General features: G+C 40.4%; 1 protein-coding gene and 1 long non-coding RNA gene across 2 annotated transcripts; both read left to right on the top strand.

Moving 5' to 3' along the window:
* Positions 1–3355: 3355 nt before the first annotated feature.
* LOC306898377 lies at positions 3356–5574 on the top strand. The gene is made up of 5 exons (XR_013787111.1): positions 3356–3455; positions 3961–4130; positions 4695–4758; positions 4931–5031; positions 5276–5574. It is a non-coding gene; the product is annotated as an uncharacterized lncRNA (long non-coding RNA).
* Positions 5575–6752: 1178 nt separating this feature from the next.
* Positions 6753–47363, top strand: klf7b (Kruppel like factor 7b). Its single transcript, XM_079463605.1, has 4 exons — positions 6753–7226; positions 32647–33250; positions 38578–38701; positions 42440–47363. Exons 1-4 carry the CDS (start codon positions 7125–7127, stop codon positions 42489–42491), a joined length of 882 nt encoding a protein of 293 aa, XP_079319731.1. The 5' UTR covers positions 6753–7124; the 3' UTR covers positions 42492–47363.
* The last annotated feature ends 13585 nt before the right edge of the window (positions 47364–60948 follow it).

Here is a 60948-nt window from a genome sequence, read left to right on the forward strand (position 1 = left end):
GTTTAAGTTCTTCTAACACAAAGATATATTTTGAGAACTGTCTCAGTGGTTGTGTGCCCATACAAATGGGTAGATACAAGTTAATAGGTCCAGTGTTGTTTGGTTACCAACATTCTTCAAAATATCTTCTTTTGTTTTCTGCAGAGGAAAGAAAGTCATACGGGTTTGGTTTAATTAATTGGTTGATTAAATGATGGGTGAACTATCCCTTTAAGTGTCTCTGTGTACATACATGCAGTTCTAAGCAAAGAACTAATTATATTCTTCAGTTCACAATTTTTTTATTTATTTAATTCAGTCACAAAAGAAAAAGTGTGACTTTGGAACAACAGAGCTTGTGAAGAGCTCAGTGTCCATGGCCCAGTTTATAAGGTGCTGGGTTCGTCCTGGTCAGGCTCTGTGGAAAGCAGCTGTTCCAGACTCAGTGGTACAGAGGGTTAGCCGCGGGAGGGAGTTATGAACCAGTCATCAGGGCTTACACAGCCCAGCTGTGCCACAGAGCCTGGCAGACTCACACCTGCCCTTAACCCACCATGCAGTAACACCAAAGCACACACCTGCCTCTTCTTTCCAGCACGTCTGGTCCCCCGGCAAACCTCTCCGGCCGATGAGCAAGAGACAGGACTTGGCCGTGTCCCACAACATCTGACCCTCTTGAGTCCACGTGGGTCTGCAGCAGAGGAAATCGAATGAATTTCAAGGTTTAGCCACAACCACTGTATCTTTTGAAATACATTTGCATTAGACAGCAGTGTCTTGCCGGACATCTTCCATCTCTCCGTCCGCTCCACCCCCACTTCAGCTAATTCTCTCTGGCAGGGAGACCTGTAAAAATCAATAGGGAAAATGTCCTGAAACAGCCAATCTAGGAACCATCTGCCCCGATACTCCACTGAGACAAAGACCAATGTCTCCTGGGAGAAGGACGGAAGAGAGAGAAAGCACAACGCACATACAAACTCAATTACTCAGTGCAACTAAAACACTCTTTCACATTGCACAGTCAGGCTTACACTTTTCTGTCAACTGTCACTAATAGGAACTGAAGTAGCGTTTACATTTACATACATTTTATTTGGTGTGTTTTTAGTGTCATTAATATAGATTTTAGTTATACAAGAAGGCCAGAGCCATTGTTGCCGCAAATCATTTCGAGCATTGTAAAATTTCTGTCTTAAAACGTTTACCCATACAAAAGGATGTAACATACTTTCATATAATACAAAGGTTTTTTAAGGTAATAGGTTTTTAAGTTCACCAAAAAATTTAAATTCTGTCAGCATTTACTCACCTTCGCGCTTTTCCAAATCTGCATTAATTTGTTCAGACAAAGATATTTGAAGGAAAGCTTGTAACCAAACGGTTCTTGAATCCCATTGACAGCTATAGTAGGAGAAATGTGTATTTTTTGTTCGTTCTGTCGAACACAAAAGAAGATATTTTGAATTCTGGGGCACTTGAAATTCTTCCTAGTCAATGGTGGCCAAGAACTGTTTGGTTACAAGCATTTATCCAAACATCTTTCTCTGTGTTCATCAGAACAAAGAAATGTATGCAGATTTGAATCAACTAGAGAGTAATCCATGACAGCATTTTCAGTTTTAGGTGAACTATGCCTTTACATGTTAACCAGTTTTGCCTTCATTTACTCTACGCGCACAAAATAAATAAACAAATTATTGAATGTACCATTTGTTTTGTTAATGAAAGGTAATTTAATTTGTTTATCGTGGTAGTTTCTCACACCAAGAACACAAATGATATTAATTGATTTGTCATGTCTCGCACATTCATTTGAACAGAACCCGTTTGATTAACAAAAGTAATGATGAAGGATTTCAATAAAGCAAACAGCAATTTAAATAAATCTACATCAGCAGCTTAAGGTCAGACATGTGATCATATACAACGTGAAGACGTCTACTGAGATAAAATTGGGTGACTTCATTTTACTGCATGTCTGCTATATTATTCTGGTAGTTTAAAGTAAGAATTTCAGAAACTTTCTGTGGAAGATTTATCTATAGCCAACGTAGTGATGCACCCATGCTGGGCAGGAAAGAAAAAATAAAGACTGATATTGGATTTGTTGGCCTGTTGAGCTCATCTCACACACTTGTCATGTAGAATTACGTCTTCATTCATGTGAGCCATTATCATTAAGTAATTCACTTTTATGTTCTTATTGTGATGATTTGCTGGGATTTACCGTTAATCTCATTTTCATAATCTAGATAAAAGTAATCTTTTTATTAAAACCGGTGTCCTCCAACTGACATACCAAAGCAATTACTGTCAGCTATTAATATGATGACAAACATTAGATTTTTTTAGATGAGATTATTTATTATTTAATTGCTTATATTTGGCGCGAGTTTATAGATTTCATGAACAAACTGCTTTTAGAACAGTTCCTGGCTTGCCTAGAGACGTGAAAAACATCAATTACCCCCCAGCAAGCAATAGCCGTCATTTCAACGTCTCGGTTAACTATAGACCAGATGTAGTCCGGTTATGTGTAACCCACTTCTAGCCCAAAGAACCTAGAATTTTTTTTAAAGTCGTTTTTGGCTAAATAACTTGTGAGATATATGATATTACATCATGTAAGCAAAATGAACAGCGTTTATAAGGTATTTGGTTTAATTTCTTTGACATGTTCAATAGCCTGAGCGTATACGCTATTTTTCTCGTCGTCAGAGCAGCTATTTGTAGCCCACACATAGTCCAAACTGAGGCACTATAGGTTTTGTCCAGGCAGCTGATTACCAGGAAGTGCATGGTTCATATCCCTTCATGTTCGCCGTCTCAACATCTACACAAATACAAGTGTTTCTTGACATGGTCTATATGTAGCCACGTTTTAGCACTAAATTGGACGGGCTACGTGTAGTCTGCTTTTAGCCCTTGGGCGAAATGTTTCCCGTCATGTTAGCATTATCAATAATATCTAAACAATAAGTGTTATTTCGTGACATCTGTAGCCACGATTTATCCCTGAATTGGACAGGCTGTGTATGGGCTAAACGAAGGCAATCTGTGGTCTAATTTCAACGACTTGGCTATAGCCGTATATTGAACCAGCTAGTCTAAAATTGTTTACATGTACAGCGTGTGGGATGCATGACATCATAACAACCAAGTAATTTTGGCCAAGTTTTAATTTGCATTATTTGTACTGACACACATTACATTTCCCGATTAGATTTTTTTACTTTGTTAAATAAACATGCAATTACATATCCCAACCTGTAGGTGGCAATTTGCCCTAGTACTGAGACACGGCCACTGCCAACGCGAGACTTGGAAGTTGGTAGAGAATTCGGCCAGATCTCGCGATAAACAATACCGCCGACGCCATTTTTTTAATAACCAACACGTGAGCAGAAGCCACAGGTGTAGAAGCTAATCAACGCGATCAACAGACGGGCAAAAGGAATACGTTCAATTTTCTTGTAAGTAACTGTGTTATCTCTTTGTCATGTTTCCATTCTACATTTCATATTTTGTAGGGACCGTGAAATTTTAGCAGATAGCAGGGCTAGAGTATGCCATTTAGTGGTTATCTCAAAGCAAGGGATTTGGTTCAAAAGCACTTTGTGTAATGTTGGTTGGAAATCGCTTCATATCCCGATGGCAATCACCAAGATACGTGGTCTAAATTATTTTATATCTACTGTGGAAGTCAATTCAGTATGAATACCTCAGAACTGGAGTGATGTGATCCACGTTCTTTGATTTAAATGCACTAAAAGTTTTATTGATAATTATCCAGTGAACAAAGCACAGAAATAAATATGCATAACAAATATATATATATGTATATACACACATGCATTCATTCATGCATGAATACATACATGCTCATATTGTCATGCTAAGTTGTTGTTATGGAAGTATTTGAGTGTTGTGGTACTTTTTTTTAATATTTGAAAGTAACACTGCCTTTGTTGCATTTAGGGTTTCAAAGAAAGGTGCTAACGCTTCTTGTTGAAATAAAAGAAGAATTAAAAAGAGTTGGCCAAAGGGTGGAAACAGACACTGGTGTCCAACTGTCTGCATTGGCCACTATGGAGGATTTCCAATGCTTGGAAAGGCAGCTGGATTGTATGGAGACCCGGACAGCAATGGTAAAACAACAACAACATGCCCTCACTAAAGCTTTCACCTTTCATAAAGTCCAAAAATAATTTAATCTGTAATATTGAATGTGTGACAGTGCAATGGCTTGTTGCATACAGAGATAGATCTAATAGAATAGACCTTTTTGTTACGAAGTACCATAACAAAGTTTGAAACTTCAAAAATAATTGCATATTACAGTGTTAAAAAAATTCAATTTTAAATTGTCAATATAAAATTAGCGATTACAAAAAGTATCTGTGTGTATTAGAATAGTGCTGTTGATGTACAGTTGAGGTTTAAATGTTTACTTGACTACTTTTTAGTTACTACCACAGAGTTAAATTTTGGCAGACAGTATTGAGGCAGACACCGATTGTGAGGGGACCTACAGGGGGAAAAACTATTTCTCAGTGTGGGCCAGCAATCAGCTTGAATAAAGAGTTTTATAGGGTTAATGATGGAAAACTTGCAGAAATAGTCATCAATGGTCATTAACATTTAAGGTCGGTGCACACTTGTACACTGAAGCATATATTTCTATCTGCCTGACATTGACATTTGTTACTCAGGTGTCAAAACTGTGCAAAGTCGGTGGCAGAAATGTTAAAGACGTACCAGAAGGATGCTGGACAGGTAAAGCCTTCAAAACATGCAATATAAATCAAACATTGTGGTGACCATACTCACTAATTATTCCATGTTTTCACAACAAAGTATTGTAATATTGTAAAAGTATTTCCAAAGAAAATAAACAATTTGTCATGTTCGTATTTGTTACCAATTGTTAACATTTTTTTTGTTTTAGGGTTTTGCAAAACAGCCTCATGTCCAATTTTAATATGAAGGTGGGTGGTACGCTGCAGAAGGCAGCTTTTGAGAAGACCACTCTGTTCTCGGTCATTGCAGGTATGTGCTCTTGTTTGCATGTCTGTCGTTTGGCTTAAAGGTGATGTATACTATCATTTTAATGATTTAATGTATTTTCTTTATGACATCAGTCTGTGTTGATATAAACATTTTCCAAATCAGTATATATGTCAGCGCTATATTACCGAGCCCTATTATCAAATCCGTTACAATTAATGTATAAACTAAAACACGATGATGTCCAAAAAGCCTTTTATCATGCTTATTTTTTTTTTCTTTGCAGATGCTGTGATGACCAACTTCCCAACAGCAACTGAATTTGAATTGAGGAATGCCATTTTAAGCAAGCACCAGGGAGAGTTGAAGGGGGGGGGTGGGTATAGAAAAAAATAATAATGAAACAGTTTACTATTGTTAGATTTTCTTGTTATTTGTATTATTATTGGTTGTCCTTTATTTAAAAAAATTCTAAAGTTCAAATCTTAATTCATTTGATTTTGTTGTAACAAATATATTATTTCTTATGTTTTCCATTTTGTGATTTTTACAATTGTTGGTTTTATTAATAAAAGCTTTATATTTAATTTGTTTGTATTAATTGCTATTTATGAGAAGAACATGTTAAATTTAGTTAACAAAAAATATTTTGGGTATTGTGTGGTTATCTATTATGTAGGCATTCATAATCTGTCTATTTGATGATTATGGTTAGACGTATAAAATTTTCCCTAACAGCCCAAATTCAGCCTTGTTTTAGCTTAGAAACCCAAATTCACCGTCTATTAGACGTCTACGTGTATTCGTTTAATAGCGGTCTATTTGATGACTAGGCTATTCTTCGGTAATGATTAGACGTCTATTAACTTTTCACTGACAGCCCAAATTTAGCCTTGTTTTAGCTTAGAGACCCAAATTCACCGTCTTTTAGACGTCTACGTGTATTCGTTTAATAGCGGTCTATTTGATGACTAGGCTATTCCTCGGTAATGATTAGACGTCTATTAACTTTTCACTGACAGCCCAAATTTAGCCTTGTTTTAGCCTAGACGTCTGGGCTATGTTTAGACGGCTAATAGACGTCTTTTAAACCAAAAATTGCTTGCTGGGCCTTTACACAGGAACAGCACTGTAAATCAATACCATCAATTGCTCCAACAGTTGCCATTATGGAGGCTTTTTGCAACAGGCAAGCCATCAAAATAGCTTAAAGTTATTATAAAGTTAGTATATATATATATATATATATAGGCCTATATATAGTCCATGGACGTTATAATCGCGGTGCATGTGAAACATCTGGGATGTTCTCTAGTATTCCTCCGTCCCTCAATCTTTCATCACAAAACGAGCGTAATATTCGTCAATAAACTGCTTGCAACTTTATCGACAGTTGTTGAGTAACTATTACTCTAATATTTCCGACTGAAATGGCTTGTTACAGCGGCAGTCTTGCCTCACGTTTCAGCGTGACAGGGGACTTCTGTTTGTCGCGTTCTCTCCGGCTGTATGAGAGAAGCCAGCTCGCTGCGCTGCTATATAGCGCTCTAAAAATAGCTCACCTTTCACTGCCATCTACGGCCCGATTGACAGATGCTTTCCACCAATCGCGCTACGATATTCAAACATGACTCCTCCTTTTTGTCCATCTAAGCGCCGCCTTACTTGGACGCCAGTGAGCTCATCAACCCTATTTACCTTACATGGTCACGCACGGAATTGATTGACAAAAAGCCACTCCCCCTCAGTTCCCTGGCTTCCTCTCGCTCGCGAGACAGCGAGCCCAGCAACTTGCCTTGGTGATCCACGGCATTCAAGAGAAGGCTACCTGGAATTTATAGCGCAAAAGAGACAGAGCAATTCGGCAATGCGGAAATAGGTGGACAATTCATGTCACCGAGTTTGCATCCCACTCCCAGGCTGAGGATCTGAGAGTTCGCGGGATTGCAATTAAGTGACGAGATTTTTTTTATTTTTTTTCTCTTGCTTGTTTACACCGCGCGTTAAAATCGTCAGCATTTAAAGTACACTTCGCGGAGGATTTGACGCGTTCTTGTGCGTTTGACAGCGCGCCGAGAAGAAACGATAATACTTAAGGATCAAAGCAACTTGCTCTCTTGCTTACGAGCATCAACATGGACGTGTTGGCGAATTACAGTATTTTTCAGGAACTTCAGCTGGTGCACGACACGGGCTACTTCTCCGCGATGCCGTCGCTGGAGGAGAACTGGCAGCAGGTGAGAGTTTGCGCGTTTGTTTAGTTTCGCTGTACCACTTATTAAAGAATGTGCGCACATACTCTCTCGCCTTATAAATAAGTCTTATTTATAGGGTGAGAGAGTATGTGCGCACATGCATCTTATGGGGACGTTTACAACTTCACTTCACTGACAGTGCGCGTGGATGAGCGATTCTTAAACAACACCGTTTTCTTTCTTTGGATTATTGCGCTTAGTGGCTGCTATCACACTTGCCGCAATGGAAGTGCCAGTGCACTGCGAATATAACTACTGTTTTTATTTAGCATAAAACTGAAAGTTATTATAAGATGAATTATATTATAAGAAGCCTATTATACGCTTTCTTGCTCTATACTTTGGGTGAAACATATTTCATTGACGGAGTCAGAGTCGCGTTTATTTCCATACGAGATGATTGATGAATCTTCTATTTGTAACTGACTCAATGGCGATTTGCCAAGAGAAAATAAGCGTGTGGTTAACAATATGTGACTTGTTATTAAATAATGCATTCGCATCTGTCAGATTACTTCGTGTTTTTCAGTCCGACGATATTAGGAGCAGTTCCCGATAGTCATGCATTATGTATTACCTCCGCCGCGAGGGTGCGCGCGTGAGGACAGAGTGGATGTGAAGAGGACGCATCCGAACTACAAATCTTCAAGCAAATTTGGTTTGCGAATCTTAAAGGGGTTCAACTGCTATCTGATAAAATGCGTCAGCTATCAATGCGTTTCATATTTGTTACATGAAGCTCATGTTTCAATCTATTATGACAAGATTTAGAAATGTTGTAAGATCACTGTCAGGGTTACATTTTAGGTGATGAGTTTTTTAAAGATCTTGCAAATCAAGAGATCGGATTCATTGTTTTTAGGCATTAATGGTTTTCTAGTAGCAGATTACAGTAATAACACCACCAGGGGCTTGAGAATGCTGTAAATAAAACAGCTGCAATTTAATACTAAGATTTATGATTTAAGGGCCAAGGGGTATAAAAGGACTTCTGGAAATCGATGTGGCGATGCATGCCTCTGCGTGCATGCACCGGCTGTCTCGAGCTCATTGCAATTCCATGTGCTCAACTGCAGGGAAATGCGGCGAGTGGTTATTTATCGCTGATGTGTGAACTTGAAACAGATCTAGCCCCACAAGCACTTCTAAACCAACACAGAGATGATCTGGTCACAAATGCAAATACAGGCACACTTGCATGACTAAAAAGAAAAGGCAGATCTGGCATTTGCTCGTCTCGTTGCTTTGAACATAAATATTCGTCCTGCAGGAAAACAAACTGGTCTGGTTTATCTGCTAATTCTGGGATAAATTAACTTAAAGCTATATGGTTGTATCTAACAATGGTTATTGTGTGTGGGTCTACTGGCTTTCGTTCCCTGCAGTGTGGTGAATTGTCTGTCCAAGTACACATGGGATTGCAATTTCGCCTGCTGTTTTACATTTATCCGGCTGTGTGCTTGCAACGGAGCGCAAAAGTGAAAGAGATAAGTTGTGCGTTTTTTGTTAATTTTCACTTTTAGTTTGATAGCTTACTGCTCTATGAAGTGAAACGAAGACAGATTGAGTTTGTTTTACCAGCCTTGTAACATTTATAAAGGAACAAGCTCACGGTGTGCGACGATACAACCTGAAGATGCTTTCATATGCCACTGTTACAGACATCAGAGACAGTCTCAGTTAGCAGCAGAGGAGGGGGACAACCATCCTAAAAAAAGAAACAATAAAACTCTGATTTGATGGTAAGCACGGAGAAAAAATACCTTGTTTAGTAGACAGGGGAATATAAGAGCTTTTCTTCAGAGTGACATCACGGTTAAAATGTGATGCTTTTACAGGTTGGTTTTAAAGCGTGGCCCTAGATCTGCCAATGAACCCTTTAAGTGAGAGACAAGATGGATAGCTGTGCTCGGGCCCCTTGCGAGTGGAGCATGAATCAGACCTTAGTGGATGCGATATGGGTGAGTTGAATTTCAGAGCTCAGCCTGAGACCAGGGATGGGGAGCAAGGCCCAAAGAAGGGAGGGTGAAGGAGCCGATGTGCTTGGGGATGGCAAGAGGTTGTCCGCCAAACCGTGATGAAGTCCTCTCTGGGGCCGCGGGTCGCTGGTACCGTCTCTCTCGACTTGAACAAAGATGCTATCTTTCACTGTCAAGAAGACAGAGAAAAAACACAGAGGAAAAGAGAGAGAGGCCGGCTCACTGTAATCACAGCTCGCCAGCCTATCTTAGGTCACAGAAGGGAGGAATTATTTCGGCAGTGACCCGCAAGCGGGATTAATTCAAAGAGCGGCTGTTTGCGCAACAAGAGAGCCCCTGTTGGCTTTCACCCCCCTCCCTAAGCAGTGCCACCCCGTCTCGTTGCTCCTCGGTGGACCCTGGAAAAGCAGGTGGAGTGGCCTGGGGAATGAGACAGAGACAGTAAACAACACCATTAGTGGCAGTCAAGGAAGCCTGGCCAATTAGCAAGCATCACCTTAGAGACAGGTCGGGGGTGGGGGGCGAGTCTGTTTGTCTGCATCTATCCATCTGTCCTCCATCAGCCACGTGGGCTTCATTGGTGTTTAGTCTTGTGACAGGCAAGCCTTTTTGTGGGCAATGATGAAAATGGGTCACTCTCTGTCTCTTTGCCTACCAAGCTTGGCAGACCTGTCCTAACAGTGATCTTCTCTTCTCAAATGTGTTGTTCTGAAACTTCACATTGCCAACAGTAATTCAATTCATCCACCTTGAATGACTTTGGTCTATAAAAGCACGGTCTGATTGTTACGTGCTTATCCCGAGCCAAGTGCAGGACTACTATGTTTTGCAGTAGAAACTCATGTGACCTGGCTGCCCTGATAATACTGTAAAACAGTGATAGACAAGAGACTAATAGTCTGCTCTCTTTTCCCGTTCTAGCAATAGCTTTTATGTCATATCATTAGGGATTGAGAAACAGAATGGGAGATGTGGCAAAAGTATACTCTCAAATCTCGCTGGCAGCTGGAAGGCAGACAACTGACCCACAGAAACACATCACAGTCAGTAGAACTGGAGCACGTCTGAGGAGGGTCACATAAGCCCTAGAGAGAAGCTGCAAGGCAGCACGGTTTCTCAAATGTTGAGCTTGGTCTGTCCCAGAGAAGCCCAGTTTGACAAGATAATGAATCACGCTGCTTGCATATTCTATGCTGTGAGTCTTCGCATTTCACAGCCCAGTAACTTTTAGAAACAAACGCGTTGATGGTCGGGTTGGTGGGGGCTGTGGTAGATGAAGTATACGCGCATTATAACATTAAAAATGGATTTCCATTGAGTTGGTCCCGTCTGTTTCAAAGGTTCTTGAGGACCCAATCCTAACCACACCTAAGCCTATCTTCAGAACCAGGCATTTGGCTTGCTTATGATTTAATCCTTTTTTAAATTGTGCTCATTGAATGTCCACACTGAGCTCGCTCCAGCTAAACACATTCAGGCTTTCTCTACGCTGCAAACACTGAAATGTTCATTATGTAATACTCTGAGGAGCACAGCTGCTGCTTTCTCACAGTATATCTTCTGACAGCAACCCTCAAGCCACTTCTCTCTGGTCTCACTGCATTTGGGGAAGTTCCAGAAAGGGGATCCTTCCAGAAAAGCAAATCATCAGTATCAATACAGATTCGGTGACACAAATGAATACCTGCCACATCCCCCTGCACTTTTTTTATAATAATGATGTCCTCATTGCTGACCTTACACTGACTGAAACACCTTGGCATTTGATTTCAAACCTGTTATACCAGTCATTCTTTCAAGTGACAACAGGACTTTCAGCACAACTTCAGGCATGCGTTGAAATACAAGGACTCCCACTTAAAGATAAATAATCTGTCACAAGTTATCTTATCCAGATATGCAGTGCATTTGTTAAAGCTTGTGTGCAGTTTCACCTTCCTTCCCCTCCTTTAGCTTTGACCTCAGTGACCCCCGCTGAACCAGGCAACAGACTCCATTAGTCACTATGTCGGTGGTACATCCTGTTGATGACCCCAATGGAAAGTGCTTGTCACTCTTTGTGATCCTATTGGGGACTTAAAGCTGATTTGAACTTTTTACAACTTAATTGACCAGGTCAGCTATTTGGTTTCCACTGGATTATCGATTGTCCCGTGTAATGGCAAAGATCAGCAACACAGGACAAGGCATAAAAATAACGATTGTTTATTTTTAGCAGGACCAGCTGAAAGCAAACACAAACATAATGTATCTGTACAAAACTACATTTCAGTCATGAAATGGAAATATGAAGCTTAGATGCTATACATTTATAAATACACTTGCTGGAAAATATCTGCATATGATGATTTGTTTATTATGTTTAATCCGTTTTAACCGCCTCGAGAACTATTACAAATCATTCTTGCAATTTTGACACAACCTCTATATCATCTGTAATAGTCAGTTACATAACATTACCTTGGCAACTTTGTGAATTTAAAACAGCAATTGTTCAGTCTTTCAAAGATGCAAGACACAAGGAATATTAAATAATAAAGTACTGGCCCTTTATGATCAATCAACCCTGAAACTCTTTCATAATAACACTTGGCAACTTACAGCTGATCCCTGCATGAGTCACCACTGTGTTGGTATCATTGTGACATCATAAAGCAACTCATTGTTCTGGACAATTCTGGATCTTTGAGTCATTGTCAAGTCATGGTCTGATATAATAAAATAAATGTCTGTTGATCTTCCCACCTACCTGTACAGATTCAGATTCTATGTGGGGTGTCCTGTGGTTGGGAGTGAGTAACTGCAGCAAAAGCAAGGGTTGGTTTTCTCTGCCGAAGACTCAGACGGAGCGGATCAGTCAGGCTTTAGACAGGTGACAGTAATGAGGCAGCACTGAGGTGCAGGATGGTCTTTCATGTAGAGACTTAACAGGGTCTTTCTTTGAAAAGGGAAACGTTCTGTCACATCGAACTGATATGTTTGAAAGAGGCTTCTACTATACAATTTGTACACGCTCCTTCAGATAAAAAACAACAATGTAATATTGACATAACGCTGTGCAAGAGCAAAAAACAGTAACTATTCATTTTCTGAAATTTGTTAAAAATGATCTCTCTGTCTCATGACAAAAATACTATGCTCAGATTCAGAGAATCCGAAGTGTGAAAATATCATCTGTGTGTGCACAGCGGATTTGTTAGAAAGCTTTCAAGCCATTTTCTCTGTTTCCGTGTTGTCATAGTTACTGTGTTTTGCATTTGTGGGGAGATACAGAATTCCATCTCTGTTAAAAGAAAATAGCTGTAAACGGATGCTTACATGACAAGATAAACAACTAACTGTGAAAATTCTGCAATGCTGTACTAAACTGATTTTTAGTAATCCAGTCTTCAGTATTTTTTTTCATCAAAGTGAAACTGCTTTTGCAGGATCCTTAAGGTTTAAAACACAGTCCAGGAGCACCCTCATACACACTATGTGCTGTGTTTACCAAATATCTTTCACCATGAAATTTGACAATTGCCCTATAATTTATTCTCTGCGCTGGAGGTGGATCAAAGACGACATCAAACTGGCAGTTGGTAGGTTTTTGAATAGTCAAACACGGGTTTGATGAAATGAGAAACTGTGAGGATAATTGGCATCTAAAGGGAAAGCAACCTAAAGTGCTGAAAAACACGCTTTAAAAGAGTATGCAACATTGTTATACAAATATCAGCGGACTCTAAATGTTTTTTTAATTAGTTGTACCTTTTTTCCAATACAATGACTCGCTTGAAAATGTCACGAGAGAACCAGTGGCATTCTTTGCAAACACAATGCAATATAAAACACAAAACTGTACAACAAATGCTGTCAGGGACAAGACTCTGATAAGCAGGAGGAGCAGAACATTAAGACTATGTGACTACTTCAGAGAAGAGCTGCCGTCAAGCTCCTGCCTAGACAAATTATATTTCTCTTGACAGCCAAAACCAAGGCAAATAAATGATATGGGCTTGTTAAGCATGACGTCACGCACCATATATTGAAGGTCATATATTGTTTCCGGGTCCAAAAGCTCAATAAGATGCTATAGACAAACCACAAAAAAATTTGTATATATGCTCATGGCGAGCTGTAAAACTATTGGAAAACCGCGATCCTTATCTTCATAATGAAATCCCACATAGCCAGTCACCGATTCAGTTTTCATAATTTATTCAAATATGGATGTCGGTGATTCCGTGAGCCTGGCGACTGTAGTGTATACTTGAGTTAATACATGTTTCGCTTAAATATGCAACATGAGTAAACAGTGCTCAGCTGTTAAAGTTGTAGCCTCGCTTGAAATGGAGAGATTATTGGACCCTGTATTCCTCACATCACCACTTAACAAGCATATAGATTAAGGATGGAAAGACAAACACTGATTTGCTGAGGCATTTGTAATATATACACTGACACTGTTAAACTGCCAGTCCATTTCCAGTAAATGCCAATGGATCCTGTTTATAGTTGCTAAGAGTGTTTATTGTGTGCCAACCTGTGGGCGCAAAATAGCGTGGTTACATATGCCGCCTTTAAGGAACTGCTGCCGATTCACAATAGTGCTGCAATACAACCTGCAACATAGAAAACGGTTTGCATTAATCTTTTAAAATATTTACACATTAAGTAATTTTCGGGAGACTAAAGGGTTTAGGTTTTTCAACGCCATGTCAAATGGAACAGCCCCTCTTCTACTCTCCAGCTTGTACCATGAACAACGTGCTAATAATCCTCACGTCTGCGAGTGATTGCTAGTGGAGGTGGTCTTGCTATTTAGGGATCAAGGGCTTTTCTGGGGCCATGATTAAGGAGATTGTGGATGGTGAGGGTCATTCGTCTGCTTCTCAAGAGTCTATCAGCCCATAGAGACGACAAGCAGCATCTAGATGGACAGAGAGAGTAAAAGACGGCGAAAAATGAGTGTTTAGAATGCATCTATATGCATGAGGCCTAGTGTCCCTCTTCGGTCCCGATGGAGAGGCAGTTTAGCCACTCAAGGATTTGATTAACAGGCCGAGTGGAACCGGCCACTTTTCTTTAAGTGCAAGTGCACACACGCATACAAACTCTGACTAACAGCTAGATGATATCTTTCACACCAGCCTGAAAAAAACAGCAGACTGCAAATCAATACTTCCTCATTGCCAATGGTAACACAGATTGAGAATGCAGCACTGTGTATTCTGCAAAAGAGTGAGTTATATAAATCAGTAGGACTGAAATATAATGATATTTTGTGTATTCTAAACCAGCTATAGGGAGCCCCGCAGACTATCGAGGTACAGATAAAAAATAGAGAGATTGAGTTGGAGAGGAAGGCAGAGGAGAGGGGAAAGATGTCTCGTATGTTTATTCAAGTGCTCCTGAGGTGGAGAGGGGTTACGATGGTGCCAAACCTAACTTGCATCTGCTTGGCCTTCACTGCTCATTGTCTGAATGGAAGGCTCCACACACAAGAGCGCCGTCATGTAGTCTAATGTTATTTTGACAGCCTGCGACAGAAAAATTCAAGCAATGTCACTTTGTTTAAAACCACAGCATTCAATATACAACAACTCTTTCTCCACATATCTGTGCATCACCATCAAATTGTCAAGATGGCTTTATGTGCAAACACAGTAGCAACAATACTTACAAAATCATACTTGAATAATCTTTTTTCTCTGGAGGAAACTGGAGTCTTTTGTGAACTGGAGAGTTTGATTTAAGATTAGGTTTCAGGGTGGCAGGTTACTCAGGTCTGGATCACCCTACACCTGTTGTCAAGCTGCCAAACAGGAGCGGTGAGCTCATTGTTTGTTTTGGTTTGGTGACATACAATGAATAAGGACATGTTGCAAGAACATGTAGTTTTCCAGCAGGTTTAATCTGCCTTTAGGGCATGCTTTGTGACTTTGACAAACAACTCTGGCTAAAATTGGGGAAATAATAAGCATTTGCAAAAGGAAAAAAAATGTTGTTTTACTTGTCAGTGTCAAGGGGGGACAAAATTAAACGAAGGATTTGTACAAAATGGCTAAATTATCATGCCCAGTTTGCCTTTTTGTTTGGTCCTGAACCTGGATTATTTTGGATAGTTGTAACATGTGGAACTGTGTGTGTGCGTGTGCAAATTTGCATATCATCTGTGTGCCTTTCTCTGGTTGCCACATGACCTGGCCTGACTCCAGACTGTTGTTGTGCCAGAGCAGTGTTACTATGGCTTTCTTTCATTCTCACACACTCTTAAGGTTCCTTCAAATTAATTGTATTGTTACATAATGCACAAATTTTTTTTGTAAAAAAAGCTACAGTTCTGGGTTCCACAAAGGTTGAGAGTTTTTACAGTGTCGCTGCCGCTGCCCTTTTCGTTACCAGACAATTTGCATGACATATTTTGTGAAAAGTGAAAAATAAATTCCTGTGTGTGTCTATATTATATAATTCTGGAAAAAGAATCAAGAGACATGTATTGTGGCAATTTCAGTCCAGTCACATGTCTGTTGAATTCCAACAAAAACACACCTCATGAGTAACACAGTCACCCAACAGCAATGAAAGACTGAGAGGATGCCAACATCAATGAAAGCTGTGATCAAAAATAATTTTCCATTAAAAGCCATTCAAAATATTAGTATTGTGTTGTTTAAAAATAAAATTCTAGTTACTATTCAAGGTCTGAAAACAAGGCATATTTTTTATGTTTGTCCAGTCTTTTTATTTGAGAGAAATGTTGTCTGTAGACCACATAATAAATAAATATATACATATAGTTTTATATTAACATATTTCTATAAATAGTAAATTCAGAAAAACAGATTTTTCTGATCTTATTTTGTCCAGACCTGTATATTAAGCCGTACAACAGAACAAATAAGGCATATTATGATTTTCGAAAATAATCAAAATAAAAAACATGACATGTTCTATGGAAACTTTTGAATGCTAAATGCAAAACCTTTGTGCAGTGGAGGTTAATTCTGCATGTTGCGCTTAAGTGGGGTTTCTGTACATCTCTCTGCCAGTCATGCCAAGTAATTACATGGGGAGAAAATAAAAAGGGCAGATGCCCCTTTGGCACCCGGACACAGGACCACGTGTGTGTCCAACCTGACGTTGTGGAAAGCCTACAAGCCTGACTATTTGCTCCAGTGAGCAAAGAAGCTCGACACAAACACACTAGAGAGCTGATTTTGAGCACAGTTCAGAAGGCAGGACCACCCCGCCGGGCGCACACTGCAGGCTAGAAAACACTGTCAGAGTAAGTTTGCAGTTTCGCTCCTCGAAAGCGAGTTTCTAAATGTGCCGTTAAAGGGGTGTCTTCGAGGCTTACATCGCTCACCATTTCCTCCACGTTTGTTGCCAGTTCACTGGAGGAAACCAAGCCCCTGTTTACCGCTGGGGTTCTCCACTATTTCGCCCGCAGGCCCCCCTTTGCTTCCCCTTGTCCCAAATGTTACTACGCCACATGGACAACTGCCAACATCCACTACATTCATCAACAGAACAGCCTTACTGTTACAGTTTCTCTGGTTACAGCCCTTGGTAATGGCTGCTAAGCTGGTGCAGGCGCCATATTGGTTTTTTTAAGCTTTATTCTAAGCCTTTTATTTTAGGCAGGCCAGACCCTCTCTAAATTGTGCCAAGTGCCATACTGTACACTCAATATAGCTCTGGCTAAAGATCTGCTGGCACTGCTGTCTCTGCTTAAGGCCACTATGAACCGCTCTGCTGTGAGACCCACCTGTTCACTATTGCTGGCATGAAACACTTCAATCCAAACATAAACCATTGATGTCCCTCAGAGAGCCTGTAAATATATTCAAATAGTATATATATTATACAAATATGCAATAAAACATTTTAAGGATGTTTTTCAGACCTTCAGCTTGTTCTTTTGCTAAATAATTTCAAAGATTAATACTGAGATCTTATGTTTATATTGAGAAGCATTTGGAGCTGCTCTACAAACATAATAACCTCCCCAGCACGTCTACACTAAACTCTAAATGGGCTTTCGTCCTGAAGGTTGTGCACTGTGAGTCCCGCTGAGTGCTTTTGGGAAGGAGACAGAACAAGCGTGCTGCTCTTAGTCTTTCTAGTTTGTTATGGCTCTGTTAAATGGGTCATGTGCTGAGGACTGGCGACCTTGGAGAATTTGTCCTGCTCATTGAGACATTCTCTCTTTGTTTTTTTTTTCAGAAACAGCAAAGACACACTTTGTAGCATTTGGCCCAACCCTCAAGTCTTGACATAATATAGAAATAGTCAGATGATTGCGATGATTCATTTTCTTGGTGTTTTGGGGGTGTTACTGATTTCTTTTTGCACCACTTTCTCAAGGCACCTGGCTGGTATGACAGCGTTTTCACCATCCGGTGCGAACGCTGTAAAATCAGGGTGCAAAAATGACAGGATTTGTGAAGTGCTTGCAGACAATATAGCAAAGACTGTGAACATAAGTCTGCCTTCTCTAAAAGGGAAGCTGAGCCAGTGTACAGCTATGTGGGTCGGGTGCTATTTTAATCTGTGATGTTGCCGGGAATACCTGGGGGAATAGCCAGGCACTTTTGGAATGGGGGCTTGTCTGTATGAAAGTGTGTATGTACAGACGTATGCATAAGTATACCAGGTTGCAGCTTGGATTGTTTAAAAATGAGTGTGGTGTGTGTGTGTGCCTACACTGCACCCCTACGCATTAAGAGATGCCCACTGGGTACCTTACTTACCCTCTTAGGTTCCGTGGAGCAGGCAGTGTTTGTGTTTGCTTTTAAGCATGGGCCGTTGCACTGAGCAAACCCAGCAGAGACTAGTCAACTCTCCGCACCCCCCAGACAAGGCTTCTCTGCACCAATGTACGCATCACGCTGACACTCCCGCTCTTTCAGCACCCTCCCCCTCAGGCGATCCTCAGACAGGCCAACAGCTCAATTCTACATTTTGAGTGCCTGTGACTCATCTCGTGTTTTACAATATTCAGGATGAGATCACCCACTTTGTCAAATGCAAAGTGCTAAATGCACCCGAATGCACTGTAGATTCCAGTAAAATTATGAGGTAATGCCTGCGATCCATCACAGAGTCGCTACCTTTTCCTAGCATTGATGCTGTCATTGCATTTGTGACCTCGTAATAATGGGCTGTAACAAAAGGGAGGCCTGAGGAATTCGGGCAAGGTGTTATATTGGAGCTCCTGCGCTAGGGCCCCCCCGCCACGCAAACAGGTGCAATGGCAGCAGGGGCACCCACCATTCAGCCATCCCACCCCGTCTGTGTGCATGGTGACTTCAAAAAGCTGATCTCTTGGGTGAGCACATTAATGGGAGAACTCAAAGTTAGACGCAGTCGAGTGCAACTCTGGATGCCCACACTCTCCAAGCACTCCTGGCAAAGGTCTCCCTGTCCACAGCTTCCGTCGGAGTCAGGAATTAATAGACTGCAAAGGCATTCATCAAGTCCCTGTTAGGTTTCCTTTTTATGTCACTGTAGCAGCCTTGTCAGAAGCTGGTAATTGGGTTCAAAGTGCCATCGCAGTAAAAGGCTATGTGAGAGTGAGTCAAATGGGGCGGGCCCTCGTCGTCTCAGGTGACCTCACTCTCGGCCCAGCTGCACCAGAGTGCAGGGAGGAGGGAGATGGTGGAGGATGAGGTCATTCTTTCGTTGGAAGTGTGTGGGCTGGATTTGCGTCGGTGTCTTTGTTTGCGTGCCTGCATGCATGAACGATAGACGCTTAAAAGAGATAATAGTTGGAGGTTTAAGAGTACAGCACTGATAAAACAGAAGAAAATTGGTGCAGAGATTACGGTTTAACATGTTAATAACCCACAAACAGTGCAGCATTGATAATAAGACTTGTCAAAAGCAATATTAGCTTACAAAGACAGTAAGTCCACCCAGCCGTAGTTTCATCATCGCTAAGAATTGTCACCATGCCTAACTAGTGGACTGCTGTTTCATGCCTCACAAAAAGCTTTTATGCATCAGTTCATGATCAAATGCTCCCTCCCTCCACCCACCTCAGTCCATTTATGGCTCACTGGCAGAGTGGCAGGGCTTTGTGTCTGTTGTTAGAGATGAGCTAGGCCGATAGCCACGTGGAGAAAAAAGGCACAGCCTGCAAGTATAGATACCTCACAACACAGCGGCAGCTTGTGATTTCATATTCTGAGCACACGCAGACGCAGTATCAGATCATAGGTTGTATCTGTAAAGCAGACATTTGATTCTAGGTGTCTAGGAAAGATGTACGCTTTTAGCCAGTGTTTTAAAAGCTTTGTGAGCTTTTTGTTTAATTGTAAATTATCCTGTTAGCTTCAGTAATGACTAATCCTTGTAGTTCTAAACATCTAGATAAAGGCAACAACTTCACTGCAAGCGTGAAATGTTGTAGCAGGCTCTCTGTGAGATTGCTTATGCGATTTTTATTGCCGTCTTCAGAGCCCTAACTCCTGACTCATGACAGACAACATTCTCATCACTCCAGCTTATATTCTCGCAAAGCATTTAGCAAATTGCAATACAGTTATTTTTGTAAACGGGCCTGGAGACAGGCTTTTAAAGGCAGAATTTGTGTTTAACCGTCTCTCACACGCAAACAGGGGAAACGGAGACTAGAAAAGAGCAAAGGAGTTTGTTGTCCCATAAAATACCAGTTGTGCGGAGTCTGTGTAATTACCACACTGCAGGATAATTATAAAGAGGACAGATGCAGGGATGAAAAAGCCATTTACGTTGACTTAAGTGAGCGATGGCAATTAACTGGGATGCCTATCCTGGCACTGAGAAATTGGGTTGGAAATCCTTGCAGCAAGTTATCACACAAACCAGAAACGGCCAGCTTTTTGCTATCTCTTGGAGGTGAGCCTTGAAAACAGGCTCGAGCAAGTTGTTTAATTTTTTAAGCGGCTTTGCTAATCTACATTCTTCATTTTGTTTTGGAGCCTTTCGTGCGTGAAAAATCCCTGCAGCACAAAGACTGGTGGGGCAGCTGCCAGATTGGGAGGGGGGTACGAATTCCTGTTATCATAACTGCTTTTGTCCACTACTGCTGCCTGATTCAGGGGATAAATTGGAGATTGGACAGGTTACCGTATCCATGCCCCTCAGGCTAACGTGCCTATGCTAGTCCACACTGACTCTGGCTGCAATCCTGCCGATAAGCACGCACGAAAAGATTGGCTCAGACAAATTTTCTGGCCAAAGCGTGGAGGCCTAGCGGGGTTACATAACTTCTCTCTGCTTCAAGTCACAGTATTTACAACGAAGTATGAACCTCTGCCTCCCATCTATGCAATTTCCCATTTCATTTCCTTTCAGCTGGCTGGCTGAGCCATCGTGCACGCTACTCGCATGGGACAGGATGCTGGGGCACACATAGTGTTTCCCCTTCGAGAGGTATCCTTGCGAATGCTGTTACGCTGTCTCCGTATCTCACATCCTGTGGTTTATTACAAAGAGTCACTCCGAGTTATATATATCATCAGGAAACACACTGAAGACCAAGCTTGGTCACACCGGTTTTGGGGTTTCATGCTTTGAGATCACAGCAACGAAGCGCAACATTGAATGATTGGTTACTGTTTTTTAAGAACCCATTTATCTTACATTCGCCAATACTGACTTTGTGACTGTTAAATAAGACTGGCCTCTACACATCTCCCCTGCTGTTTCTTGTCTAGATGTGCTGTTTCAGTGGTTTTATGTGACACCAGAAGAGAAGAGAGTCCCCACAGTGGTATAGGAATAATGCTGGTTCGCTGACTAGGACAGAGTAGAGCAGACAACGTAGAGAGTCACATGGCAAACCTGAGGGTCTTGGTGTCTGAAGCCAACTGAAACATATTATATTACCATCAAAACTTTTTTGGTACTATGTCAATGGGACCTAATTTGAGTAAAATGTCATTTAATGGACAGAATGATTTATTAAACTTCTAATACATTGCTGTATTACAGAAATGTGAGCCAATCCACAGTTACATCTTGGTGAAATAAAGACCCCTGTTTAAGTCTCCTAGGGGTATAGACCTTTACCAGTGCTTGATAATGGGCTTGGAGCTGAAATTGACTCCTTTGAGAACTTGCCCTATTAGTCATGTCTCTCGCCTGTTACAGTATGGTATGTAACGGGAGCTCTCTAAACAAAACCCAAAGGGCCATGCATCTTCTGAAACAAAACGTCCCATTGCTCAGCCCCCACTTCACATGATCCTCTATGCTGGCCAACTTCCTTTTGTTTCCTCCTGTTCTTCCTCCATGTTCTCTTTTGTCTCCATGTGTTGTATCCCCCCACCCACGTGGCATTCTCTTAGCATTGAGTAATGAAGATTAGCCGGGCATCTAACACAATAGACAACCCCCTTCCCATTGCTAGTATCCCTTACTTAGACTCCCCAATCTTATAACAAGCTGTTAACCCCATTTAAAAATGTCCCCTTTCAATCGGCTTGTGATGGGGAATAATCCCGCCCGAGCGGTTTAATGAAAATCGCTGTATCCTGATTAGATTACCCCAGTGCCGCCAGCCAGTGGCCATTAGCCGACCCTGTACACAGATAAACAGCAGCGTGGCTCCGCAAATCCAGTTAAAGGAAGACGAAGAACTGTTTTCTAGGGCTCAGCTTGCCTCTTACCAGCCTGCAGTCTTGCCGCTTTTGTCAGTGGGATTATCCCCCGTTTGGCACATCTTCAGGGAGGACTATTCACTTCCTCTTTTACCCATTCTATCCATTATTGCGCTTGTCTCATTGCTGAATCATTTCACCGAGCTTGATTCTCTTTGGCATATCTGGAAGGGATGATTAAGATGATTAAGAGTGTCTATTCATATTGAACAACCGGTTGTGGTGCTTTCGTTGATTTTCCCCTAGTATATGTTAACAATTCTTTAACCTTTCATTAAAAACATATCGAAACATAAATGCTATTTACACATTTACCACATATTTACTGTAATGTGACAAACAGTCTGGATGAAGCTATGCTTAACACGAGTCTGTAAACAGTGCAAGTTTGTTCATTTGCTCAAATTGTGCTTAAATTCTGTCATCATTTACTCACCCTGTAATTTCAAACCTGTATGACTTTCTTTCTTCTGCAGAACACAAAGGAAAATATTTAGAAGAATGTTGTAATCAAACAAAGGCCGTACCCATTTACTTATATTGTACGGACACAAAACCAATGCAAGTCAATGGGTACCGCCATTGTTCGATTACCAATATTCCTTAAAAATATCTCCTTTTTTGTTCTACAGAAGAAATAAAATCATACGGATTTGAAATAAAGTGTGCGAGTAAACGATTACATAATTTTCCTTTTTGGGTGAACTATTCTTTTAACCAGAGTTATAGCACAACATCACTATGTCTCCTATCCAGTTTGTCCCCTGCTCCCCACTAAAACTATATGACGTGTTCCTGACCGGGTTTTTAAGATGGAAATAAATTGTGATTGTACATTTGGCTATACGATCAAGGTCACATTGTTCCCTATAAGTTATAGAGAGAGGCAGTAGTAGCTTTTTTGTTCCTTCACAGCTTCTGTCCCTTTTTAGGTGTTTGTTAATTTAGTCCCACAATACTTTTGGAGCTAAAACCGTGTTTGTGTACACAAAAATCATCTACTAGCAGCCCCATACAAGCACATCCAAAAGCTGATTGGCACCCAGGCTACCGCCTCCATCTTTAAATGGAGGTATTCATTAGCTGCAGCTGCACCATGTCAGACTTAAAGTCCCCTTGTACGGCTGGATGCAGATGGAGAAGACTGCAGACACTGTCTTTCACTTTCAATGCTAAATTATTGAAGATCTCCCCTAAACGTGAAGTCGGTCTCTCATTAGCTTTGATGAGATGTGACAGTGATGCTGTGCCAGGCCTGTGTATAAAGAGTCTGGTCTCAAAAGAGTTTGAGCATAAATTGTATTCAACTATTGAATTCAATATTGTTGCATTCGAATGTCAATAAATGCATTGATTCAGTTTGACGTTAGAACGGCTTAATTCAGCTAAATACAACAATGCCCTCTCTCTAAAACCTTGCCCTACCAGCCGGATGTCAGCATATTTAAAGGCGCAAAATGATTGACAGGTAAGCGTTTTTATGTTTTTTAAAGCAAGGGAGAACCCTTGACTTGTATTTGTTGTTTACACAGTCTAGGGCAATTTTGGAGACATTTTTGAGTGTCATAATCCCCCCCAAAATAACTGCTTACACCACTAAATATCATTGGAGCTCAACAAGTATGAAATCACACCCACAAACAAAACATACATCATTTGTAGAAACATAAACAAGAGAGAATATAGTGTTAAGTGTTACCAGTATTCGATTTTATAATTTAATGGTGCTAGTGCATACAATTTTTCTATGATGTAACTATTCTATGTATTCATATAAATAGAATACGCTACGGTTAATTTTTTCTGCTTTGTTTTTATTTAAAAGAAAATGTATATGGTATTATACAAGTGTTACGTAAATACAATTATGAGAATTATCCAGTGATTTTCATCAATTATCAACTCTATCAATTTTAGAGAATAATTTGTAAATTATTTTTATATATGTTGTGAAAAAAAGCGACCTCTCTGACATTTATTAAATGAATGGCTGCCCTACTGCCCGTGTCCTGTTTCTTTATTTAAGTGCAGTATCATATGTAATTATTTACTTATTCAGCCGATCTATGAGTGATGAACCCAGGGTTTGTACAGAGCAACACTTGGCTGTGAAATGATTATATGTTCCCACTCTATATAACCATTATTTAATACAAATCAATGCAGGCTGGCTGACATTTGGTGCCAAGGCTGTCATAATGTTTTTAATAAGATTTCATTGTTCATGTTCTTTACCGGCAGTATCATCCATCTTTAAAGTAATCCTGCCTCTAAGGGTACAGTGTACAGATAATGTTTGCTTGTTATCTCGCATGATTAGCACTGCTCTTTGTTCCACATTACACGCACGCTCGCTCACTGCATTGTAGGGAAATGGGCCACGCGTCCATAGAGAAATAGCTCGGTAATATTCCGAAATGTTTTGATGAAGTGGATGGCCAGGGGTGCATACCTCCTTTTCCTGAAGAAGCCTGCATTAGCTGACCTTACGAGTGTTCATGTCATAATAAAGCTGTCTCCGTTATATCACGAACCCGAACAAGGTCCTAATGTTCTGCCAAGAGCTGTCAACATGCATAAACTCAAGCACTTTCACACCTATGGCAAATAAATTGCTTTTCTAGCCCGCACACTCCCCCGCTGTGTGACGAATCTGCCAAAAACTTTTATTACCTTTTTCTCACCAAACAGAGTTCGATTACTTCCATCGACTGACTGTGATGACTGAAACCTCTCTATTTAGTGCAAAGAAATATAATATATGGCCAGTTACTTGGGCATTTTGAAACTAAGACGCTTCCCCAGGATGCATTCACATTCCTCTAGCCCTCAATGAAAGAACCAGGATGTGAAATGCTTCTTTCTGATTCAGACAGCTCACAATAACAGCCCAAACTCGTGTCCTGCTGTCTTTTCAAAATTCAAAACCCAACAATGTGGCTGCCATGGAAACATCTGCCTAGCCTGTTGTGCTCATCTCTGGACGAGTTCCTGTTCGTCTGTTTCCTCCCATTTCCCACAGGAGCTGCTCTGTGTTTATCAGCCAAAGAGAGATGTAGGACCAGCACAGGATAGGGCCTCCCTCACAACGTGCAGCTGGAAAAGCAAGAACCAAGACTAGGAAGGAAAATGGAGGGCAGCGAAAGGATGAGGATTTCAAAACAAATTTGCAAATCGCATTACACGGTCAACATGTAATTAGCTTTGCGTGAGAGTGTAAATATTGACACACGGTAATGAGTACATGGAGTCGACACTAATCTGAAACCCAAAGCCACGCTTAGCCATTCTATAAAAAGCTCTGTTCAACCATTAAGTATGGTGGAGTATGGTTGTCATGGTATCATAAACATATCTTACCAGCTGATACATAGTAGTATCGGTGTTCTGTGTCATATTCATAATTATAATCTCCAAAATAGATCTAAATTAAACTATGTGTACTATAATCAACTTTATTATACTGCACACTACATTCTTTTTAGTATTAACTATAGTAATTTGATAAGTACATTTGATAAATATTTACTATACTAAGACTAGGAATTTTACTAAAGTACACAAGAACATTTTTCACATGGGAGACTATTCAAATGTGCGACGGATTTCACCGTGCAAACCTACGGTGGAGTCATACTTACCATATTACATTTTCATGGTGCTTTTCGTGTCGTCTAGATGGGGGACATCAATCACTAAGACTGATTTCTCAGTGGAGTCACGTAATATTCTTCCTGAACAGATGTGAACAAAGCTATGAAGAGGAAAACATCAAACAACAAGAGTTACAAAGCGAAGCCGCATCAGGAGAATGGCTCGATACATTTTCTTCATCAATATATAATAGTCCAAGAGCTGAAACAAAATGGATGATAACCAGACTTGATAAACAGAGAATTGAGCAGTACAGATACCATATGTTTTGTTCGGGGCCACAGAACCGTGATGAACTGAACTTACCATGATTACTCTTGATTTCTTTGCTTTCAGACCCGTAGTGAAGCACAGAATTACTGAAAGCATGTTTGACTCCCTAAAATATGACTTTGACACGACTGCCCCTGTCAGATTTGTCTAAAATATGGGCGGATAAAAATGGGGAATTGGTATAGGGCCAATGATTCAATTACTCTAAGAACATATTTGGCCAAGGTTAAGTTTGGTACACAGATATTCAAGACATTATGGTTCAAACTGCAGCCAATGTGCTCCTATTAGGCATGGCAGTCATTACATATATCGTAAGACCGGCCACGTTAAAGCTGCTGTGCCCCAGAGGCTAATGCTTTGATTTTCCTTCAAAGAATATACACACTGAAGCTAAGCTTTACTCGGCATATCGACAGCATTCAGAGTAGAGCATGTTCACGGTGAGAAATTACTTCCAATTTGAGATGATGTGGCTTTGATATAAAAAGGGACTTGTTTGCAATCAAGTCGTGTCATTCGCAGTGCAATGCAGAGATTGTGAACAACGTGAGCGTGTGAAGGCTGCATTTCCAATATAAACCCATCAGAAATGAGGCTTTTTGTGGAGAATACCTCAGTCACAATGCATTTGCAATTACATTTGCAGATGTACACGAGGGATTTAAATATCATCTGGTTCCCAGGCAACCACAACAATAATGAAACCTATATGTAAATGAGGGACAAAAAAAACAATACTTGTATTCTCTCCAGAGAAATCTGGGGTAGAGGTACTTCCGCTAAAGAGCTACAGTACATTTGGCCCTGAGAATGTTCAAGCAGCAGGGTTGCCAGAGCCTCAGGCTTATTTGCAGGGACCTATTCGTCACCGAGTGTCCAGTTTTGCCAACACACTAATAGGATACCATCCTCGGTGAGTTTTTCATCATTTATATCATAACTCTGAGGATGCAAATCTTAATTTCACCACACATCACTGCATTGTTTTCCTGTGGGGGTTTGTGTCTGTTTTGGCAGGGGCAGGATATTACAGAGATCTTTAAATGGATAATTTTTAACATGACAGACATTCAGCTCTGATCCATATAACCCATCTCGGCTTCCTCCTTAGCCATGCAGCAAAAGCGGCAGAGAAGAAATCGGTGGCAGGTGGTCATTAGTGTGTCACAGAAGAATGACAAATGGTTGTGCCGTGGCGGCTGAGCATCATACTTTTTACTAAAATTACACAATTTTCTGGATCGCTCTCTGCTGCTCAAACACAAAGATAAGCTGAAAGCGTATGATATTAAATGCGTAAAAATGCCCCGAAACGTTCAAAATGGATTCGTAGCCTGCTAAAAGTAAAGCGTCTCCCTCGTGTCCTTTGACTTAAAGCATAACAAATTGCTACAAGCATCATTTACATCTAGCTACTGTATAAAAACAAGGTTTAATTTTTACTTCATAAACAAATGCAGCATGTCGTAGGAAAGGGCCTCCGATTTGACAAACGACCAGGAACGAGCCGTTTCCATTCACCGCACCAGCGGCCGAGGGCCAAGGGAGATGGGATTAAATTATCCACCCAAATTAAAAGAGCATATCAGTCTTGGCTCCGCTAACAGCTGTTAGCATTTATCTTCCGCATGTGTTCATGCCATCCGTTCGTTCTGTAATGTTTTCAAACTGACTTGGCCGAGATGGGCGGAGTGGGCCTGTGAGTGGCGTCTGGGCGCTAATTGTCTCACTGTGCTAGAAAGCATTTGTGTGTGGATGTGTCTGTGGAAGCCCAGCGATTTGGCTAAAAGGGGGAGGTGGACACACGAGGGGATAGGGAGGGATGACACAGGTGCAGAACCAGGGAAAGAGGACGGCTATTACACAGCAGGAGAGTCTACAAAAAGTCACTCCATCACAGACGGCTGATTAAAATTTTATAAGGAGGGGCCAAGGGTAAAAGTCTGCTGTAGGTTGTGGTATTAGACCACGCTAGAAGTGGATTGAGAGTTCATGGAGACCAGTGGAAACAATTGGATTTCCTTTATTTGCGTAGGGCTATCCCAATGTAATCTCTCTTTAGTTTACTTTTTGGTGCGCCGCATACGAATATATTTTCACAGGTGCCAGCCACATGGATCGTTTGTTGTCCAAATGTTGCAGTTAAGTGAGATTGAGGTTGTGGGAAGGTGCGGGCAATGTTTTTCAGATGTGAGTATGTCTCCGTAGACTCTTAACAAGTTGGCGACATCTCTTTTGTGATACTCCGCTGGTAGTGGGCGTTTATTGACTGGGCTCGCTTTGATGGGGAGCATCGAAAACGAGATCAAAGGAAGGTGCGGTAGGCACTCAGAATTGTACCACGCTGATGTTTACTTTTCACATAAGAGCCTTTCTATTGGCTATTAACTGCTTTATTGGGACTCTTTTTCATGCTTTTGTTAGAAAGTCCGCTTGTAAGAGATTGTAGTTCATTGGTTTTACTGCCACTTATCAATTGAACAACCGCAACGCACACTACACCAGCCCTCGAAAACACACACACCGAGGTCCTTAGTAAATCAAAAACAGTGTACAAGCTCATGCTGAAACTGTATTGTCTAAATGTCAGGAGTCCCAGGGCGAGGGTGCAGGGGGATGGGGCGATGACGCTAGATAAAGTGAAGAGATTCAGGCAGCAGCCGTGTGCGTGACAGCTGTTTTCTTCCACGCTCGCTCCCCGGACCCCTGTCAGCCACCCCACCATCACTCACCCCCTAGACCCCAGCACCGGGACAGCAGTGACAGCTCCCCTCCCTGAGCCCAGCCAGTGAGGTGCAAGAAGCAAACAGAGTCCTCAGCTGAAAAAGCACGCAAGATCCGTGAAATCCTATCTGGGACGGTGAGGGCCTCAGATGACTCTGATGTCCACCCTGCTGTGATGATGGTTTATATGTCATTGGGACAGATCGAATCTGCATCTGACTGCAAAATTGCAGACGGCTCGGTCTCTTCGTCTCAGTGTATGGACAGAGACATCCTAGAGGGAGGCCCTTATGGCCTATAGAGTTTGAATCGTTTCCTAAGGTTGATGGCAGAAGAATTCTCAGAGGATTCATGGGTAATTGTTGTGTCATTACTGAGGTAATCATGCAGCAGACACTGCACGTCGCTGTCATCCACCCTAAAAAATACAAAAAATATATAGATAAATGAATGTCATAGTGTGTAAACAGGCCGAAAAGCCCTTCAAATAAATGAAGAAAGGACATAGCTCCCATCTTACAGGCAAATGGTTATGGTCTGCAGGATGTGTAAGAGATAATGGCTGTGCTGGAGCCTCGGCAACCCGGGATATTGTTATGAAGACTGCAGGGGAGGGAATGATAGCACATTATGGACAGATTTTATCACCAGATCATTGACAACGCTTGTGCCCTATTAAGCGAAACATGGCCGGAGAGCTTAGGGCAGGTTTATGGTTTATGGGAAGAGGCGAGTAACCTGTTCAATTTTGTGTAATGTACACTAAAACAATTATTTTAACTATACAGGGTTCTTGAGCTAGCTAGAATTCCTAAGACAAAGATTATTGGTTCATTTTGTAACTTAAGCCTCAAAATCATCTCGGTGTTAAACAAAATACAGGTTACATGGTACATAGCAAGTACATAAAAAAAATCGGTGTTCAAAACTGGCAATGGTAAGCTTATAATAATGTATTTTACTAAGAAACTGTATATTTAAAAAAAAAAGTTACGGGTTGCAGCTTTAAAGGAATATTTCACCCGAAAATGAAAAATCTGTAGTCATTTTTCATTTCAAACCGGTATGACTTAGTTTCTTCTGCAGAACACAAAAGAAGATATTTTAAAGAATAATATTTTAAAGAATATAGACACAAGACCAATGCAAGTGAATGGGTACCACCGTTGTTCAGTTACCACCATTCTTTTAAATATCTTCTTTTGTGCATAGGAAGGAAAGTAATAGAGGTTTAAAATGACAAGAGGGTGAGTAAAAGATGACAGAATTTTCATGTAAACTATCCATTTAAAGGTTCTTCAGATGAACATATTGCTATATACCATCAGTTAACCTACAGTAGGTTCTTAAAAGTGCCAGTATGAATCAAGCACGGCATCACTAGAACTTACAAACAGACTGTAAACCCGTTTTGTCCTAAAAAGTAAAAAAACACACACTTTTAACTCAAACGTTGTTCTTAGTCACTACATCTTACTCACATATACAGCTCACAGATACACACTAATACACACATACACTTAGGCTTCCCATCAGCAAATTAACTGAATAAAGAGCCTCTCTTTGCTGGGTCGTTTGAGTGGCTAATTAGTCATCAGCGCATGCTGTGTAGATAGAGCGAGAGGGAGAAGTGTAGGAGAGAGATTGGTTTTGCATCAAGAGGTAGAACTTCAAAAGACATGTGATGAAAGCAAAAATGCTTTAATTAAAATCTATTTGTATGAGCAAAAAAATCGTCATAATTCTAACCCCCAAAAATAGAGAGAAAGAAAACTGTGTTGTTAGATGCGGGCGGAGATATAAACACATTAGTTTAGATAATGTGGCGACTTTATTATCCAAGCAGGGAGCAGAAACGGGAGGAACTGACTCTGAGATTGCCGATAATTTCCCCTTTGTGTCTAACTTGGACTGCGGCCATATTTGCTAATAACAGTTTTGTGATTCAGCCCCTCGCCTCTCTCTCTCTGCCCGTTCTTTGTCTGACATTGCCTCTTAGTGCTGCTTGTGAACCCCCTGGCACCGCATTTATAATAGATGGAGCTCAGTGCACACAGAATAAGCAGGGTCAGTGGGAACCATCTATAGTGGCGGCCGGTCCGAAACGCAGCAAGACTGAATCAGGATTAATCAGATGCGGTGGCTTAGTTTAGTGAAGCCATGGAAATTCTAAGACATTATAAAGATGTAGATAACCATAACCATTGACAAAATTCTCCATCTCCAACCATAGATCAATGTAAAGATACTGTTCAGGATTGTCTTATGTGCACTTATGTCTCTCTATGGCATCTCTCCGTTTTGCTTTGAGCAGCATGATATAAAGAATTTATCAATGTTCTGCTCTGTTCTTCTCAATGCTGGATTGGATGTTCCTCAGAGCAATCATTAAGGCCTACAAAACAAGACCTCTGTCCAAAGCCCAAATTCCTGCTAGCTAACACATGAATGAAAAGGTCTCTATGGATAATTCATGCACTTTCCAGGTAGCGAGAAGAATCCTAAATCAACATACAGGGAGCATTACAGCTCGAGCAGTCGATAAGCTCTGTGTCTTTATGTTAAAGCTTTGTTGTATTAGACATTATGAGCCAAATTAGGTGTGGTTGGGCAAAGAGAAATGATTTGGCTTCAGGTTAGTTAAATGGCAAGTTGACTGTTCAAAAGGGTTTTCTTTGGGTTTAGCTAAAGACATTGACTTTAAAGAACACATTTTAATGTATGTTCATATGCAAGTAAATGTTCAGGAAAAAATCCTCCGTTTAATTTTTAGGTAGCTTTAAAGGGATAGTTTACCCAAAATGAAAATTCTGTCATAATTTACTCACCCTCATTTCAAACATTTAGGACTCACTTTCTTCTCCAGAACACAAAAGAAGATATTTTAAAGAAATACGGTGGTACCAATTGACCATACAATAGAAGTGAATGTTGTTTGGTTTACCAACGTTCTTCAAAATATCTTCTTTTATGTTCTGCATAAGAAAAAGTCATACAGGTTCGAAATGAGGGTGAGTAAAAGATGATAGAATGTTTAGCTTTAGGTGAACTATCCTTTTAAGGTTCATGGTCAAAAAAACTAAAACTAAGGACAGTGTCCTGCCCATGAATACCATCTAACAATAGGTTGTATCAAATCTTGTTTTTGATCTACAAAAAAACCCATCAAAACGAAAATTGCAGCTTATCGGCAGACAATATGACACCAGTTAATGTGTTAATATTTCTGTATTTTATTTAGGTCTGAGGTAAAGGACATGCCAGAATAAATTAAGCTTGTGGATTTACAGCTGGGAAGGGAAAAGTTGGAAGGTTTACTCTCCTGCCATATGACTGCCAAAATGCTTTTACTGCTACACACCACAGGGAACTCTTTAATATCCAAACTGGCCACTATGACTGAATACTGTTAAACCAGTGAAAAAGAAACTGCTGAGTAGGCAGTCAGTGAGCCATGATCTCTCTCTTCCATCCACTCTCTATCTGCCAAAGTATTCATCAGAGGAAAATCCAGAGCGAGGAGAAAAGTATCTTAAATAACACGGCCATTTTATTTCAAGCACTGTACAAATTACGCTACACTCCATGGATAAATACTGTTCCCTCAACCGCGGCAAGCGTAATAAAAATTCCATGAATGTTCGGTTTCTCTCCCAGAAAATCTTGGCCCCCAGCTGCTCTTCAGATTTTTCAGCAAAATGCTCCATGTAGCAGGTGTAGCCATTTACACCTTCCAAAGTACAAGCAACCGAATCAACCCCGAGCAAGCTGACTGGAAACGTGTTGATGTGCCAACTGCATTTTTTCAGACAGTTAGTGTTACTTAATTCTCAGCCTCAGACTGCCCACAGTCCACTTGCTAACCATCTGATGCATGTTGCCCACAAAACTAAACAAGACTTTCCCAATATAGGAAACTCTAATCTTACTGGCTGACATCCATGAGTAGGTCACACAATTTTTTTAATGTACTGTACGTACAATCGCTATATTTTGTCTGTGATTTATGTTTAATCGTTCATGGGCAGTCCCATACTAGTATATTCCACTGCAGCCTGTATTGTGACATAATATACATCTCAGATAACGTAAAGCAAATCTGTCGTCTCATATTCATTATTTTCTTTTCTCCTAAAGACATGTTTGGAACTGGAGAGGTACTTACAGACGGAGCCCAAAAGACTCTCCGAACTCTTCGACGAGGAACTCGACTGCCTCCTCACACCAGCCTTCATGAAAGGGGACAGTGACGAGGACTTGATGGACCCTCTGTTGCCTAGCTTATCCGACGAGTCCAGCCCGCCACCTCTGCTCGTATCCCTTCCCAAGATCCTCCACGCCACAAGCACCAAGACTACAGATGCACCGGTGAAAGAGGCCAGTGGTGGGGTGAATCCTGCCCAGCTCAACGCCGTCACATCCCTTACACCACCTTCCTCGCCTGAGCTGGGACGGCACCTCGTGAAGCCCACGCAGACTCTTACCGCCACAGCTGATGGCACGCTCACACTCAAATTTATGGGCAAGAAAGTTGGGCTCGGGGCAGCGAAGCTAGTCGCGACACATTCGGTACCCTCGCCGCCAAGCCGCGGAGCACAGAGCGATGGAGAAGGAGGACTTGGTACAGGCGGAGGAGACATCCCAGAGAACAAAAAGAGGGTCCATCGCTGTCAATTTAATGGCTGTAGGAAGGTTTACACAAAAAGCTCCCACCTAAAGGCACACCAGAGGACACACACAGGTGAGAAAATGCACATCTTTACTGTTTAGGTATATGTATGAGTGATTTCAAAATGTCACATAATTGTAAAAAAACCTGTAAATGGTTCATTTTACATGCAATGTGAAGAAAGGATATTTTGCTTATATTTTGGGCATTACAATCAGCTACCCAAGGAAAATCGGATTAGGCTGAGGGATAAAATCCCAACTCTGTTTCACGAATTTGTAAATCTCTGGTAGTATTTAGCTTTTGTGGAACGCTTATGGTACATCACGTCGACACATGTAATAGCAGAGTTACATGTAATAAGATAACGTTCCAGAAATCTTCCTTGCCAAGGTTCTTATACTATGGAAGGGTCACAAGCGATCTAGTGAAGCTAACTCGATTTTTGCAGCACAGCCCCGAAGCACGATTTCTCTCTCCTGCACCTTAATCTCAAACTAAAATGGGCCCAACCACACCATTCAAAACCTGCCAGTACAGTCAGTAATTGCAAGATGATTGATAGACTGACTGGGCTAAATCTCATTTCCCAGCTAATTCAGGCTTGCACGCCTTGGTGCCGCTGTTGCTGCCCTCTCGCTGAACCTGAGAGTGTGCTGCACTCTCGTACCGGCCCTGAAAACCACTGTGACGGTGGCCTCAATACAGCGTATCTGGCCCCTGCAGCCAACTGTTGACTCGGCAGCTTACTGCGAGTGCTAGTGATGCTAATCGCTTTCAGGCTGATTCTGGCGTGTAGACGGCGATTCTGCTTTTGAAGAAAAGAAGAAAAAAAAACGTTAGCAGGAAGATATAGGGACTGAAGAAACATTCTGGCATGCTGGCTCATCAATAAATATGTTTATTATGTGACAGATTAATTTAGATTAAAAACGTTTGGTTATTATGTCCACATATTACTTATACAGAGGATTCTTACTTTATGCTAAAATTTACATTTATGCATTTGGCAGACGCTCTTATCCAAAGCGACTTACATTGCATTATATTATCCTTTTGTTTTCGAAGTATGTGCTATCCCTGGGATCGCTAACGCCATGCTCTAACCACTGAGCAACAGTAAAACTGCCAAAATCATTGATTATTGTAAGTGTACATATAAGACTGTTTCTTCGGACACACGCACACCGAAGTAAACTTCCGGTCTATGTTTGGTTATAATATAACAACTTATTTAATTTTATATTTTACAATTAGTTTTATATTTAACAATTTATTTTATATTTCATTCATATTAAAATGAATTTATATTAATATTTTAATATATATTCATTGTATTATATTACCTTAAAACTAAACAGTTACAGATTCTTTGCAAAGGTTCCTTTAGCTCAGTGGTTAGAGCATGGTGTTAACAACGCCAAGGTCGTGGGTTGGATCCCAGGGGATTGCACATACTTAGAAACAAGTGTATAGGATGATGCAATGTAAGTCACTTTGGATAAAAGCGTCTGCCAAATGCATAAATGTAAATGTATGCACTGAAACAAGAATTAGACTTTATAAATGTAAGATATTTGACAAAGATGATAAAATATGTGATACTTGACAAAGGACATTACATTTTAATTTTTATATTATCTTTTTTAGTTAACCTGACAGGAGGCAGCCCACACTATTTTTGTTTCTTATTAAAGGGATAGCTCACCAAAAAATAATAATTGCTCACCCTCAGGTTGTTTCAAACCTATATAAATGTCTTTGTTCTGTTAAACACAAAGAAAGATATTTATAAGAATGTAAGCAGTTTTCAGTTCTGTGACATCATCCACTATCATAGTAGGAAAAAAGTATTGTATATTTTGTTGTTCTGTTGAACACAAATGGAAATATTTTGAAGAATTTAGGAATGCAAACAGTTCTGGGGCACCTTTGACTACCATTTAATTTGTCCTACTATGGCAGTCAATGATGTCACAGATTTAAAAATTGCTAACATTCTTCCAAATTTCTTTCTCTGTGTTCATCAGAACAAACATCAGAGGCTTCCATTGACTTCCATTGTATGGACACAAAATCACTGACACATTTCTCAAAATATATTTGTGTTCCACAGAAGAAAGAGTCATATACAGGTTTTGAATGACATGAGGATGAATAAATGATTACAGAATTTCTATTTTTGGGTGACTATCCCTTTAACAAATGTAATTGTAAGCATTAACAATATATCTTTTCTGTGAGGTACACATTAACTACTTCACATATGAATAAATATTTTTTTCTATTATGACTATTTTTTTCTATTTATCTATTATTTTTTCTATATGCATAACTGATGAATTTGTATTAAGCAATGGTATGACATATACTGTATTCTGATGGTTGTCAGAAGTCACTCGCCCCGGTGTGGTCAAATCGTTTTTCACCTTCACCCGCAGCAATTTTCACTCGCATTATTGTAATGGGATGGTCCTGCTTTGCCTTGTCAACAATGTTTGCAGAAGTTAATAGCACATCCCTGAATGAGATTTGGAGTGTGAAAGTGGGTTAGAATCTGAGAGCTCATTTTGAAAGGCAACGTGATCCACTAGAGAAGAAATGAATGGATGATAAGCTCTGAAATCTAAACTTCAGAGACAATAATAGCTAAATCTGTCTTGAGGTGACTGAGGAAATGTAATTAACTGCAGCATACACACCTAGGACACTGGTGCGAGAGCACTGGGTTGCTATTTCGGAGGGGGGACGTTGCTAGGAAACAGTATCAAAAGCTGAAGAGAGACTGTAATAGGTTGATTATTTACAGCTTTTAGATGCCAATTGAGGCTCCAGGATGCCACATGAATCCAACCTTTCCTCACAACCTCATCTACCTCTCTTTGGGTATGGTTGGGGTTGCCAGGCAACTACATCATGCATATCTAAAGCAAGCAATAATTGGTTGGTATTGCGGAGTGTCCATAGGTTGCAGACTGGCTGGATAGCTTCTTCGTTCTCTGTATCCTTTTAACACTCTCTCTCTCTCCCGGTTGCTAGGCGACTCCATCATGCATCCATGACTCTCCAAGTTATAATTGGCCCGTGTTATGGTTGCCGTGGTTGCAGGTCCAAGCCTGCCTCACTGCTGTCAGACAGCAGTAGAGAGAAATAAATAAATGGGGGGAGCGGGGGCTATGGCATAAGGAGGGAGCGTGCGAGGGGGTCTTCGGCCAATTATTGAGAGTGCGGTGCGAAACGTTCGCCATCTCACACCTGCGGCCCTCCATTCTCAAAATGACTGAGAAATAGTCTTATTGTGAACCTCAGTAGTCACAGACACAAGAGCAGACACTGCAATATTTTTAAACTGATTTTATAAATCGGGGGAGCTCAAGGACAGGCAAACATAATAAAAAAACCTCAAGGCACTCTGACCCGTTGTTTGTCTGCACGCATCTTGCGTGGCAGAGAAGGATGAGAGATGTCAAAGAATGCTGCCCTGGCCTGCTGCTTGTTTGCTTTCCCAAAGGTGATCTAGAACAAGAAGAAAAATACAAGTAAATTGTATTATACTTGACAAAGATTTTTTGCCTTAAAGTCATGAAACGAAAAAATAGATGCGGGATGGAAAGAGGAAACAGTAAGAGGTGTAAGTCGTGTCATCTGTCCATCACCCATGTCATATCTACCTTTACTTTGCGTTGCATCATTAGAGAATTTCACGACCAACTGAGAAATGTAGCGGTGAAATCGCAATTATGTAACCCGTGTCATCTTTTTCCTCATCTTGCATCATGGAGCTGGAACCCTAGTTCAAAGGAATAAATAAATACATATACTGTCCATGAACAGACGAAAGTTTCATAAGAGCGGTATGTGCGTTCGGATGAACAGTGTACATTTTTGCAATATGAAAAGTGGAAAGGTAATACCGAATATGTATCGGATCATATTTTTCAAAACAAAAGGAAATAACAGTCATATAGTCCGTAATCCTTTCAATTCTTTCCTTTGGACGTTTGTTTCTTGGGGCAACGGGTACATTCCTCCTGAAAAGTTTAGCTTATAACGGCATCATTTTCACATAATGTGGTGCACAAGCACAGCCAAGATGTTCATCAGCCGAATTAAGCCGGTTGACCATAATGAAGAAGCATACATTAAACCACTACCTAAAACGCAAGATATGTTGGTAAAATACCTCTGCCATCAGCATCAATTTAGTCATCCTCAGTTTTTATTTGAGCAGCTTCCATTTTAACAGAGCTTTTCTCTAGTTAGTAAGATTGGTAAACACAATGTTCACTTGAGAAGCTGGCAGCACCTACGCTGTGAATATGCCATTGTTTCCCATTAAGCGTCATTAAGACCCCAATTATCATTACCACCTCCAGATCTGAATCCGTGCCACTGACACCCTCCCCATTCCCACCCAGGCCCTAGGCTGAAGCCCGTTCTGTTCCATAGGAACAGCGCCACTGTGCCGGGACTCTCTCCTCGGGTACTAAAGTCCCCCTCCTCCCTCACTCAAGGCCATATTTAAATCTGAGGCATAAAAGTACAGCATGTGGAACAATTGGTATCTCCTTTCCCATCTGTTTAACTTCATTTGAATTTTGGAGCTCACTGGGAGGGTGGAGAACATAAAGGGAAACAAATTCATCTGGTATGCTTGACTTTGGATTATGAATTAGCTTGGTTATAGTGACTGAGCACATTTAGTTTGCCCCCCTCAATTTTAGAGAAGAGGGAAAATGACCCTTGAATCGGGTGATTGAATCGTTGGCTGTCTTAAACCAAGGGCAGATGCTTTGCTCCCTAGCTGGCAGCGTTTTTGGATAGAGGTGCCTTTTTAGACGGGTTTCCCGGAATTACAACAAATAGTTACTATAACAAAAACAAACAAATACATTTTAAGTTAGCTTTGGCGATAAAGCAAATGTTAAATTGAAAAAAAAATTATTTTTGAAATCAAATGACGTTTTAAAAACAATTTTACTCTCAACCCCTCAGTCTAAAATGTTTTCATTCTTTCAGTGCATACTGAATTGTGGGATATGTATCTAGTGACGAATACATCTATGCCACCTTCAGAAATTCTCAGAAGGCAGAAATCTTACAATCATTTAATTGACATGCCACAGTGTCTGCCTGCCTCAGATTTTAAACATGGCCATTGAAACAGCAGGAAGTTTGCACTACTGAGATGTGATTGGTTCGCTAGAAAAGACAGATAGATCTGATTGGTTGACTGGATAACAGTGACGAATGATTGAGAGAAACATTAATGAATTCTGTTTATAATGGAAATGCTGACAGTGGCACAGCGGCCGCCTCGTTCCAGAGGTGCACCATCTGTGTACAGGTGTGTGTGAATGGCGAAGCAGGGATTAAATGATGTGTATTTGTGCGTGCAGGTGAGAAGCCTTACAAATGTTCCTGGGAAGGCTGTGAATGGCGTTTCGCGCGAAGCGACGAACTGACGAGGCACTACCGCAAACACACAGGCGCCAAACCATTCAAGTGCAACCACTGCGACAGGTAAGAGACGTAAAAACTGCAAAGCCAGCCCACTTTAGATTTATGCAGATTTTAACCCTTTGGACTTCCCAAACACCTCCATGCATTTTAAACACACTAGGTAAAATTACTCAAAACTACACAGACCACAAGCATAAACTCTGCTGTTGAAACCGTCTCCCCATCCCACTTGCAATCTTTCTCTCTCTCTCTCTTGTTTTTCCTTTTCCGAATTTCATTCTGATGGCACGCACATAGCACACTGCATCAGGCTTATTGGAAGTTAGCACAGGCCCAGTTCCCCGCTGAATAACTCATTCACAGTCTAGTCCTATGATACCCATTACTGAATTACTGCGAATATATCATTCTCACATTCTGTTCCACTTTCGACCATCCTCCATTGGTGTAGCGTACATTTCCACATCGAGTACAGGGAGAAACATTAGTTAAAAGCAAGGGTGTGCATTCCAAGGTAAGCAAGTTATATAACAGCAATATAAAAAAGCTGGGGAGACAAAATGGATGCACATAGAGCTTAAAGGAAAGACACAGAGTTTTTCCTTCGACTGCCAATGTCTAGTTGAGAGTATTATTGGAAGTAATGCAGAATTACAGTAATACTGTCCATTTTAAATGGAAAGATTAAAATTGGCGCATTCAAAATAATAGTATTTCTTAAAGGGATAGTTCACGCTACAAGCAAGAACAGTGCATAGTGCACAGCAGTACATAGTGCACTTAAGTTATTTAAGACTTATATTTTAGGGTACAGGTGTTATGTGGATCGCACGCTGGTGATAAATAGGTGAAAAGACACAGACAGCAGAGAGAGAGAGAGATTTGCATTAGCATGGGGAGAAAGAGTGATAGTCTGTCAGGTGACAGTATTAGGAAGCTGTCACTCCAGCCTGGCACGCGGGTAGCAATTACACAGCGGAGTCCGCGTGCCCACTGAGCCAGCTCCAGGTGGAAGCACAATTAGACACAGCACCCCGTCTCGCCGTGGGCATCAAACCGACCTCGCCGCAGCCTTTTGAAAGTTGTCCATTGAACATTTCTCTGCTGCTCCCGCACAATAAATCTCCCAGCGGACGAGTTGCCGCCGGGACGGCCTCTGTTCTGCAGACTGCCGCCGACACCTGAACAACGCCGTTTTCCCTCGAGCGCCGCCGAGCATGGGAACTCTCTGGGGAAAGGCGCAGGGAAATCTGTCTCCTTACACTCATTACTCAGTGTTTGGCAGCTATTGAATGACAAAAGGAGGTGGAGCCGACTTGGATACAGAAATCTACATTGGCAGTTCAGTCTCCCTGATGCCAGGTTTAAACAAGGGCAGGTTTTGAATTTGGAGTCTAGCCTAAGCAATTTAATGGCACTGTAGAATCCTGCACGTAGTCCCCATCCGCCTTTGTGAATTCAGCCCTCCTGGTACCGGCTCTTAGTTTGGGTTTAATACTAAGGCTTGTAGAACCTCCTGGGTATGCAAATCCATTCTCAGTTCTGTATCGCATTATGAGACAGTGCAACAGTATTACACAGTGGATGTAGTATTACAAGTGTGATCGGTTGTTAGGATATGAACATGTCCTTGTGTAGTGTTATTGCTCTTTAATGGGGTAATAGCCAAGAGTAATGTGCAAGCGTGGTGGAATGAGACTAGGGTGGATGTCCACTAGCACATTTTTATAATAGTCGTATACACAAGTGGCTAAAGGTGCTTTAATATATACATAGTTGAGAGGCACAGTAAAATAGAATAGAATATAGAATACAATTAATGCAAATCCTGTCATCATTTGCTCAGCCTCTTGTAATTTCACATTTGTATGACTTTGTGCAGAGCACAAAAGAAGATATTTTGAAGAATGTTGGTAACCAAAGTGAATGGGTACTGCTGTTGTTCTGTTGCAAACATTCTTCAAAATATCTTCTTTTATGTTCTGCCGAAAAAAGAAAGACATACAGCTGTGAAATGACAAGAAGGTGATGACAGAATAACATTTTTGGGTGACTTATCCCTTTAATGTTAAGCAGACACATTTCGATCACACTTCTGTGTCCTCAACCTTCATGATCCATATTGATTCTGGATTTTTGGCTTAATCACAGTTGTGCATGTGTTTTTGCATTACCATCACAAAGAGTTGTCTAACAGTAAATACAGTGAGCCAACACATCACAGTCCTACTGTCTCTCAGTCACACACACCAGTGTTTTGGCCATCATTAATCCTGCCTAATCAAGCCCAGCCCCCTGTCGGGCGTTCAGAGGGGTTGAGTGAGAATTGGGGGGAGTTGGAGATCTAAGGGTGAGCCAGCTGGTTTTGCAGCCACTTACAGTGAGTCACAGGACCATCTGTCCAGTCGCTCTGCCCTGTCTCCACACACCTGAAAGCCTATTCACACTAACCAACAAAAATCAAACCGTGCACAACAACAGACATTTTTGCCAGGATTGCACACCTGAAATGAAAGCATCTCTGTGGTTTTATGCAAATGTTTCAACAGGTTTTCGGCTACTGGAATGTTATTGGCCAGCACAGCAGTCCAGCCATACTAAGCACACATAATAAAAGAAACAACCATGACTCACAATATATTAAAAATGCTTATCCATAAAAACATAAAACAGCTCAAATGTAATTACAGCACATTCATTTATTATTTTAAAGTCAAATATGACCCAGAAATAGATTCATAAGATTCATTTTTAGAACTCTGTGTAAATAAATAGGCATTAAGGCCTCGTTGCCCGAACATGAGAGATCGAAGGATTCTCCTTGAAAAGTCTTACCGCCATAATTATAGTGATTTGTTCAAAGCTTCAGTACACAACCATTAAAAAGACTAGAAACAACAGGTTCAGCTCCTAGGCATCCAAAAACCATCCAGTTTATATGCAATATTCAGAATTTCTAGGAGGACTGATTTAAACAATTTTCAGTATACCTTTCTGTATACATCCCCCTCCCACCCCAGTTTCAATCTCGACCGTTTCCCCTCGTAAAGCAACAGAGGGGTTAACACTGTGGCTCTTGACTAATTAATAATGGATACAGCCAGAGGCAAATTGAAATTATAATTCTGTACTCCCACACTCTCACTTTCTGCTTTTGCAGAGTTATTCATTCCAGTTTAGATTCATATTCCAAACTATGAATGTAATATAGTAATCCTCGTAGGCCCATAAATGTTAAGCAGACATGGCATCACAACTCCATATTTTCTAAACATTGTTATGTATTACTCCTACCAGCAGCGGCTACGCATGAGCTTAATTGATTATGACACGAAAAAGCCCACGGCCCACTACGAGAAACCAACCGCTATGACTCAAGTGCTAGAAAACTAATGCAGCCACACAGTTTAAACAATACCATTTCACCTCCAGCTTTAAAATCATTTCCTAATTCAAACAGGCTGCCCGTGATTTGTGGTCGCACTTCCAAAAATGATTTCTTTTGCAAGCGATGGCTAGGCAAAGACCCTTTCGCTAAATACGTTGGCAAGAGGTTCGAAGCATTCTGTCGCAAGTTTTCGAGCAAAAAGCTGGCTATGCTTAAAGAAGATTTTTTCCCCAAACGCCAAATGTTGTTTTCTCTGTTCCATCTGCAAAGCCTGCGCCACGCTGTCACGCTTCTTCCCAAGAAACTCAGATTCCATCTGACAATCTCAAAACGGTTGAATATCACTGATAACTGTGTTTCCTATGCTGTATCTTGAATCCAAGATTGACTGTTGCTTTCTCTCCCTACAGATGTTTTTCTAGGTCTGACCACTTGGCTCTGCACATGAAGCGACATATCTAAGGCCGGGAGAGAAAGAGAAAGAGAGAGAGAGTGAGAGAAGGAGATGACGACAAAGAGTGAGAGGAGGAGTGCACCACCTAAAAATTCACTATGGACATTGGGTGCACACCAAGAGGGGTCCGGCCGCAAACATCACCGCGAGGAACATGTGTGGGCAAAAGTTTGATTCTACATCCTCTCGAAACAGTCTTTTCATCAGCGATTAGCCATGCCTTACCAAGCCCTTGCTTGGAGGTCAGACACTGCCAAACACCACTGTTTTTATTTTTCCCTCATTCTCTTTTGTACAGTTCACCACAAGCATGGGACAGGAAATGCCACATCATGTACAAAACCTATATGCACATTCATTCTTCTCAGATGAATAGTACTACTAGATTCACGCTCATTGTACATTCTGGAATGACTTCCGTCTTTTACTTTGTAAACCACATCACAATAACCAACCTGCAGCTCTGTGGTATACAGCAAGCAACCAAACTCGTAAAACAACATTGCCAATACGTTCTGAGGAGTGACCAATGGAACTAGCGGTCAATTGTAACGCCCGACCCCCGGAAGCAGGCTCTGCGTAGAAAACTTAAAAGAGACGCACGCGCAGCATCGGCAATGCTCAGGATGTGCACTGATTTCTCATCCTCTTCGCTCAGGAGCGAACTCTTCTCTGCTCTTCACGCCTGTCACCTCACAGGCGACCGAAACGATGCGCAGCGACACTTTCTTGCCTTTGTTTTTTAAAGACAGTGTTAAAAAGATGTTTTGTTTTTTTCTTCGGAGCTGAAATGTCTTAAACTTCTGAAAAGTGAAAAAACTCGACACAAGCATAAATGTGCACATATGGGCGACAGGAGGGAATTGTAAGCCCTTCTCAGTATGCACAAGGTTTGACTCAGTGGCTGCTATCTGGCACTGAAAGCGAACAAGTTTGACAAACATAAGACGGGAAAAGAAATCCCCCAAAAAGATCAGGGTTGGCTCGGTATGAAAGGACCGCCGTCTTCTGTTTTTCATTTCGATTTGATCTAGGAAAAGTATATCCGCCACAACCTGGCGTCAGCACGGACCTTGTGTGATGCTCTTGACACTGGAAAAGTTCTTTGGCTTTGTGTTGATACTGGCACCCGTGTGAGAACATAGTCCTCCAGTGCACCAAGGCTGTGAGAGGCCGACGGAGGAGACGTTACGGGGACAGCTGGCAGGACTTTTGACTCTCGGATTGGAGGATCAGCTGGGATCAGGATCCAAAAGAACTCGGTGGCATCAGCCCTGATAAAAACTTTGCCTGTTTCGTATCCATTGTCTGCACTGATTTTTTCAATGTTCTCTGTGCTTTTTTCATACAGTCCAAAAAAATTCAAAAAACAAAACAAAAAAACATTAAAAACAAAAAATGACTAGGAGGGAAAAAAGCAGAAAACAAAACAAAAAAAAATTCAAATCTCTCTTTCACACAAACACACACGCAGAATTGTTTCTTTGCTCTTGGCTTTTCCTGAGAAAAACAGAAAAAAACGGAAAAAAAACGTAGAACAATAATTACCAAGTTAATGAACAGCGTTAAAACAAAACACTGCATGGCAGCCTCTTTCAGACAGATACACACACTTGCACACGCACATGCACAGCTTGCCTCTCAGCATTATTTGTTTTTCACCAAAATCTTCACAGCAGGGTTTTAGCAATTGTTGTTTTGTAGGATTGCATTCCATCCAGACATCAGACTCTGCGACGAGAGCTTGTTGATACATTCTAGTCAATTATGCTAAACCGGGCCTAGGTCTAGCTCTGTGTTAACAATCAGCTTCTAAATCACGGGGACAAAATATATATCATTGTTCCCAAGGTTGCGAAGCCTGCCGTGACAACGCGATCAGGGCGTTTCCTTCTCCTCTGCATTGATTTAATGGCTGCTGGTTAGGAGGGGAGATTGAAAGCCATTACGATTCAGAAGTTACATGTTGGGAGTCATGGCAGACTCTACTAAGCGATCCCGGAGTGTCCCTCAGGGACCCGGAGCTTCAGATCAATACTCTCAGCGCAGAACCACATAGAGGTAAAGGGTTGGTGCCTTTCTCTTAGTTTAGGTTTGCTGAAGGCAGCTCTTCTGTCACATATACAAACAAACACACACACACACACAGTCACTTTCGTTTGACCACAACTGCATTAAACTGAACCACGTGTCTGCCATTTTTAATGCCCATTTTTATTTTTGCCAAATCGTATCTTCTTCAGCGAAGTCATGCCAAAATTCCAATGAAATGGGAGATCGCTTCGTCTCCACTAATGTACAATCAGCTGTGGTTTGTGGCACTTTCCGCAAGGAGCGGCGGACTTTTTTGAGGATTGTATGTGTGTATTTCTGTAAAGCAAGCAGGACGTGTTTCAACACCGTCATAAACCTGCAGCAGAATTGTGGGATGTCAGACAGTGTACAGCATTCTGACAGTAATTAGAAAAACAACTTAGATTTCCGCAAAACATTTCCATTTTACTCACAGATAGCGGCGATGAAAAGCAACATTTATTTCACACTGATCTGGTCTCCCACGACTCTAATGAGTTTTTGCTCCCTGAGAAAATGAAGATTCTGCTTGTTCTTTCCATCACCATATGGGATATAACAGCAGGAAAGCAGGGACCAAAAAATGGCGTCTTATCATTTCCTGACATTGATGAACAATGAAGCCACAGCAAACTTGCTCAAATCAACATTGAAAATGTACTTATAAATACCATCCATTTAAATACAAGCCATGTGAAATACGAAAATTACAAGATCCCTTTTCACTCTGCCAAGATGTTCCAGACGTTACCAAATGAATATGGAACAGGCCAATCAAATTCATTAGCCGGCGGCACGTCGCACATATCGCTCCACATATCAAGTGCCATTTGAATCCCAGTTCCTCTCACTTTAAAAACAACAGCAGCGGTCCACACGCAGTTAATCCAACGCATATTTACACTTTGCCCAAAGATTTATGCATTTGCAAATAAACTGCTGGGTGAAAGAGAGAAAGGAATATTTTAGATTCTCTTCAAAACTCACAGTATATCTTCCCCTGCCCTACACCAGCTTCCTTTCTGTTCGTTTTTGAACATCTACGTGACCATTGGTTTGGTCTCAAGTATGTGTGCTTGTAAAATACAGTCATGTTGGTTTGAATGCCGAGTTGAGGATGAGTTTAAACCCTAACCGTGAAGTAAACAGCGAATTAGTCGCACCGGTTCTAGTTTATAGTCAGCGTAGGACGTCTCAAGAAATATTTACAAGGTCACGCCTGCCTTTAGAAGGAACATTCTGAGCATTGCAAAAACAATGGTAAAGATGATGCTTTTCATGAAAGGAGTTCACTCAACTCTGAACACAATTCTGAATTCAGACTTGTACAGACGATCTACTTCAAATCATACAATATTAATAGTCTATGGACTTGAATTGACATGAAGAAGCGTTGTGGCAGTAAGAATGTTTGAAGACATTCTAAGGGAACGATTTATAGTGTACTAGCGATTTGGGCACTCTTCCAATGAAGCTCCCTCTCCAAGCCGTTTGCTTTTCAGCTTCAAAGAGGCTTTTGGCAGCTTTTTCAATTTTATACAAAAAAATGCTTGAAAACATCACTAGGGGATTTTATGAAAAAGGTCAGGTGACTAAGACGACTATCGTTTTGTAATCTCTTTTATCAGAATAGCATTTCACTGCATAACTAACACTCACCGCCGTTGCCGCTAGCTTAGTCTGTTTAATGACACTGCTGTCGATTGTCTACATAACATTTTCTATCATTTCAAGATGCACTTATCACAAAAACATGGGAGCAATTTTGTTCCTCAGCGTATTAAATATGTAAGCTGTAAGGTTTAAACCACAGCATTAATGGAAATGTCTCTTTTGGTCGACGTTGCTTTTAAACGTACCCAATCATGTATCCAAGTACACTATTCCGCTTACTCTATCAAATACCCATACAGCTTTTACTCGCATTGTAAAAGAGAGGGGAGAACGCTAAAGGTGGGTTTGTTAGAACTCATATTTTTTGAGGTATACTGCATCTTGAAGTGCATCCGTATCCATGTTTGTCCAAACTTCCTACATCAGCAAGAAAAAGACTCACCAGGTCTTTTTGCGTTTCTCAACCTCCCCATCTATCCCACCCTGCACCTGCAGTACCACAGTCAGCTTCTCTGCTATACTCAGATCATTTCAATTCCATTCTGCAGTTTGTAGAAGGCTCAAAGTATGCGCTACCAGCTGTCATCTATGTCCGTAGACATAACTAACCAGGGAGCAACCGGCCAACAACAGACCTCAGTAACTCAATGCTTTACAGGTGCTCTCTCTCTCTTACCCAAACATGGCTCTAAAAGACAGCCAGCAGATGGTTGAGCAGGTACAGATATGAAAAATATTAAGAAAGAACCGTATGTGCCATCCGGATTCATATCTATGAAAGCAGAATGACATTTTGCCATATGTAGGCTGAAGCGTGTAGTTTCTCGCTAGAGCAGGGACCCTCACATCCACCGTCAACTCCTCCCCCCTCGCCACATCACTAACACTCCGTCCCTTCACTTCCTGTACTCTTCACACTCTTCCTCTCCGTTTTTTTATTCAGTTCTTTCCTTGTGTGTTTTTTTTGGTCTTTTGCTGTACAAAGTGTTTAAAATGTTATTATTTGTATGATATAATGTTAGTATGGTAATGTTCTTTATTAAGGAAGAAGATGAAATTTATTTTTGTTACTGGTCTGTTTCATAATTCTTTTTTAAATTGGTATTGTAAGATATCTATGCAAGAACTGTTCAGTGGAGCATTTTTATTTAAGAATGTAATAAGTGTAATAAATGGTAGAATCTGAACACCTCAGACTGACGTTTTCTGTGTTTGTGACCATATAGAAGAGATATTAATTTGATAATGAAAGTGAAAAATAAAGACGCTGAGGGAGAGAGAGACACAGCCTTTTCATAACCTTTGGTAAGGTGCTTTCAAAAAGTCAAGACATATATTAAAACATTATTGGATTTTTTCCCAAAGTCATCACGTTGTTACAATGGCTCCAAGTGCAGCGGTTTAAAATTACTATTTTTGTCCAGCAGTTCTTTGTGAACTGTGCTGCTTGTCTTTCAGATTCCAGTCACTTTTTGACAGAGTGTGATGTGAATTAAAACAAATCATGAGCAGGCTCAGACACAATTGGCAAGCTCTTTTTGCATGGTAAAACATGTTAAACAAAGCAGACAGTACTATAATCTTACTAATACTAAACATGATCAAATTCGCCAAACTATTTACTAAAGGAGCACACAAGGGACAAGTGATGGTCAGAACTTATATAATGGGTGCTACAAATGTGCATTCATTTGTTGAGTTGTCCTGGACCTTTGACAGATTGTGAATTACAACACATGACCACGGTTCGGCACAATATGAACTAGAACAACACCAAAGATATAATAATCTAATTGTCATTTCTGCAATACACAGAGGTCCGCTGAGAACTCATGTAGGCCTATTTGTAATTTTACGACGGCTTGAAATGTGGCTCATCCAATCCCATTTTAGCAGTAACTATCTGTTTTATAATTCAAGTTTATTACAAATTAATGACCCGCATGAACGTCTACGACCCCCCCTTCCAAAATTTTCTCACAGGGCCACTTCGTGCGTCGCATCCTTTAATTAGTCGTCACAGGCCTGCCAATGACTAAGCCACCATTTAGGAACTCGTACCCATGACTCAAGGATTAAAAGGGCTAATCGAATAACTAATGGTTAATTAGAGAGTAATTATGTGAAAGAAAAGGTACTTCTACTGCACATTCTCGCAGCCTTGTAAATGTCTTCCAGTGAGATTTCCTCATCAGCTCCGCTCTATTATAGCTGATGCTGGTAATTGAAATTCACATTGTCATCGCCTCAAACCAAGAGCAAATGTGAGATTTATGCGTCATCCCCCTCCTAATACAAGCCGTATGCTCCCGACGCACCGACAGACACTCAGACGGCAGTATTTTTAATCTCAACGGCGGCAACCTGAAACGCAGCACATCTGGTGTCAACATTGCAGAGTAAATCCAATTAATCGTATTGTTAATTTGAAGGAATGGATGTGTCAGTGACTGTTGAATAACCTCACCTAGGCTAATCGGTAAAAAAGGGAATTCTGCAGGCTGCGAATTTCCAGCTCTGTCTCCCGGGATCTGTGTCATTGGCTTAATGTGCCTATCCAGCCCTCTCGATTCAGCAGCCCGCCACCCCTCCCCTCTTTTTGGCACGGGGTCGAATCGTCTGGGTGGCGGAGAAGACATTCATCCATGCCAAGTTTATTAATGTAATACGTCCCCGTGCCCTTGTGAGCCGAGACAATGGCACTAAAATTAGTGTGTTGATTAAATGGAAATTATGCCAGTGATGTGATTATTGCTTTAATAGGGCTAAACCCCTGTAACTGATGCTAACTAACAAAAGGTCACTTAATTAAGAAAGTGATAGCAAAAGATAATAAGAATTTTACAAGACTCTTGGGCGGCTAGCGACAGGGGAACAGTGTTTTGTTGCACGCAACGTGCCGTCATAAAAATGCATTCTGGGATTGCGATCTCTACCCTTGAAAAAACGAATTTGTCAGTACCGAGAACAGATGGTAATACCATGGTGTTTTAGTATACAATAGTAGTAAATGTTTACCATATTTACTATGGTAGTATGTGGTAAATGTGCATTGCCTTTTCATTACAATTACATAATATAAAAGGCAAAAGACTTGATGCAAAATATGAGTATCATTATAATGCAAAAAATTGAATTTTTAACCAAAAATAATTTTTTATTGCCATAGCAATGAAACACCAAACTTGATTGAAACCAGTGAAAATGCCACAGGACTCATAAAAAACTCCTTAAGGGCCCTTTAAAAAATGTATTGTATTAGCCTATAATGTAACGTCCGCTTTGCAGGCTGAAGATATACGATCATATTTTGTTAAACCTCTAATCTTAGGGTGGCAATAACTGTGTGTTTGTTTCAACATTTCTTCATTAACTTGCATATCAAATATCTGCTGTTACGGCACAATGAGCAGATTTTTTGCCCATAAAAGCGAGCAATTTATTCCTAAGCGTGGAGGAGGGGAAATGATATCAACTGCCCTAAAGGAGATGAATGCGGAGTGGGACGTGGCATAAATTGAAGGGTTTCATGGTCGTGTCCCAGCACAGGAAATACTTGCCTTCCTGACAGGCTGGAACCAGGAAATGATGGCAAACGTTGTAGTTTAACTAACATGTGCTTCAAAACAATACCGCCTCCATGTTGACGGGTGCGGCTTCAAACAACTTGAGCTTGTTTACGGGTAGGAAACGGGAGTGGTATAAAAATAGGTTTTATGTGTTGCGTCTGATGGCGGTTTGTTGAACCGTTGACAGTTCGACTGAAGTTTGGTATTCTGAATGAACTAAACATTTGACGAAGACGGTGGCGGAGGCAAAGAAGTTCGAAATAACTTTTTCCTAAGAATAGAAATAAGGAAAACATGAAATCACAAGCAGCCATGCAAACACAGCAGGATAAACACATCCTCACATGATTATTAAGTGTACACGTGTACAAACACACACACTCTCAAAATGTCTGCTGTGATCCTGATATGCTCGTCTAGTCATATGACTACTATAATCGTATACATAAAAAATAAATAAATAAACTTTTTTTTTAAAGTTCCTAACCTGACTTTGGACTTTGCATGTATCAAAACATTTAACTTGCACCCTAAACTCATTTCACTTTGAAGAAAACCTTCTAAAATGCCAACAACGAGTTTGAAAAAATAGCATCCTGCCGATCTCTCATCAGTCTGAAAGTCTTCCTCAGGGGAATCTCGGCGGTATCTTCATAGTGCAGACACCTTGGTTTGCCACGCAGTAATGTTGTTTGTAGACTCAAAGGTCAAGATTTAGCAGGGTCAAGGGTCAGCAAAAGGGTTCAAACACTCAAAACATTGAAGCATAGATTTACTGTTCATCCGGATAAACTGCTCAGGATAGGCCAAGTAATTACAGAAAGACTCAAGACAATACAAACTTATCTGTGGTAAACAGTTGCCTAAGAGCCTATTTAGATTGTCCCCTTTTACCCATGTTTTTAACCCTGCCTCTTACTAATTCATTCAGTAACTCACTCAATGACTCATACACATTTCCTGTCTTTTCCTTGCACATGTTTTTTTCCATTTCCTCACGGAAAATCTTAAAAGCAGCTGAGTCCAGTCTACTGGCCCATGCTCAGGGTCACATAGGGTCAGTCCATTCAGAATTTCCTTATAGTTTATACCAAACATCTGCAGCTTCCATTGAGCATCAGTTGAGACCTGTAAACTTTCTGAATGGCACAGGTGGGCAATTCTATGAAATATCTTTACTATTAAGAAAAAACCTTTTAACAAAAAGTTTTCACCTGACACATATTAAACACAATTGTACAACTGTACAGCCACAAAATAATACATTTTCTATCAGTTAACACAAATTCTACACCCCATTGTCCTGTCTGACAAAAGCAAACACTATCGCCAAAGCCATCGGCTCTGACCATTTGGGGGTATCAGGGGAAGTGGTACATGTTTGGCTAAACCACCCCTTAGTTCAAACCCTAATATCACAGGAGTACATGGCAAATGTAGCTAAAACTCACATTTTATGAAGTGATAAAGCAACAATAAAGACCCACCCTAACCCCCATGTCACAGGGGCAAACCTAAATCGTGATAAAACGTCAGATTGTGCGAATTCACATGAATAAGCTCAAACAATTACAAGTGTCCGTCGCTTTATGTGACGTCATCATTGTTCAACATTACCGCCCCCTCCTCCTACGTCACGGGACTGATTTGCCTAATCTTCATGGTACTTTAAACCGCTATGGAAACACAGACAGTAACAGGTTCCCTCAACCAAATGCTATGCATTTTTCCTATAGACTTTTGGATGATCGCAAAGAATAAGTTTGTGATTACCAAAGGATTATAAAGCTAAACAATTACTCCGGGAATTAATGAGAGTTTTAAGAAATCTGTGCCCATGTTGCATTATTTGTGAGCTTTATATGCGTGATGACGTTTACGCTACTGGCAAAGGAAGCAGTCGCTTTTACAACCTGTACACAACAGCCCGGTTTCACAGACAAGGCTTAAGGCTGGTCCCAGACTAAAATGAATGTATATACTGTATACTTTACTGTATATAACTTGCCCAAAAATATCTTAAAAATATAACAGTGCCATTGTTCTGTCTCGAGATGCACACCAGTATAGTATTCTTCTAAGGTATTTTTATAAAAGCTTAATTCAGATAAGGCAAAGTCCTGGATTAAGCTAAACCGTGTCTGTGAAACCAGTCCAATAAGGCACAAGCGGGTTTAATTTGTACGTTTAATGTCATAGAATAAAACATAAAAATTATTTAGAGGTTTTGTTTAACGTTACCACAGACCTTATTTTGACCGATATACAAAAAACCCATAAAAAACATTGGGACTTTGGAGCGAAGGAACCAAAAGTCCTAAAATGCTAACTCGCTTGCCGGTTTTGTGTACAAAAATACGTCATCTCCTCAGCTCCCTATGTTGGCCAAGAACTGTTTAGTTACAAGCATTACTACAAATATATCATAGAGGAATTTATACAGATGCTCACTTGAAGGCGAGTAAATGATGACAGAATTCCTATTTTGGGGTGAACGGTTCCGTTAATTTGACAAACTGCAGTAAAAATACATTTTCACAACTCAACTGAAAAACAGAGATGCATAAAATATGTTGGATAAAACTGTAGTGGGGAAAATGTTACCACAGAAACCAAATGTGGTTGGAAACACTAATACGTAAAGTGCTAAATTGCAATAGATTTCTGTATTTACACATTTACACAAGCCAGGAAAGAAATACAGATAATAACGATTCTCAAATGTGTCAGCAAAATGACACTTAATGTCTCCAAAGGTTGTTCAGCCTAAATAACGACACTAAAATATACATGTAATCACCACAAATTGACCTCATCGTGTTTCTTTTCCCTCTGCTCGATTTCAGATATGTATCTGGTACTTCACTAAATCTGCTGAGATACACTATTATGGGCCATTTCTTGCTCCGCTGAGTAGTCACATCAACAAGCATCAAATAGCTAATATCAGCACTTCAATTTCTATCTCCGACTGCTTCGACTCATTAATGTCATACAGAGTCTTTATCAGACAGTTGCTGGAGTGTATAGTTTAAATTATTCAGGGTAAACACATGCACATCTGAAGAGGAGTGAGGGAGCTTATCTCCGAGAGCAGCCTGTTGTTCTTCCACGTTTTCTTCTCAGTGCATATAAATTCGACCCGTGTCGGAAAGAATCACCATTAGCCTGTGTCTCTGAACAAACTGGATCGCCAACGTGCTTTCAGTCGAATACACATTAATTGTCATTTTATTTTCATCTAGTTTATCAATGCATTACATTGACGTGCTTTTCTGCACATTTAGTTCTTAGTTTTGGATTATTGAACACGACCACCTAGCACCATTCACACAATAAAAATGATTTTTATTTTTGTCAAATTTGCTCAATTTAGATGAACCGGTAGTGTAGATTACACTCATTTTAGGTCCATTCCTTTTCCCTCAAATCAGTATTTCAACCAGCCTTTGAAGAAGAACTTAAAAGGAACTTTTTGCCCCACTCTGGCAGGCCTCAACCCCTTTTAAAAAAGAAAATTGCAAAACTCTGTAAAAAAGGGGAATTACAAACCAAAGACCTGATTCCTCTTAAGGGGAAGACAGCACTGCACGTACAGTCTCCTGAGAACAATGTTCCTTTGTCACCAAGCTAACCTCAGAACTAATCCCCATGGCAGAAAGAGTGTATAAAGAAAAGATGGCCCACTGCCGTCTGTCTTGTCTTTCATCCTGTTTTTCCTCTCTCTTATCAGACCTGAGAGGGAGAGGAAAAGGAAACACACTTACACACACACACACAAGGGTCTGCTGACAGTCGCACGTGTTTCCTTTTTCTCAAGGGCTGTATGTATTGTTGTGGCCACAGGTGTGGGGCAGAGGGCAAAAACTGCAATTTCTTTCCCTTGCGAGCTAGGTCAAACACACTTCACGACGCTGACCCTACCGCGATGCTGCATCTGAGTCTCAGGGCTGTTGGTATTTGTGCAACAGAACTTCAAATACAGCTCTTCTACTGATTCAAGACTATGTCATTAAAACTAAATGAAGTTCTTAAAATGATCGTATACCCAAAAATGAAAATCCTGTCAACATTTACTCACCCTCTTGTCATTTCAAACCTTTGTGACTTTGTTCCGCAGAACACAAAAGATATTTTATAAGTGTTGATAACTGAAACAACGGCGGTACCCATTGACGTCTATTGTAAAGAAACAAAACCAATGCGAGTCAATGGCCACCGCCGTTGTTCAGTTACCAACATTCTTCAAAATCTTCTTTTGTGCTCTGCAGAAGAAAGAAAGCCATACAAGTTTGAAATGACAAGAGGGTGATTAAATGATGACTGAATTTTCATTTTTGGGCGAACTATTGCTCATCTTTCTTCCTGTTTAACCAGATACTAAGGTAGTTAGCAAGCTTGTCTATATTAGCCTGACAACATACAAACCCAATTCCCTCTGAAACCAGCAAAATGACCAGCTTTGGCTGGTTTAAGCTGGAGAGAGAGATCTTGGGTGCAATCACTCCATTATCTTATTGTCAGGGCATGTTAGACGATCTCATTTCATCTTCCACATCGCAAAATGATGCAATGGACAGGGAGGAGGTCGTGAAATATGATATCAAATCAAACGCACATTTGTGGTCCTCTTTGGTGAAACTAAAAGCCCCATGTGCCCCAACAAATTTCTAGATTTTTCTGGTTTTCCAAGAAGCTAAAAACCTATTTACGTAGATGTTCTTTTCAGTAAACTAATCACATTTTAATTCCTTTTTTGTCTAGCATTTTCTGTTTCTGCAGAGACAATGATCCAATTAAGTGGAGGCTTAGAGCTTATCTCTATACCCGTAGCCTGCAGAAGTGAATGGGCTCTAATTGTCTTTCTTAATTGCCACTGGTTCACCTGCAGCTGGGATCAGTTATATGGCACTCTTACACCACCCTGACAGACCCTGGTATGGAAATGATGCCACTAATGAAGATACTGGGCGGAACTATTCCTCACGTTGACAGGAAGGAAATAGACATCCAGGAAGAATTACAGGTTCCTATAGGGATTAGAGGGCTCCGGGGTTTCAGGGTTGTCTCAGTCTATCTTTCTCTACTCCATATGTTCTCGAGGGCTTTGGGTGCATCTCGGACCCATTATTGCATACTCAAAACCTGAACAATTCACAGATTACTGCTTGAGGGTGACCGACTCCCCAATCACGGATATGATGGTCTGAAAGTCATCTACCAAGCCTAGTATTGATTTAAGTGGATTTGTGCATTGTATTAAAAATGAGACAAGATCAATATGAAAGAACACACCGGTTCAAGGGTTCTATGAATAGCAATTCAGATGAAAGTTTCCATAAAATGCTGTTAGATCCTTTATGAGTTAGTCATGGATATGGTCATCTGAGACGAATTAGTCTTACTAGTGTCTATGTGTAAATTGGCCACAAGAGAAAAATACATTTGGTCTATAAAGAAAAATAAGTCTCTCATATTGTATTGTAGGGATATAACAATATCAAAACCTCACTCTGCGATAATACCTCAGTATAAAGTCCACGGTACGATCAATGTTTATTGAAATATTTAAAATGACAAATGATAACTTGGAAATGTGCCATAAGCACCCTCTTTTCAAGCAACAAGACCTATCGTTTCATACAGTCATGTATATAGGTTGCATGTTGATATATTGCTGTAGCGATAACACGAAATCGATAATATTGTTACATCCCTACTGTATTGTGAAGGTACTTTAGAAAAAAATGCTTTATGTTTTAAATTAGAACCTTATTTATTAAATTTATTAAAAATTTTAAAACATGCAAAACTGCCACTTATGTTAAAAAGTGTTAACCAGATTATATTGCTGGATTATTTCAAATGTTTTTTTTAAATAATGTGGTGGCAGTTTTGCATCCTTAAAAACAGAGAAAAATATTAAATAAACACAATAAAAGATACAATTGACAAGATTAATAGATGTCACGATAACATTGTTATTTTAAATTCTTGTGAAAATATTAAATTGTGACAGGCCTAATTTTCATAAAAAACTACAACATAAAAACTTTTAAATGACACTTTAGGGTCTAGCATGACAACAGACGGAACTGACAGCCACATCTGATTTCTCGTGCGTTTTCTCTCCTCTCACTTTGAAAAAAAGAGACTGAACTAGGGGGCACGTATTGTCTGAAGCCCAGGGTTCATCTGTGTCCTTTACTTCGCCCTTGAACTGATTGTTTATGCATGAGACACAACATGGAGCTAATTCTCCATGTTACACCATAGCAAACAGTGGGCCATCAGCATGCATAAGGAGACGCTTCGGAGCACGCTCTGCCAAAAAGATTGGATTGAGAGAGAGTTCTCAAAAGGCTTTTGCACTAAAGCACCACGAGCCAGCCTCCAGAACCCATACCTAGCAATTGTGGCTTTTTTCCAGCTCTGTGGGAGGAGCAGTGGCCCAGGTGTGGATCAAAGAGACTCTTAAGACTCTGCGATCGTAAGCGCCAAGCCCACGGGATGATCGACCGGAGCCGCGCCCGTGCTGGATTCGACTGAAGATCACATGAGGTGTCTTAATGACGACCTCTGGCCACAACCTCCAGACACGCGTGTTGACGAACTGCTATTACGCTCTCGGGCTGGTGCTGCCTATTAACATGTCTAATGCCTCAGTGACACAGAAGCTGGGGGGAGATGGGGTGTTTGCTGGCAGAGGAGTGTGAAATCTGCTAATTAACGTGACCTGCCTTTGATCCAAAGAGAATACACAAATGACATCTGAATCAGGAGAAGTGCTGGGCGAACGAGGGGCTGCGCCCCACCCAGGCAAGCTGGGGCTTGGCGTGTGACTTCAAGCCTTCGTCATTGCGCGGAAAACAAAGATATCACGGGGATCAGCTTTAATGAGCATCACAACATCTTTTTGCCTTAAATCAAACCTGTGCAGCCTACAAGATTTTCCTTTCCTTTATAAACCAGCCTTTCAGATTACAGCTAGAGGGCGGCTGACTGCCAAATCACAGATGTGCCACTGTAAATGTCGTCTTTCAAGCCGAGTATTGATTCGAGTGGATTTGTGCATTTTATCAAAATGAGACCGGATCGATGTGAAAGAACACACCAGCACAAGGCTTCTTTTAATAGCTCTTTAAATTTCACAAAAACATCATCTTTCAGATCTTTAGGAGTTAGTAATGCACACTGTAATCACCTAGACCCTAATGTTTAGTACGAGGGTTTACGTATAATTTGAGGTCAAATAAATGAGATTACTAGAAAGCAATGGTTTTCTTTATTAAGTGGTGGATTGCTTCAACAGCAGAACAACAATTGTGAACCACCCAACACCACAAACCTGGTGGACACCAACAAGCAAAAATGGACAAAAATCTACATTTAAATATCAATAGTAGATCTGATTCTATATTCTATAGCAGCCTTAATCCATAACCTAATCCATATTATTGCTGGTCCATAGCTGTCATGTTATTATAAATTAAAATGAACAAAATCTAAATTATTGATAAGTTGATTAAGTAAAATTCCTGCATAATGGATGTGACATTTTCAGTCAAAACTTGATATATAAATTATCAGAGAATGTATTTGTTACCAATATATATTAAATAATCTGACTAAACCCAAGATGATAGAGTCCAGACATCAAAAAAATATCAGTCTATGCACAAGTTTTTGTTTCAAAAGAGAAAGATTTATGAGTTATGGATGTGACAAAACAGGACACTGTTTTTGAGAGACAACATACTTAAAATGTACAAACCAGAAGCAATTATACAAAACAAATGGAGGGAGAAGTAGAACATAAAATAGATACTTTATTTTAATTCTCATGTGTCTATTTTATGAGGCATGTGGATCGTTATGGATGTGACAATTCATGAAAATGCTTGAATAACTAAGAGTGACTTCACACGGGTATATAAACCACCAAATATTGACACCTGAGCAATACATATGGAAAAAAACTTTGGTAAAATTTTTTATATTTTTTTTCAGGTTGACATATGCATGTATTGTCCTTCTGTTCTTGGCATACTATTTTGATAATTTTAACTTAAATCCACTCCACTTACACTCCACCAACCACAATCTCGGATCTAGTGCTACTAAAAAATTTAAAAGGTTTTAATACCAAATATAAAATTCCCCATCTTGTCATCTGAACATGTGTGAAGCAGACACTGTTTGAGCCAGGTCTGAAGCGTCCCCACAGATGGCCCTGGATGCCCCTCCCTGCCTGACGATGTGTTGTTGTGCTGTGCACTCGAGCACACTTGATTGAGGGAGGAGGACACGTCTCTTCCTCTCTCAGTGTCTCCTCTGCCCACCACATGGGGCTCACCAAAACATTCCACCTGCTACTCAGGCATCACACGCTCCGGACAGATTGCGGAGTGAGAGGTAGCATGGGCGGAAGGTGGGTTTTGTTGGACGTAATTATATTCCTGTTTTTTTTTAAGGGAGACTGCTCACTGCAAGCCACGCCAGAGGATTTTTGTGGTCCCATGTGGGCCTTGCAATGCATATGTAGTAACACAGAGACAATTTTCCAAGCTATGTCTCTGGAATACACATGGGGGCGTCTCGCAGACATGTCACGATAATGACTGTTTACCTGCCCTCTTCCTGTCTGTATTTTCCATTGCGGTGCAGCCTTAACCAACAACAGAGAAGCAAAACATTTAGGAGAAATATTTAGTAGGTTTAAAAAGGTCATGCTAATCATACTGTATTTCAGTATGCCATATATACTGTGCACCGTATGCATTTTATTTTCTACATATCCTGTATAATCTGACAACACTTGCTGAAAGAATATCTAGAGAAGTGAGATCAAAAATAGGCATAATAGTGACAAAACACAGGATTCTGGCGGAGTGTTTTTTGAGTACTACTGGTGTCTTAAGTGTTTTTAAATAATAGTTAGGACTGTACAATATTGAATAAAAATGCAGTATTTGCAAAAAACACTCTAAATCTAAACATCTAAAATATTTGATACGAAAATGCTTTGTTTTTTAATTAAAAGAGAAATCATATCAACATAAAACAACATACATGTTTCATGTTCTTTCTTGAAAAAATGACCATTTATGTTTTACTGATGCAGTACATAAAACAAATCTGACAATGTTATTGCAAACCATAGCAATATGCATACTGCCATATGAAGATTTGCGATATTTAAATAATTTTGCTATATGTATAGCCCTGCAGCATAGCCAACAACACAACACTATCAATCCACCTAATCCAACTCAAACTATGGGAAACTTGGCCAAAAGTTATTCAAGTTATAACTTATTCACACTGCACAGAAATCCAGTTTTCAAATGGTATCTCCACGACTGACTGTCTGCACTGTCATTTTCCCAGTGATAAAATTAGATCAGTTTATTCAGCCACTATAGTCATTATCTGATATATCTGCATAAATTGCCATACAGATGACTTAAGCGTTAAGAGACTTTCTCTCTCTTGCTGCAACTGAGAGAATATTTCATTGTTGAAAGAAAGGACAAAAAAACTAAACATTTTCCTGAAAGTAAGCGATTCGAGGACACAGCTGCAGGAACAAGCTGACATTATATACACGCCGAATCCCAGATGACAAAATAATCTGAAATCTGACCGGCCCATTCAGACTGAAATGCATTTCCAAAAATCTAATTTTAATTGTATTTCAAAGGCCTTTCAACTGTGATCTGGATCGGGTTTGTTAAATCAGATTTCATGTGGTGATTTTGTAAAGTCCTGGTTTTAGCGAGGTCATTTCACAGAAACAATGCATACTAACAAAACCTGCTTGGGCATTTTCAAAATCTACAATGAAACTAATTATATATTAAAATATATATTTTATAATATAAAACATTATTCAAATGTAAAAAATCTTAAATTAATCAAAACAATAAAACTACCATAATTAAACCACTAGGTCCAGTCATGGTCAAATACCAACATACATAACCTGTGACTGCACGTCAAATGAATTGTATATTAATATGCCAACATGCAGTGTTGCTTGGCAACAATAAGGAATTAAACCCACTTGGTGTTGGATGTAACAAACACCACACAGAAACAACCCATATTGACATTTGATGTCATATTAAGGGTGTTGGGCTTTCTATAGTTCAATTTCAATCCGACAAAAGAAATAATTCGACTTTTGAAAATGTGAATGATGTAGTTCGACTGAAATTGTACATGACTAGTCTGGTTCTGTGAATCTAGTCCAATAGCTCTGGCCTGCCCACTGAAAGCCAGCAACAACAGTCCAGCAAAATCTCTTCCAGATGACACACAGGGCATGATTCATCTGGAAGATCCTGTAAATCAGATTTATTTCTTGAATTGACTTATCTGGAACATTTCAAACTGCATTTCTATCAGCCCAATCCAGATCAAATGTAACACGAACCCTTATAAGTGATGTAGAGCCATGTCAGTAGCACTTGATGGAAAACACAGAGAATATGTAGCACTAGCAGTTTGGGACAAGCTTCATAAATGGTCAAGTGCTGGTCAAAACAGAACACGGTAATTCCCTGCATCCCCATATCGCACACGTTTTGTCTATCTGCTTTTAAGTATCGGTCGGGGCTCTCAGATCTCTGGCAGGCTGTCGGGAGCAGATTAAGGACACTATCTTGGCATCGAGCCAGTTCTACAAGCACAGCTTTTGGAAATGGATTGCACATGGCAACACTTTAGCCACAGAACACACTGCAGGTGATGGTGGTGGTGTCCAGGATGTGCCTATGTCCAATAGCGTGTGTCTATTCATAGAAGAGACTAGTCTATTCTTAGGGGATGTGCCGCAACATTTTATTATTGAAGAAACAATGTTACTCTATGTGATCTCTGCTTCACTCAACACAGAAGTACATAGAGGATGAGTAACCATGTGCCATTTCAGTGTAACTATAATGTTACCAAACTAAAGTGCAAAAATAATGTTTTTAAAGAGAGTTTTGCAAATCCCTCCTCTGCCATTTGCCTAATATATACATATATATAGTATATATGTGGGTAGTTGAGAAATATAGTCTACTTGTGTCCTATGGTGTGACAGCAAAAATGTCTTAAAAAATTAACAATGAAGAATCATTCTCATGCAATTTTAGATTGAATAATATATTATTTTCTATTATCAATATTTATAGAGATTCACCAATACTAAACATCTGCC

The sequence above is a fragment of the Barbatula barbatula genome (genome assembly GCF_947034865.1).
Source record: "Barbatula barbatula genome assembly, chromosome: 9".
In the NCBI taxonomy this organism is placed as follows: Eukaryota; Metazoa; Chordata; class Actinopteri; order Cypriniformes; family Nemacheilidae; genus Barbatula; species Barbatula barbatula.

Excerpts from the sequence above, each read along its gene's own strand:
- klf7b (XM_079463605.1), top strand. The coding sequence starts at position 7,125 with ATGGACGTGTTGGCGAATTACAGTATTTTTCAGGAACTTCAGCTGGTG. Across the intron at positions 7,227-32,646 it reads TGGAGGAGAACTGGCAGCAG|ACATGTTTGGAACTGGAGAG; the intron begins GTGAGAGTTTGC and ends TTTCTCCTAAAG. Across the intron at positions 38,702-42,439 it reads AAGTGCAACCACTGCGACAG|ATGTTTTTCTAGGTCTGACC; the intron begins GTAAGAGACGTA and ends CTCTCCCTACAG.